The sequence below is a fragment of the Peromyscus eremicus genome, chromosome 2, assembly GCF_949786415.1.
Source record: "Peromyscus eremicus chromosome 2, PerEre_H2_v1, whole genome shotgun sequence".
NCBI lineage: Eukaryota > Metazoa > Chordata > Mammalia > Rodentia > Cricetidae > Peromyscus > Peromyscus eremicus.
Window position 1 is genome coordinate 135,041,454 of NC_081417.1, and position 71,064 is coordinate 135,112,517.

The 71,064-nt window shown below is 46.1% G+C and overlaps 1 protein-coding gene and 1 long non-coding RNA gene across 5 annotated transcripts; one reads left to right on the plus strand and one right to left on the minus strand.

Annotated features, from left to right (window-relative positions):
• The first annotated feature begins 493 nt into the window (after positions 1–493).
• Rragc (Ras related GTP binding C) lies at positions 494–48,677 on the plus strand. Of its 4 annotated transcripts, none has more exons than XM_059254929.1 (8): positions 494–816; positions 2,779–2,982; positions 3,996–4,195; positions 7,176–7,290; positions 7,991–8,133; positions 13,046–13,194; positions 46,701–46,773; positions 48,273–48,677. In XM_059254929.1, the coding sequence occupies exons 1-7, from the start codon at positions 583–585 to the stop codon at positions 46,748–46,750; spliced, it is 1,095 nt and encodes a 364-aa protein (XP_059110912.1). In that variant the 5' UTR covers positions 494–582; the 3' UTR covers positions 46,751–46,773; positions 48,273–48,677. The 4 variants fall into 4 exon arrangements, with proteins under 4 accessions (XP_059110912.1, XP_059110914.1, XP_059110915.1 ...); XM_059254931.1 differs by having other exon boundaries at positions 48,345–48,675; XM_059254932.1 differs by lacking the exon at positions 48,273–48,677 and having other exon boundaries at positions 46,701–47,439.
• On the minus strand, positions 45,769–47,153 carry LOC131904022 (uncharacterized). Its single transcript, XR_009377656.1, has 2 exons — positions 46,868–47,153; positions 45,769–46,101 (listed from the first exon to the last, which is right to left on the minus strand). It is a non-coding gene; the product is annotated as an uncharacterized LOC131904022 (long non-coding RNA).
• Positions 48,678–71,064: the final 22,387 nt, after the last annotated feature.

Here is a 71,064-nt window from a genome sequence, read left to right on the forward strand (position 1 = left end):
GTTCAAGCAACTCGAGAGCAGGCAGGGGCAACTCGGTTTCAGTTTCAAGAGCCTTCCTGGTAGTACCCAGGACCTGGCAGGCATCATATAAATACTGGCTGGGCAGCTGCAACCAGAGGAGGGGGGGGGGGGGGCAACGAATTCTTACCCAGACGCCCAGAAGCATCTTCCCTGCGGTGCTCTCGGAGCCCGGAAGGAGGCGGTGAGCGGTGAGCAGCACAGCGCGCAGGGCAGGCCGAGGTGCGTGAGGGATGCGCCCAGAGCGAAGGCCCGGAGCCCGACAAGAGGCGCGGCCCGGCCGGATCTCCTCGTGACTCCTCCTCCCCCCCCCCACCATCAGCCGCTGCTAGTCAGGTGATTCCGGGCACGTGATGCACACCACCTACCCTGCTGCTCCGAAGTGGCAGCCCACCCAGCCAATGAGAAGCCAGTGCTCGGCGGCAGTCCAATCAGAGCCGGGTTCGGGGGCGGGCCCTGCGGCGGCGGCGGCTGCCGGGGGCGGCGGCAACAGCGGCGGCAGGGGGAGGCGGCGGCCTGGCCTGGCCTGGCCTGTCAGGGCGCGGGCGGCGGCGGTCCAGCACCATGTCCCTGCAGTATGGGGCGGAGGAGACGCCCCTGGCCGGCAGTTACGGAGCAGCCGACTCGTTCCCCAAGGACTTCGGCTACGGTGTGGAGGAGGAGGAAGAGGAGGCAGCGGCGGGCGGCGGTGGTGGCGCGGGGGCCGGCGGTGGCTGCGGCCCGGGCGGCGCTGACAGCTCCAAACCAAGGATCCTACTCATGGGACTGCGGCGCAGCGGCAAGTCCTCCATCCAGAAGGTGAGCGTCCCGCGCCGGGCCTCCCGCCCTCGGTCTCGCTCGGCCCGCGGCGCCCAGGTGGCGGCCTCCCGGGAGGCCCGAGAGGGTGGCGGCCTGGCCCCGCGTCCCGGCGCACCCTCCACGCCTGCGAGCGCAGAGCTTGGGCGCGACCTGCCCAGGGTCCCCGACCTGGCTCTCCACGTCCGACTCTGCCCGCCCAGGGCCGAGCGGGGCGAGGAGGCGACGCTGGCTGGAGGGTGGAGGCAGGTGCCGGGCACCGCCCTAGATCTCCGCCCTCTGGGTCGCAGCCCCTGTGGCGTTGAGGAAACCGACTTGTCCTCTCCGGTTCTCACGTGGAGAACTTGGTGAGCGTGCTCTCTTGCAGCAGCATCTCACTCGGGTGACCCGAGTTTTCAAGGGTCCCCTCCCAGGTTTCGGGCCGCAGAAGCTCTAGAAAGAGTTGTGGCAAAGACACCGGGCATCAAGTTTGTTGTTAGTCTGTTGAAGACTTCTGTAACGTTTATTCTGGGGAGGGTCCCATTACTGCACCTACTTTATTTAGGTCTCGTCGCCCGGTGATTGCAGTTACAGGTGACAGACAGTCCCCTGAAAATTGGTCACAAAAAATCTTTGGAAATAAGTGTTTTGCAGGCAGACGGACATCAACGTATTTGTTTTCACCTTGGGTCTGCCAAGATCGTATAGGCTTTTTGTTTTTAGTGAACAGAAAAATAGACGCAGGGTTGACTTATTTCTTCATCAACCATCCCCATTACAAACAGCGGAAAAAACCTGATAAATAAAACTGGTGTCACCGACACCCTGGCTTTCCCTGTTTTCCACTCTGACACAAAGGTTTATCCACATCTCTGGTACTTTGTAGATGGCGATGTTTTTAAAACGTGGCTACCCCCTCCCGCTGCCTTTGCTGGACTACTGTTTTATTTGCCTTACTTCTCTTGCCTGTGTCAAAAGTTGAGCTTTTGGAGGCAAGTTTGCTGTATGTTGGGATTGTATTAGGCAAGCCTTAAAGCTACATCTCTAGCCCTCTGTTTGTTTCTGTCTGTCTGTCTGTCTGTCTGTCTTTCTTTTCACTTTCTTTCTCATGCATCTCAGGCTGGCCTTGATTGAATTCTGATCCTGAGTCTGCCTCCCAAGTGCTGAGATTACAGGTGTGAGCCGCCATGCTAGGTTTTACGTGGTGCCAGGACTTCAAGCCTAATAGACAAGAAGCGCTCTCCCCACCCTGACCTACACCTCTGATTCCCTTCTGTCCTGCTTCGCCACTCATTGTCCTTACCATTTCTTTTGGAGTTGCCTCTCCTCTCCTCCCACAGGCCTCCTGACTTCTCACTCCAGATAATTTTACTTTCTGTTTAGATTGTAAGTTCAGTGAGGGCAGGATCCAGTCTGTTTTCTTTCTTGTTCCTTAGAGCCTGAGATAGGTATTTATGTTATTTTTGAATGAGCACAGAGTCTTAAACTTTATCTGGAATAGCTTCATGATCTTAAAGCAGGTTTTGACAAGTTTAAATCTTTGACAAAACACTATAGAGCCTGGCTGATGACATTAGAATTTTAGTATGGAGGAGGCAAAGGCAAGAGGATTGGGTTTTGAGTCTGGGCTACATAGCTAAGACCCCTTTTCAAAACAAACCCCCTCCCCCCAAAATAAAAAGTTACAAACACTGAGACTGAAAAGACAAACACGTGGAAACAGCAGAAGCAAGAGGTGCTGCTACTAGTGTTGATGCAGTTAAAATAGTGCGAGAAAAGCTCAGTGTGCGTGAGGGAAAGTTGACGTGGTGTCTTTGTCAGAAGCAGGATAGTGCCAGTGATTTGGCATCCAATTATCACCTTATTTATTTATTTGTTTGTTTGTTTGTTTATTTTGTATCAAGGTCAAAATTTTACTGCCATAGAATTTTTAACATAAATTCTGTAGTTTAGTAGTTGTGAAATTGTTTCTGTTTCTCTTAACAGGTGGTGTTTCATAAGATGTCACCCAATGAGACTCTCTTTTTGGAAAGTACAAACAAGATTTATAAAGACGACATTTCCAATAGCTCCTTTGTAAACTTCCAGATTTGGGATTTTCCTGGACAGATGGACTTCTTTGACCCAACCTTTGACTACGAAATGATCTTCAGGGGGACAGGAGCGTTGATATATGTCATCGATGCACAGGTAGTTAGGTATAATGTAGTGTGCTTCTCTTCTCTGGTTGCAAAAAGATGTAGAAACAGGGGAAAATTGTTGGTTTCCTTTGTTTGTCGTGTGCTTGAAGCTTCTCTCTTTCCAGTAGATCCCCTGACAGTTTAAGACATGCAGCTGCAGAGGGATTTTTGGGAGCAGACCTGTCATTGTACAATTCCAGACTCTCAGGTGCTTAGGAGATGTCATTTACATTTCTTGAGTCCCAGTTAAGGAGCAGTTACCATTGGCTTTCTACTTTTATTGGCTAATAGTAGATATTGCTGTACTTTATGAACTATTACAGTGGTTAACTCACCCATTGAAGTATCCCATCAGTGGCCACAATATAAGGAAGAATATGAGAAATGAGTCCATTATACTTTTCCTGATTTGTTTTAAGTTGAATTTAATCTAGCAAGATACACTGAGGGCCCAGTGCATGGCAGGCAGATGGATGGGCTGTGCCCCTACCCTTGCGCTTACCTTTTGTAAGCTGAAGCTTACCATTGTAGGGAATGCTTTCTGAGTGATGCCAACTCCGCAGTAGTGCTTTCTCATATACGATCTGATTTACAGAGTATTGTGTGGGTAGTTATTCCCATTTACAGATACTTGACTCTGATTTACAGAGTATTGTGTGGGTAGTTATTCCCATTTACAGATACTTGACTCAAGATTTAAGCAACTTGCTCAGAGCCACACACCTGACAAATGGCAGAGCTGGGATTACTCTAACAGTCCTATTGGGAAGAAATGTGCATTTTGCCTCTCCATTCTTTATAGTAAGAGCATTAAAAATTCAGGCATTGACTTGGTATTTGAGTTTCTATCTTAAGAAATTGAAGAGCTATTTACTGGTTATGTGTCAGGGCATCTGAATATTTATGAGTAATTAGGATAGCGACTTTTCTGTGGTTGGGGAAAAAGGTGGTTTGAGACTTTCTTAACTTGTTACTTATGTTTTATAAGATTCCTTGTTAAAAATATTTTGTTCTGACTTTCAGGATGACTACATGGAGGCTTTAACACGACTTCACATTACTGTTTCTAAAGCCTACAAAGTTAACCCAGACATGAATTTTGAGGTTTTTATTCACAAAGTTGATGGTCTGTCTGATGATCACAAAATAGAAACACAGAGGGACATTCATCAAAGGGCCAATGATGACCTTGCAGATGCTGGGCTAGAAAAGCTCCATCTTAGGTAACAACACGCGTGTTTGATATGAGAGCCCTGTAAATGTATTCCCATCTCTGTCATTATACACACCAGCTTTCTGTGACTGGTGGACCCTTCCCCAATTCTGTAATCTCTTCTTTGTTGAATTCCAAGCTGTTTTGTAAGCTTTGTGTTACTGAGAAATTACTTTTTCCCTTTTTCATTTTTCTGATGATTGAAGTCATGTGAAGTGTTTCCATTGGCACTCTTGCAGATTCATCTCAAGGGACTGGAGTCAGGCTGTTTCCTCACGGCATGAGTCTGCTTTGGGACTGCTCCCCTCTCGGTTTCTTCACTTTTTAACCCTGGTTGGCTTTGTGCAAGAAATCTGTCATAATTTTTGTGAAAGTTGAGTTTGGGTCTTGTCAATGTCTCAGTAGGAAGAGCCTTTTAAAGGTGTACACTTTCAAGTGTGGACTGACTCTAGTGTATGTTAGCTTTTAAAACAGTTTATACTTCCTAGGAACTCTGAAGTTAGGTATGTTGTCTTCTGCATTTACATAGTACTGCTACTGAGTTTGAAGGAGTGCTGGTTTACAGTTAAATATGAAGAACTTACCCTAAAGAACACATACTAATTTGGATTGATGGTTATGTATTTTTTGTATTTATATTCTAAAAGTGTATGAGGAGTGTTATTGTATATCTTTTGTGATGATGGGAAGAAGTGAGTATTTACAAGTATGTAAGAGGATGTCCACTTGACCATAAAAACAGCTTAAAGGGGAAGCAGAGAAGAGATGCAAGTGTAATTTCCTTATCCTTGCTATATTATAAAAACTTCCTTCTATGCTCAAGCCAGTTGTCCTGTCCCTAAGGTTTCTGGGCCTTAGGCTGTAGAAGCTTTCAGGTAGTTCCTAGAAAACATTGTAGGGAAAATCTCACTGACCCTCTTAGATTAAAATCTTTAAAACACTTAGACTTTATAAAAGCAGGGCATGGTGTTGTGCCTTTGTAATCCCAGCACTCGGGAAGCAGAGGCAGGAGGATCTTTGTAAATTTGAAGTTAGCCAACCAAGGCTACTTAGTTAGATCCTGTCTTCAAAGGCAAAAGTAAATAAATGTTTATAAGAGAAAGTAAAAGTGCCATCCCATAAAACTCCTCAATCTTAGGGATCTGTTATTTTTTTATTATTATTTTTTATTTTTTTTTTTGCCAGAATTTAAAACATCTTCCTTGTACTGGTAAGGAACCATTATGATTCTCTCTACTCTCTGTCAAGCTTCCTGTTAAGCTCTCCAGGACATCCTATGATTTCCCCCGTATTCAGAAGGGCCCTACATTAAGCCTGTTAGCCTCAGTAGAATTTTGCATCAAGCTTTTGTTATTTATGTGTGCTGGGGATTGAGTCCAGGACCTTGTGCATTCTGTCTGCATGCATTCTACTCTTGAGCTATACCCGCCCCCGCCCCCCCCCCCCCCCACACACACAACACATCCCAAACCTCCGTTCAGCACCAGCCGTTCTATGGATGCAGTGCAGCTTGCTTTTCCATTTCTAGGAACTCAGCTTATGAGCATGCTCTGTGCCTTTCAGGTTCTACCTGTTTCCAACCGTCTCCAGTCCTCATAGACCTTGAGGACTCTAACCTTGCTGAAGTTTTTGCCTAGAGGAAACACTGACAAGCCCCTTTCTTGCTAGTGTCAGGAGTCACATGGCCTTGCTGCTGATACTCTGACCTCTAGAATAGAGCCCCTTCTTGATCAAGTTCTTACTTTACTTCCTTGTAATGTTCTTTAAATCATCTGTAAAGTATAAACACAGTTCCTCATTTCTGATGTGGTAATGTGTTTATAAAATATATCATGAATACAGTTAAATGATGAAAAATGTCCTCAATGAAAAGAGCAGGTGGAATTGTCCATAGTGTTTAAGGGCCCCTTTCTCAGATTTCTGTTTTGTTAAATCTACATGTGATTTCTTTATTGCAATCCATTCAGAGTCAACTCCTGCTCTTTATAGGTCTCCATCCTCCTTAGGCTAATTACCTAATCCTAAGGACCAGTGTAGTCATTTATTCAGAAGAGGTCGGGTATTTTAGGGTGTTCTGGCTGCAGACTAAGTTGTTTACTCAGCAAGTCCTTAGGAGCACTGTTCAGGCAATGGGTTTGCAACTGTGAGGGAGATGACAGAGCTGCTTTTCCCCTGGGGCTTAGGATTGAAAAGGACACAGCTTGTAAGAAATGTGTGGTGGAGTTTTAAGTCCTTACCAGTGCTGTGAAGAACAGATTATGGCAGAAGGGTAGCGGGTACAGGTTTACTATTTATGTAGGCTGGTGGTGCCAGAGAGGAAGTAACAGGCTCTAACACATAGCCCCGGAGCTCTGCTGTGTAGACCAGGCTGGCCCCAAACTCACAGAGATCCACCTGCCTCTTCCCAGGTGCTGGGATTACAGGCTTACACCACTATGGCTGGCAGGAAAGAACTTTTTGAGGTGACATTTTAGTAGAAATGTGAATTGTATTATTTAATAAATACCACATTACTCTGCTGGGTGTGATGACAAAAGCCTGTAATCCCAGCTTAACTCAGGGAGGTGGGAGCAGGAAGAGTAGATATCATCCTCAGCTGTATAGTGAGTTTCAGGCCAGCCTGGGCTCCATGCTACTCTGTCTAAAAAAACCAAAATAAAACAAATGACCCTGTCTCTACCTTGGTCTTAGCTTTTGTCTCAGTTTTGTGCTTGGGGAATTAAGCTTTAAGGGGTGGTTTGCAAAGCTTATGTGGTTCTCGGGTTTCTCTTTTGAAGAGCCTTCTTGGGTGTTCCCTCAGTGCCCTCTGTGTAATGTAGCAAAGTGGGTGGGTGGTTGGCACGGCCAGGTTGGGAAGTGGTCTTACTATCAGAAATGATGGGGCTAGTAGACAGGGTCTGTTGGAACGTTAGGGAACATGAATGTAAGGCATTCTGACAGTGGTTACTGAAGTTATTTTGTGAAATAACCATTTTGTGTTGTATTTTCAGCTTCTATCTGACTAGCATCTATGACCACTCAATATTTGAAGCCTTCAGTAAGGTGGTCCAGAAACTCATTCCACAGCTGCCAACTTTGGAAAACTTACTAAATATCTTTATATCAGTAAGTGTACTATTTACTTTGATATAATTTCCATTCTGCTGTTGCTGTTAAATGTGTTTGCATTTAATTCTCCCCAAAAAAATGAGACTTGAACTAAAGATCAGTGACTCAACATGTAAATTAAATAATGGCATAAAATATAGCTGGATTTGTTTTCTTCTGATTTTATTTTATTTTATTTTTTTTGTCTTTTAGGTAATGTTCCCTGTACTTTGTTAATTATAAGCATCTTCATGAAGGTTGGGATGTAGCTTTGTGCTAGAGCACTGCTTAGCATGTGGGAAGCCATAGGATCAGTTTCTAGCACCATACACACAGAAAAGTAATAATTAATGAATTATTGCTGGATGTGGCATTGTACATCTGTAATCCCATCATACAAGACACAGGCAGGAGGATTAAGATGAATGCCTTGTAAGGCTCTGTCTAAAGTCTCCCAACCAAGCATCATTTATTTTTGATGTTTAATTGTATACTTCAAGGTGATATGAAGGATTGGAGTGAGTTCATTGGTAGAGCATTTATTGAACCCTGCATTCAGTATCCCAGAACCATAAAAAAAAATAAAAATAAAAACAAAACTACAGGGAATATTACTTTTAAAATTAAGAATGTTTTTCAGTGATTTAAGGTCTTTGAAAAATTGCAAATTGTCATTCCTAAAAGAAACTGAACACTTACCCAATTTTGTTTTTCCAAGAATTCAGGTATTGAAAAAGCTTTTCTCTTTGATGTTGTCAGCAAAATCTACATTGCAACAGACAGCTCCCCTGTGGATATGCAGTCTTACGAACTTTGCTGTGACATGATTGACGTTGTAATTGATGTGTCTTGTATATATGGGTAAGTGCTCTACACATTTCTGCAAGATCCCAGATAGGTGAAAACTTACCTAATTCCTACCTCTGGCACACTGAATGAGATGAGAATTTATTTTTAAAGTTACACTTATTTCCGTACTGTATATGTGAGTATAAATGTGTGGGTGTGTTTGCCATGCCGCCTGTGTTGTGGTCAGAGGACAGCTTTCGGGAGCTGGTTCTTTCTACCCTGTTGGTCTGGGCGGTTGATACTTAGGTGGTTAGGCTTGGGGGCAAGTACCCTTGCCCACTGAGACATTTCAACAGCCTGAAATGGGATTGTTTAGAACATGTGTGTCATCTTAGAACATGATGTCTCCTAAGCTGGACCTTCAGAGAGGAGAGCAGAGAACACCTGGGAAGTCTCTTTCTGAACTGAGGGGTTTGCACGATCTTCTCTCTTCTGGGGCTTGGCAAGTTTAAACAAAAGAACCCAACTAGATTAGTTTATTTAAAATGGACTGGGGACCAGGTGTGGAGGCAGAGGCAGGCAGGTCTCTGTGAGTTTGAGGCCAGCCTGGTCTGCATAGTGAATTCCATGCTAGCTAGGTCTACAGAGTGAGACCCTGTCTCAAACTTTCCCCAAGATGGTCTGAACAGCCAGATGAGACTGCTCATTTGTAGAACCTCAACACTTGGGAGGATCAGAAGTCGAAGGCAGCCTATCTAACCAAACAGCAGTAAATAAGACACTGAAAAGGTCTGAATAAATGTTACTTCCTAATTTTAAACCACACTAAAATGATCTAAATAAATGGTACTTCCTAATTTAAACTTAGATTTCATGGAATGAGGGACTTTTGGAGGAGGCTTTTGTTTGTTTGAGATGGTTTTAACATGTAGCCCTGGCTGGCCTAGAATTCACTATGTAGACCAGGCTGGCCCTGAACTCACAGAGATCCACCTGCTTCTGCCTCCCAAGTGCCGGGACTAAAGGCACATGCCACCACACCTGGTAGAATGAGGGATTCTTAATCTTTTTTTTTTTTTTTTGGTTTTTCAGGACAGGGTTTCTCTGTGTAGTTTTGGTGTCTGTCCTGGATCTCACTCTTTAGACCAGGCTGGCCTCAAACTCACACAGATCTGCCTGGCTCTGCCTCCTGAGTGCTGGGATTAAAGGCGTGGGCCACCAACCACCCGGCGGGATTCTTAATCTTAACAGTGTCTTTAAAAAAAAAGTCAGAATTTTAGCTGGGCATAGTGGCGTTCACCTTTAATCCCAGCACTTGGGAGGCAGGGGCAGTTGGATCTCTGATTTTGAGGCCAGCCTGGTCTACAGAATGAGTTCCAGGACAGCCAGAGCTACATCATAATGAGACCCTGTCTTAAACAAACAAGCGAAAAATCAGGATTTTAGTTGTTAGAAGGACTTATACATAAAATATTTGATGTATACATGTGATTTCTAAAATAAGTCTCTCAAATACAGGCTCTTACGTACGGACAATCCCTAAACTCTATGTAGAGACTTATAAAACACCAAAACCAAATGAGCTAGTAGACTGGCCCTCTTTCCTCTGTGTACTAACATCAGAATGCCCAGGCAGCTTTCAGCATGTCTGCTTTCTAATGCGTTTGCTTACCCTCTCGGTGCCTTCCTTCAGCTGCCTGTGAGTAGAAGACCTTACCTTGTCGATTTCTGTCTGTTCGCACTGATTAGATGCTGTCCTTTGTTGTGCTACTTTCTGTAAGAAAAATGAGGTGGTCTGCTACTCAGTAAACTTTCGTGTTTTCCATTCTTAAAAATAGATGATTAGAACATGTTGCTTTAAAAAAAGAAAGCTAGTCAACGTGTTATAAACCAGTCTTACGTTTTTTCAAACTGTTATTTTTGTGTGTTTGTCCTCTATGGTACTCGTGGGAAGGTCAGATGACAACTTCAGGAGTGGGTTCTTAACTTCTGCCTTGCTGAGACAGGGTCTCCCTTGTTTCTTCTGTGTGGTGGACTCCAGGCTCAATTGACCCTCCTGTGCTGAACCTCCTGTCTCCATCTTTCCATTGCCATCATGCAGCTGTGATGTCAGGCTTGTGCAGCCAGGGCTTTTACAAGCTGAGGCATTTCCCTGGTCCTATCACCTGGTTTTTGTACTTTTTTTTTTTTTTTTAACTAATACCAGTTTTCATATTTTAGATCTTTCATTTGTAAGCTATAGTACATATAAATATGGGGAAGGTTTGAAGTCGTCTGTGTTCCATGCATCCCATGTAAGCATGTAAGTGGGAATGAATACACAAGATACTGATGGGTCACATGAAGTGTATGTGGTGGTTGATACTTGGCATTTGTTTTATCTGAGAATATCTGTTATAATCTTTTCATTGAGAATTTCAGCACTAGCCAGGTTCCCTTTCTTCTCAACTGAATTCCTTTAGGGTGTGTTGCTTCTAAATCTGCTTCCTCTTGGCTGTGATCTTCCTGTTTGGACATATTTTGACTAAAATTCAGATAAGCATACTTGCTTTAAAGGTTTTTGTTTTGTTTTGTTTTGTTTTGTTTTTTGAGACAGGGTCTCAAGTAGCCCAGGTTAGCCTCACACTTGATATATTTAGTAGAGGGTGACCTTGGACTTCTGATCCTCCTGTCTCCACTTCCCAATCCTCCTGTCTCTACTTCCCAAGTGCTAGGATTACAAGTGTCCCTCACCACACACACCTGCTCTTATGTGGTGCTGGGGATGGAAGCTGTCTATATCCCCAATTTAAGCACCTGAAAATCGTACATGGAGAGTTTTGACCAAAACAAAAACAAACAAACAAACAAACAAACCTTTTAAGTTTTGAGTCTGCTTTTAAAGGTCATTAGCATACTGTATTTCTTAACTTTATTAGTCATCAAAATCTGTCCAATATTGACATGAATAGCTGTCTAAATGTCTCTTGTTCTCTCTGCCCCTATGCCTTGCATTTGCTAAGCAGTGCTTACAAAGCAGTGTCCCAGCCAAGAATGTGCCTTTAATGTTCTTTTTAATTAAAAAGATTATTTTTGTGTGTACCATAGCACACATGAAGGTCAAAGGACAACTTTGTGGAGTCACCTCTTTTACGTTAATATGGGCTCCAGGGATTGAACTCAGGTCATCAGGCTTACATGACGTAACTTTCTCATGTTGAGTAGTGTGTGACTGGATCATCTGGCTCAACACTAGAAACTGCAGCTGCTGGCTGCCAGTGCAGCCACAGATAGTCGTGTAGGCCTGTGTTGGTTGTTGTCTGCTGGTGCCTGCTCTCATTTCCTGTGTGGCACAGACTAGGATCTCCTTGACCTCTGGCTATCAGCTGACAGCACAGAGCACTGCATTTCCTCTTCTTCCAGCAGGAGGAAGCAGTTCTCTTTTATACTCTTAAAGCATGTGGCTCAGACTTCCCTATTGCTCTGATATTGGAAATTGCTTGGGATTGAATTAAAACCTAAAGTTTGAGTCCAGACCTTACCAGACATCTTTTTACTTTTTATGAACTGGAGTTTTACAACTTTAAAATGGGCATAATTCTCTTATTTGTTATTTAGATTACTATGTTTTGTCCCGACCGACCCCCCCCCCCCATCCCACCATATTAAAGTGGTTAAATAGGGCAGTAGTAACAATTCTTCTCTGGGTTGTTGTGGGAATCAAATTAATGTGTGAAAAGGTAAGCTGTAAGATTTAGAGCAGTTGAAAAAAATCAGTCCTCCTTCATGAAAACAATACATGAGATGGTAAAGACAGGAGAAAACAGGAGGGAAACATTGTTTCCTTCTTAGTATGTTTCCTTCACTTTTGTTTTTAAACAGTCTTTTTGAATTGCGTTTTGTCTCTTTGAAACAGCCTCACTGTAGGCCAGGCTGGCCTTGAGTTTTCCATCTTCTTCCCTCAGACTCCCGAGTGCTGGTGCTTTTCATCCTCCTGTGGACGGCAGAAACACTTCTTTCAGATTTATTTGTTTCTTCTGAGTGTCTGCACCTGCATGGGTTTATTATGTGCACCATGTATTGTACCCTCAGAGGCCAGAGTGCACAGCAGATTGCTGAGACTGGAATGATGGGGTTCTGAGCTGTCTGATGTGTGTGCTGGGAACCAGCTCTGGCTCCTCTAGAAGAGCAGTAGGTGCTTTTAGCCAGTGGGCTGGCCATCTTCCCAGCCCCCAAACCCCGTACTAAGGAGGCAGTTTTGGCAACTCTTTCATTCCTAGCAGGCGCAGGGGCATGCATGGTATGGTGCGGCATGTGGAGGTCAGAGGACACGTGGGGGTCATTTCTGTTTCTGTTTGTGGACTGAACTCCAGGTGTCAGGCTTGGCAGCAAGCTCCTTCACTGGATGAGCTACCTCCCTCCCCAGCCCTCAAACTATTGAAAAGTTGTTGATTTATAACATAATTCCTACCTCTCTCTGCCTAGGACTGGTCTTCTGGAGACTTTATGAATTTTCTTGATTTTGTGTGTGTGTGTGTGTGTGTGTGTGTGTATGTGTGTGGGTGTTAAGGAAACATCAGTGTCTGAGAAAAGGTGTGATTGGATTGGCATGTAGAATGCCTCCTACAGTAGCTAGCTGAGATGGTGGCAGGTCCTGGCTGGTCATGTAGCTTGAGGGAAGTGGGAGGGAAAGCCCTCAGCTGAGCACTAGGCAGGCGAGTGGCCTGGCCAGCATGATAGCGGAAATGTCAGTGGTTCAGAGCACCACCACTGTCACCTTCATCTCCACAAGCTTGATTACAGCAGTGACATAGGGACATGCACAGCTTTGCTGCTGACAGAAGCTGGTTGTGTGAGGACTGACTCTTACCCTAAGTGATGGCTGTCCCAGTGTGTTTAAGGCAGTGTTGTTCCTTCGCAAAGGATGTTTGGGGAGGGCTGGAAACTTTGCTCCTGTATAGAACATTAGGAAACGTATAATAAATGGTGCTTTCTTTCAAAATAGATTAAAGGAAGATGGAAGTGGAAGTGCCTATGACAAAGAATCGATGGCCATTATCAAGCTGAATAATACAACTGTCCTTTATTTAAAGGAAGTCACTAAATTTTTGGCACTGGTTTGCATTCTTAGGGAAGAAAGCTTTGAACGAAAAGGTAATGAAGTTTTTTTTTTAAAAAAACTGCTTGTGTTTATTATTCATTGTTTAAATTTTGTTCCTTTTTAAAAATTTATTTTTTTGCTGTGTGTGTCCAGGTATGCGTGCACATGTGTGACTGAGTGCATGTCTGTGTACCACATACCTGCAGCCAGTGGAGGCCAGAAGAAGGCATTGGATCCGCTGGAACTGGAGTTACAGAGTGTTGTTGTAAGCCATCATTAAAAAGAAAAAAGCCTGCGGTGGTGGCGCACACCTTTGGTCCCAGCACTCAGGAGCCAGGCAGGCAGATCTCTGAGTTCCAGGACAGCTTGGACTACAGAGTGAGTTCCAGGATAGCCAGGGATACACAGAGAAACTTGTTTTGGAAAAACAACAACAACAAAAACAAAAACAAAGACTGATTTACTATTTCATATGTTTGTGTGTATGCCTGAGTGTGTGTATGTATGTATGCCACATGGGTACAGGAGCCTGAGGTGGGCAAAGGAGGCTATGGAGCCATAGGTGGTTTTGAGCCATCATTGGGTGCTGGAAACCAAACCTGGGTCTTCTGCAAGAGCAGCAAGCATTCTTAACTGTTGAGCCATCTCTCTAGCCCCCAAAGAGTTGTTTGTTTCTTTCTTTTTAAATTTTTATTATTTTATGTGTGTGAGTATTTTGCTTGCCTGTATGTCTGTGAACCACTTGTATGCAGTGCCCACAGAAGCCAGGAGAAGGTGTCAGATGCCCTGGAGCTGGAGGTATAGATGGTTGTAGCCACCATGTGTGTACTAGAAATCAAATCCTGGTTCTCTGGAAGAGCAGCCAGAGCTCTTAATGTCTGAGCCATCTCAAGCCTAAAGAGCTGTTCTTTGGCTGTTTGACAGGGTCTCTATGATGGAACTTGTTATGTAGATCAGGCCAGCCTTGAACTCACAGAAACTCACCTGCCTACTGAACACTGGTATTAAAAGCATGGGCCACCACACTCAGCTGAAAAGCTGTTCTTAAGTTACATTTTTATTATGATTTCTCAAGTTCTTGAAAGCAGTATTGCACTGTAATACTAATGGCTGTCTTACAAGTCAGCTTAAATACTTCCTTGTGTCTGTCTTATGTAGTCCAGATGTTCTCTTTCCTTTTAATCTTGTGCTTTCATCAAGATTTTTGGCCCATCCCGTCTTCCTCCGTATACTTTGTTGGCTCTTCTTGCCTGTGGTTTGTTTTCCATCTGAACCAGTCCTCAGCTATCTCTTCTTGTTGCATCTGCTGGCTTTTCTCCTTCTGCAGGGTCTTCAGTCTTCTGGAGCATGTGGCTGACAGTCCTTCCTTGAGCACAGCTTTCTTCTCTGGATCACCTTGTATATTTTGTCTGTCTCCTATTTCCTTCTGGCTGGTTTTCTTTGTCCTAATTCCATGTTCTTCAGTGCCAAATCTTTCTGCTTGCTTCTCTCTCTTGAGGTCAACTCCTAAGTTCATGGCTTGGGAGTGTGTTCTCTTCTACCATGGCTCCAGGGATTGAACTGAGGTTGTTAGGCTTACATGGGAAGTGCTTTTGCCCATTAAGCTCTCTAGTCCTAGTTCATGGCTTAGGTTAATCAGTTTGTGACTGAAAAATTTACCCCTGCAACTTTCTGGAGCTCATGTTCTGGTACCATGTTAGGCCCTGTTAGTGAGACATCCCCATTTCAGTATTAGCTGTATTCTGATCGTTGTGAGTAGCCATCACTGAGTGATAATGACCCCTCCCCATCTTCTTATCCCTTCTGACTCCTGCCTACCCTGCTTCTGACATGCTTTCTGCCGTTTTTCTTATGTACAAACTTCAGTGTCTTGTGGTCAGGTAATTGGTGTTTCCTTTGTGGACTGGTCCGTAGATGGGTTGATTTCTCTGTAACCTCCCTGGCTATCCTGGAACCTACTCTGTAGACCAGGCTGTCCTTGAACTCGCAGAGATCTGCCTGCCTCTGTCTCTACCTCTTGAGTGCTAGAGTTCCAGGACAGCTAGGCTGTTACAGAGAGAAACCCTGTCTCAAAAAACCCCCAAAAAAACCAAAAACAAAAAAACCCTCCGTTCTTCTGCCTAAGCCTTAAAAGAAATATTTATATATAATTTTTTTTCATATTAAACAAAGTGTGTATTTACTTTTGACCTTAAGAACCAGTGTGGAGTCTGGGGAGGTAGTTCAGTGGTTAAGATCGTTTCCTGCTCTTTCAGATGACCCTAGCAGCCAGGTGGGGTGGCTCACAACCAGCTGTAGCTGTAGCTCCAGGATCTTATGCCTCCTGGCCTCTCTAGGCACTGCATTTGGGTGCACAAACCCACACACATATACACACAGAGTTAAGAAAAGAGATGACATAACATTCAGCTGCAGTCTTCTGTATATTTTTCTTGATCTACATCCCTTTTTTGGTGCTGTGTATTTTATTTTTCCTATGCATAACTTACTCTTGTTTCGTAACCACCCATAAGCAATATTGTGCAAATGATGCTGAATTGAAGTTGAGTTTTTGCAACATGTGTTTTTCTCCTTGTTCGGGTTATTTTTGAGATTTCCCACTGTTGCATATTGAACTTTGTTTTTGTTGCTAGATATTTAGGTTTGTTTTGTTTTGTTTTGTTTTGTTTTGGAGACAGAGTTTCTCTATGTAGTCCTGGAACTCACTTTGTAGGCCTGGCTGGCCTTGAACTCACAGAGATCACCTGCCTCTGCCTCCTAAGTGCTGGGATAATAGACATGTGCCTCCACTGTCTGGCTCCCATTTAGATTGTTTTAAAGGTACAACTAATTTTTGACAAATACCTATGAATAAGCCGTATATGATGGCTCATATCTTTAGTCCTAGCACTTGAAAGGCAGAGGCAAGAGGATTGTTGTATGTTTGAGGCCAGCTAGATGTCTTAGTGTTTCTGTTGCTGTGATCAGACACCATGACCATAAACAGCTTTGGGAGGAAAGGGTTTATTTCAGCTTACAGTTCTAATCACAGTCCATCACTGAGAGAAGTTGGGACAGGAACTCAAGCAGCAGGGCAGGATCCTGGAGGCAGGAGCTGATGCAGACGCCATGGAGGGGTGCTGCTTAGTGGCTTGCCTCCCATGGCTTGTTCAGTCTGCTTTCTTATGGAGCCCAGGACCACTAGCCTAGGGATGGCATTACCCACAATGGTCTGGCCCTCCCATAATCAATCATCAAACAAGAAAGTGCTCTACATATTTGCTTACAGGCGAATCCTATGGCAGCATTTTCTTGATAAAATTCCTTCTTTCCAGATGTGTCAACTTGTGTCAATTTGACATGAAACTAGCCAGAACACTAGGACTGTAAAACAAGATGCCATTTCAAAAAACAAACAGGTTGAAGATGCAGCTTCATTGTTAGAGAGTTTGTGCAGCATGCAGGAGGCTCTGGGCTCATAGTCCCTGGCACCACATGAACTGGGTGTGGTGGTACCCACCTGTAGTCCCAGCCCTGGGGAGCTGGAGGCAGGATCAGGAATTTAAGGTCATTTTTGGCTACTTAATGAGTTTGAGGCCAGCCTGTGCTGCATGAGAGACTGCCTGAAAAAATGAACAAACAGCAATAACAGCAACAAACCCCAACCAAAATGAATGCCCAGGAACAGATGTGCTGTGCACACGTGTCGTCTGTCTCTAGGGTGAGTGTGCAGGAATGCACACTCATAGACACATTAACAAAGGACTCTCCCTAGTGCCTTTACCATGTTCACCCCTCATAGCAGGGTGAGGGTGTTCTCATCATGTTGTTTCCTTATAATGCTTGATATTGTCTGAGTCTGTAACTGTGACATGGTATCTCATTTTTACATATTTAATTGCCAGTTAGGGCAGATCACTTTTCATGGCAAGCACCTTTTCGTAGACATTCAGGTTTCTTTGGTAACTTGTTTTTTATAATTTCGTTACATTTAATTTATTTGTGTATATGTGTGCATGTGTACAAAAGTGAAATCTAGACTTAGTGAAATCTAGCCAGTATATCCAGAGTTCAGCCTCATCCATGAAGTTTTCATTGCCAGCTTTGCCCTGCCTGCATTTAGCTCTCCCTTCTGTGGACTTCTTTAGTTGGCAGATTGTTTTGATTTGTTGTGTTTTGGCTTTCTGCCCTGCTAGCATATGCTCGAAAGTGTGGACCTGATGCTGCTGCTTTTGACACATTACATCCGCTATCACGCTGTCAATAGTTTTCAATGACTTATCCAGTATGCTATAAATTACTGAAAGGTCACATGATGTTTAGGTAGGCCACACGGTGCTTTTTGGTATTTGATATGGACAAGTGCAGGTGGGATGGTCTTGCTACGCCAGTGGGTGTATATGGTGATTCTAAGAATTGAAGAGCTTGCTGTTCAGTTTGAGCATTTCAGAATTTCAAGCCAAGTGCCTGTATCTATCTCAGGGGAGACTGAGAAATGGAATGTTTGGGCTCAGTATCAGCTGCTTGTTCAGAGTTGGGGTTCTGTGTGTACAAGTGAAGTAGGGGGGGGATGTTGACCTGCACTTTCTGTCACAAGAGAAACCTCTGTTCACCCAAAGTCTCAAGTGGATGTTCAGTTCCTAAAACAGATGGAGAGGAAGTCTCCCCTCCCAAAGATGGGTGTAGGGTGCTGGAGCCCTGCTGAGCCTGTACTCATGCTGCCTCCCTGTTTCCTGCAGACCTCACTAACTGCTCTAGAGGGCAGTTTAGTAGTAGAAAGAATTTTACCCTGACTTCAGGTTTCATTAACACCTTCCCACTTGTTTTTTGTTTTGTTTTGTTTTATTTTTTGTCGGAGCTGAGGACTGAACCCAGGGCCTTGTACTTGCTAGGCAAGCGCTCTACCACTGAGATAAATCCCCAACCCTTGTTTTTGGTTTTTAGAGACAGAGTTTCTCTGTGTAGCCCAGGCTAGCCTCAAACTCAGAGATCCGCCTGCCTCCCAGTGCTGGGATTAAAGGTGTGTGCCACCACTGCCCAGCCGCACTTGATTCATTAGATTACCAGCCTGCCCTGTCCACTCCTGCCTTAAAGTAAGGCAGCAGTGTTAGCAGCTGAGTTCTTGGTTTGCCGTGATTGCAATGTGGAGAACTTCAGATGGTGGAGAGCTGCACAGTTGACATTAAGTAGACAGGCTCTTGTTCTCTCTCACAGGTTTAATAGACTACAACTTCCACTGTTTCCGAAAAGCTATCCATGAGGTGTTTGAGGTGGGTGTGACTTCTCACAGGAGCTGCAGTCACCAGACCAGTGCCCCGAGCCTGAAAGCATTGGCACACAATGGCACACCACGGAATGCCATCTAGTCTGAATCTCAGCAATTGAGGCCCAGTGCCAGCTCACTCCTCACTCCAGGGTCAGATGCCACGTGCTACAGAACACGGGAGCTGCTGCCTGTGGGAGTCTGGAGACGATGGGAAGTTTCTCATGTAGACGGAAGCCCTTGAGCCGGCTCTGTGCACCTGAAGCTACTATCTCTTTAAAATACGGCACAAAAGAACTCTAGAGACCTCAGAACTCAGTGTGGCTTTCTCCTCTTTGGGTCCTACCTTAAATAGTTGGGATAATTTGGACCTGGAGATGATACTGGTTATCCATCTTTACCAGTGAATGTCGCTGTCAATTCCAGCCTCCAACAGCAGGAAAACCGAGTTTATCCGCTTCCCTTAGCCTTTCACTTGAGTAGCGTCTAAAGACCTTGCTTTGCTTACGTTCTAACACTGCCTCTCAGAGCTCAGATCTCATTGTACCTCTCAGACCGTGGAAGTGCATTAGCTTGCTGCCTCAGAAAATGCAGCAAAGGATGCTTCTGTGTTTGTCCTGAAGAAAAAAGGAGATTCCTGTGTGGTGTCGGGGAGAGCCAGGCTCAGCAAGCAAGAGCTGCGTCAGCTTCCTGGCTGTGGTGAGGAAAAAACTGAAAGGAGAGAATTTCCACGCCGGCGTTTTGGGTAGCAGACGGATGCAGTCTCCTCATTTGATTGTGATCATGCACAGTGTAACAAGGGAGTTGAAGACAGAAAGGTTTCCTTCCCACAGTCCCCCATGGTGAGGGGCAAACCCATTATGTCACTGAAGTACTTAGCTCACTTTTCTTTAATTTTGATGCCATGCCTTTTATTCTACACTATGTAGGTTCTTTAAGAGTTGTTTTTGACCATAGATGACCCTAAGGCTCTGGTGGACTGTCCACTGTGGGTTGGAGGAAGCATGTGGTGGGACAGTGTGTTACTCTACATACTCTGTCTCCGGGATTCTGACACCAAGTGTCAGCTGTGGTACTTTCCTTTGCCCGGGATATGAATTCATAATTGTTTCTCTTGTTCATGGCTGATACCCTTCCCATTGATTTAGACTTACACATTTTCTTTACTGCACATGCCCAGTAGTCACATTCCAAAGCCACTGGGCCACTTGAGTGCATCAGTGCCGCTGTTGAATAATATGTACTCAGGTCTGTAACCTAGCAGTGAGACTTGGAGTGCTTCCTGCAGATGACTGACTGTTGAGTATTTACATGGACCATGGTGATATCCAAAGGAAAAATGCTTTTATATTTATAGATTTCATTGAACTATATGTAAAATGGGTATCAATAAATGTATTTACTCCAAAAAACGTTTTTCTTGTGTGAAGTATGAGAGTGCTTAGCGGGCAGACACAGTGGTTCTTCTCTCATCAGTTCCAGTCCTTTACTGCCATGTGCGGTCCCCATTCCTTGTTTCAGGACTTCAGGTTCTGTCTTGATGTCATCTCCATGACTCATTTCTGCCAAGGGCTGGGAGGTGTGGGCCCAGGGGAGAACTTGTTTGGATTTGGGTTTTATGTCAACAGTCCCACTGGTGGTGGGGGGTGTCCAGAGCCTGGCATGGCTTGTGTACTGCATCCAGGCTGAGGGTAAGGAAACTGAGCTACCGCAGGAGTTGAAGACGTGGGTGAAATGGCTCCGCTGGTGACGGTGCTGCCACCAAGCCTGATGACCTGATGACCAGTCCCTAGGACTCACAAGGTGGAAGGAGAGAGCACCACACATACATGGTCGCTCATGTTTGCCTTTACCCCCTAACAAACAAAAGTGTAAGAGAACAACCCCTAAAATCATGGTACCAAGTCTCCTAGGTACTCATTACTGACTTCTGGATGTCAGTATTTACATAAAAGCATAGTTAGGTGAGTCTAAGCCGACTAAGAAATAGTCATTAACTTAACCAGAAGGAAGTATTGTTTGAAGGATGTCTAATTTCATAATTAGACTAATTTAGAACTTAAGTTTTGAAACTTCAAAATAGAAGTCACAAGCTGTCTGAAAAAACATCTATTAAATATATTGCACAGTGGAAACAGGTCAGATGATGAAGAGATGTGGATAGGAAGGATGGTGTGTACCTTCAGCTCCAAGCAGGGGATGTCCTTCCTCATGCCTAAGCCACAGCGGTAAAGTGCTGGGGTAAACCAAACGTCCTACGTGCGATTGGTAGCAGAGTAGGACATGTCCTTCAACCTAGCACCTGTCCTTATTTGCTTCCTGTCTTGAGCCCAGGGTTGGAGGAGATACTGCTTCACGATTTGCATAGCACTCTGTTGTGACATGCACCTGTGGCCTTAGCTACTCAGAAGGGTCACTTAAGTGTTGTGCCCTGCAACTGTGAGGTGACTTTAAAAAAAAAAAAAAACCAAAACCCACAAGCATAATTGAAAGCTCCGAGGCAGGGGAATCAGTGAGTAGCCTGCTGTTGTACATAGTTCTAGGTCAGCCTTAGTTACAGAGTAGAGACCCTGTCTTACAAAACCAAACTCATACACATTACTCAGGGGCTCAATAAATTATTTTTTTCTACCTTGACAAAATTATAAATGCAGGGGTGATTAAGAAAGGAAAAAAAGTGAAAAACAGCTTTAAAAAAAAAGGCGTGGGAAGGAAAGTATTCAGGAAGAAGGTTTACCTGAAATGTGTGGGTCCCCGGTGGCTGTTTACCTACAGCTACCTCAGAGCTGGGAAGGTTGGCCAGCACCTTTAACTTCCTCTGCAGTGAGGCGGCTAGTTCTCAAAAGGGCTGCTTTCCTGTGCCCCACGTTCACAGGTGCACAGATAGAAATGTCATATATGGCCACACAGAATATGAATGTTACCTATTTTGCAATACATAGATACAGATTATAAGTTATAAATGAATGTTATGTATGTTTTGCACACACATGTACGTATATCAGTATCATTTGTGAGTTGTGTTGATTTTACATGAGCTCTGTGCTGATACAGAGAAATGTGATTTAAAAGATAGCATCATTCTCAACCCTTATTGAGAAAAGCCCTGAGATTGATAGACTTTGGTAAGGTTCTCTATTTGTCCTTTCCTTGTTCTGCTTAGGCCAAGCTGGTCTTGAACTCAGAGACATCTGCTTGCCTATGCCTCCCAAGTGCTGGGATTAAAGCCACGTGTTTCCCTTAACAAAATGGCTTCTCGGAACTGCCTTACCCCAGAGTAAGGCACCAGACACCCAAGGACGTGAGGTAGTAGCAGCTGCTACCAATCATCTTCATAAAGTGAGGTAGCCACTCCATTCCTGCTGTACAGATGGGAAAACAGAGGCACAGAGGAGGCAAACGGGAGTGCTGGAGTTAGAAACGGACTCTACAGAGTCCCTATCCTTACACTAACGCTTGACCTTGCTGACTGAGGAGAGAGGGTTTGTTCATGTGTGTAGGGCAGAAAAGGGATTCTAATATTCAATCTGGAAGCATGCTTCTTGTCATCTCTTCTGGGAGATGGGCTTTGTACAGTCATTGTACAGACATCGAAGGACCTGAGGAGATCTGCAATAAAGAAGCCTGCTTACCTTGGCGCCATATTTCATATGCCTGTTTATTTGACCCGTTAGGAAATGCCCATAAAGCAGTGTTATGAACAACACACAAAGCCACACTGAAACATTTTAATAGGATTGGAATTTGGCTTTTATTTTTGGTGCCAAGGTGAGGATAAGGATAACATACTCAGGGAGGCAAATGCTTTCTCTCTTACCTTTGTCCTACATCCCCAACCTGGAAGTGATTTTTTAAATACCATTTTCTAAGTGTCTTGCATGAAGCAAGCTGGTTTTTTGGTTGGCTGGTTCTGCACCAATCCTTGTAGGGAATGAAGGGACAGGCTTATTTGACTAGCTTTTTCTCAACATGCCAAGACTAAGGAAAAGCCTTTGCATGTGTGAACTGCCTCACACCCAGGCTTTGCTATGAAGGCCAGGGCTCTGTCCTGGTCTGGATGGTAAATAAATAGCATGCCTAGTTTTTTTGTTTGTCCTGTCTGGTGCTTTAGCATCTGGCCCCTAGGTGGCGGTGCTGTATTATGTTAACACATAGTTTCTTGACTGCTTATTTGCTGAGTTCTGAAAGTTTTTATTGCCTGTACCACTCAAGGGCTCGCCTAACTTAGAGACCCAATGGTTTTCTGAAGTCGTTCCTCTGGGAAGATATTCAAGACTTATCTGAGAAATTTTATTGGAAGTGGAACAGTTTGCAACTTTCTCTTTTTAACAAGGTTTAGCTAGGATGAAGGTCACAACATCGATTGTATGTTGAGTTACAAAGGGTCCTTAAGAAGATGGCTCTATCTGAATTCCCATAGCGGCCAGAATCTGCTACAGTCCAAACTATTTGTTACAGATGTGTTGTGAGTACCCTTAAAGGCTCCCATGGGAGGAAATGCCACATGTTTAAATTAAAAATACCAGCTTTCATCACTTTCCTTTGCATGAAATGAGGTTTATTGAAATTATTTCACACTTGAACTTGAGAGATAAAAATTTTATAAAGGAGAAGACCAGCATCACATGACCCTCCAGTACCTGCCTTCTTCCAGGGCTGTGACTTTGTTCTGCAAAGACAAACTTTAATGTAAAAGGAAACAGATACATCAATGCACCTCCAGATCTGTTTAGATAGAACTTAGAATGTTACATATGCAGCAACCCCAGTTAAACTCAGTGGGATAGACACATACACATGAAAGTAGAAGGGGACTAGTTGGAAAAAAGAAGGGTTCAGAAGGGAGGGAGATGAGAGAAGACAACAGGCAAACATGAACAAAATACATTTCATATATATATATATATGTATATATATATATGAAATTGCCAAAAATATACTAATTTGAAACAATTACAAAGTACAGAATAAGGAACTGAAGGATAGGAAACCACTTTCACCCCTGATTTCATCCCCTACACCCCTCCCCCCGACTTCAAAGTGTCTGCATCTACCAACCACAGCTCTTAAGGTGTCACAACTTTCTCCAGAAGTTTCTTATACTTTAAAAATCATCACCTGAGCTACTGTGATCAAACATGGAGGCATCTGGGAGATGATTGGTTCTGTTTGTTATAATAAGCTACATAGTGGACAGAAGCATGGACTGTAAAAGCAGAGTGTTAATAGTCTGCAGTGCTCTTTTTCTGTTTGCTTCTTTTAAAATTGTTAACTTAGTTTTGTGTGTGTACCTGAGTGTATGTATGTGTGCCATGTACATCCGAGGAGGTCAGGAGAGGTGTTGGATCCCCCAGAACTGGAGTTATAAATGGTTGAAGGGCATCATACGGGCACTGGGAACCAAACCTTAGTCCTCTAAAAGAGCAGATTGCTGGGCCATCTCTGCAGCTCCTTGTGTTCCTTTCAAAATCAGGCGGGGGCACATGTGGTTTGGGTGAGCTGTGCACATCTCTTTCAACGTTTTCTCCTGCCTCCATCCAAATTGCCACACTGTGCACTCCAGGTAATGAGCCAGCTCAAAGGGGAATGGTAATGTATTTGAGCAGACCAGGCCTATATTATTCCAAAAATGCAGTGCTGGAATGCTCTGAATGGAGGCTTTGTTCCAGAAAAGGCTCTGGCTTGGCAACTTTGGGAGACGGGCAGAGAATCAGCCCAGAGCTCTACCGATCCTTTCTCTAATAATGGAGTGATTTGTAATTTCCACGAGTGGGGGCTGCCTTTGTGGCCTAGTGTCTCTCTTTTTGGGTTAATGTTTAAGACAGAGCACTTGGGTTCTGCGTCCCTGCTGTGTGCCCTTGTGGCAGCCTCTTGGCAGAAATGGGATGATTGAGAAAGACACGATGTTTGGCATAAAGGAGCTCGTGTGAGGTTTGAGTTGCTAGATTGCAGTAGAAATGTCCTCTGACCCTCTGTTGCAGCATCTTTCCTACAGAGATGAGACTGGCTGGCACCACACTGAGGACTGTCCAGACTTGCACTGGATCAGCCGAAATGAAGATGCTACGGGGCAGGAAATAATGCTTTGTACCCTCTCCTTAAACCCTTCCGTGCCAGCACTTGGGAGGCAGAGGCAGGCGGATCTCTGTGAGTTGGAGGCCAGCCTGGTCTACAAAGCGGTGTCCCAGGACAGCCGGAGCTGTTACACACAGAGAAACCCTGTTTTGAAAACCAAAACCAAAACAAAACAAAACAGAAAGAAAGAAAAAAGAGAGAGACAAAAAGAAATGAAAGAAAACAAGAAATGTCCTCTGAGAACCAGAGTGATGGGGAGACGGCTGTACTTGAGGGTGGGTTGTCACGCTGAGCAAGGCAGGGCACATGCAGGGTGGGCTTAGAGGACTGTGGTCATCCGGTAGGAGGAGGAAGGCTGAGATGGCAGTTAGGATGCTCTTGGCAGATAGAGAGGGAAACCAGATGGCTGGCATGGGATGTTTACCACCAAGGTTCAGCACAGGAACTTGGGGAGTGAGAACAAATAACAGGCCTTAAATTTGCCCAGGGATACTAGTGACCTCAAAAGTCCTTCAAGCTAGAGACCTGGGCTACTGTGTGTACCTGAGTGTATGTATGTGCACCTCTGGAGGTTCCTGACTCTCCTCTTCCCAGACATCATCAGGTCACGAGTTACTGATTTTTAACTTCTTTTTCGGGTCCAAGGTAATGGTCAGAAAAATGCTTGTTGAACTAGTATGCTCATTTCCCCCAGTCTAGCCCCAAAGCTCCTTTCTTTAGATTATTTTCTTTCATTAAAACTTGCAGAGTTGCTCAGTTGGTAGAACGCTTGCCTAGCGTGCATGAGGCCCTGGATCCTGCTCTTAGCACCACAGACGTTAGACTTGGTAGTACATGCCTGCAATCTCAACATGGGAGAAGCAGCTGGATCTCTGAGTTCGAGGCTAGCCTGGTCTACAGAGTGAACTTCAGGTCAGCCAGGGCTACATAATGAGATCCTGTCTCAAGAAGGACAATCCAGGCTAGATTCTAATGACTGTCAGACTGTTTTTATTATTATAAGCAGTCGTGCTGAGGGTTCTACTCACACCTCTCCTTTACTCCATCAGGTTGGAACTGTTGTTCCATTGTTGGTCTACATTACAGCTGAGGGAACGGAGGCAACGAGCGGAGGAACTTGTAAGAATGTATTTCCAGGGGTGTGTGTGTGTGTGTGTGTGTGTGTGTGTGTGTGTGTGTGTGTATTAAAGCATGATCTTATGTATCCCATCTTAGTGCTGAGATTAAAGACATGTGCCACCACAACCAGCTCCATATTGTTAGATTTTTCTTTTCTTTGTTGCATATTGTTAGTTTTATTGACAGAGATTGGACTTGAAGTCTCATCTGTCCAATGCCTGAGCAGAGCTCCACCTTCTTGGTGGCAGAAGGGCTACATATGGACTTGGAACAGTGCATCTTAGAACTCTTTGAGGTAGCTGCGCCACCCAGGGCAGAGGCCGAGTATCTGGTTGACAGACAGACTTTCTCTTCTTGGTCACAAGGAGAGACCTGGGACCAAGACAGGCCTTCTCAACCTCTCTTGTGATTAGGGGCTGTTGTGTAAGTTCTAGCAACACAGAGGGATGATGCAATTGGAACTGCTTCAAGGTTCAGCCCCCAGTCCTGATCCCTCTGCCTAGAGTGTCGCAGACGAGCACAAAATGCTAAAACTTCAGTCTCCGTGTGGAAGGACCCTAGATATGTGGATCTACGGTGGAAGGCTCATCCCAGATGCTCACATTGGATGGATGGATATGTATGCAGGGCAGATTTTTCTGGTGCTGAGCCTTTGAGATTGGGGGCTTTGTTACAGCGGCTTGTCTTTGCCTGACAGATAAATCTGCACACTGTATGGGGTCATGATCCTTGGTTAGGAACTCAGGCAGGTAGTCAGTGGGAAAGGAAATAATCATGGCCAAGAACCAGGCACAGTGGTGCCTGTAATCCCGGCATTCGGGAGGTGGAGGCAGGGGGTGGAGGCAGGGGGATTGTGAGTTTAAGGCCAATTTAGACTATACAGACCCTGTCCCCTCAATATTTTATTTTTAGCTTTTCTGCAAAGAAATAAACTGGAAAGACCCAGTTTTTGTGTCAAGTTAAAAAATTCAACAATGATGTAACTCCTTGGCCAGAACCAGTCTGTCAAATTACAGAATTTGAAGTCTGAGGTCAGGGAAATGCTCTTTAAGATAAACTTCTAGTGCAGGGGGTTCACCACATGAGTATAGGGATCAGTGGATGGGGCACAGGCTTCTGAAAGCCCCTGAACTTGTGTGCAGCATCCTCTGGACCTGCTAGCCAGAACCTGCCTGACTTCCCTTGCATTCAAAAAGATGAACAGCTAGCTGTAAGTCTAAGCATAGGCCGTTTGGGAGGCTCCTTTAGACCAGAAATACAAAACCAGACTTGGCTGCACGTTCAGGTTTTTACATTTTTTTTCCCCTTGAGGTTTCCAATTCTGCCCCTATCTATGTAAAATCTATAAAAGGAGAGTTTCTCTTGAAACTGATACATTAGCACTTGGCACAGTGTCGTTGAGCAAGTGCAACAGTCTGGGGGAAGGAAGTCATGAGTCTGAAACCAACTGTCCTGTGGTCAAGTAGAACATTAAGCCGATAGTCTTAGGGACCTAAGCAAGCGTCTGTCATTATTTTACCTCTCGGCCAACAGCCTCTTCCTGTCTGGACGTTTGAGGTCCTTTGTCAGTTTGTTGGGGTCCCTGGCCAGGTTCTTCCCCTAGTGAGCCTTTAGACTCCGCCTTTCCCGTCTTGATTTCTCCTCTTAGGAAGTCTCCTGGCTTCCCTCCCCCATCTCTCTCCCTCCCTCCTCCTCCCCTCTCCTTTTCCTTCTCCTTCTGTGTTTGTGTAGGCCAGATGTTGCTGTCTTTCTCTTCATTGTTTGAGACTAAAACTCACTCAACCTGGAGCTCATTGATTCAGCTAGACCAGGGCAACCTGCCTAATGCTGTGACCCTTTAATACAGTCCCTCATGTTGTGGGGACCCCCAAGCATAAAATTATTTTCGTTGCTACTTCATAGCTGTAATTTTGCTACTGTTATGATTGTAATGTAAATACCTGTATTTTCTGATGGTCTTAGGCAACCCCTGTAAAAGGGTTGTTCAAACCAGCCAGTGGTGGCGCACACCTTTAATCCCCGCATTCGAGAGACAGAGGCAGGTGGATCTCTGTGAGTTCGAGGCCAGCCTGATCTACAGATCAAGTTCTAAGACAGGATCTGAAGCTACGCAGAGAAATTCTGTCTTGAAAAACAAAACAAAACAAAACAAAACAAAAGTTTGACCCTCAAAGGATTGCAACTCACAGGTTGAAAACCACCGAGCCGGGCGGTGGTGGCGCACGCCTTTAATCCCAGCACTCGGGAGGCAGAGCCAGGTGGATCTCTGTGAGTTCAAGGCCAGCCTGGGCTACCAAGTGAGTTCCAGGAAAGGTGCAAAGCTACACAGAGAAACCCTGTTTTGAAAAACCATTAAAAAAAAAAAAAAAAAAAAAAAGGAAACCACCGAGCTAGACTCTGGCCAGCAACCCCAGGGATCCACCTTCTTCTGCCTCCCCAGTGCTGAGGTTACACATGCCGCATCTGGCTATTTATATGGGTGTTGCAAAGCCACGTTTAGATATACGCATTGAGTCATTTTCCTGGTCTCTTACCAGGTAGCCCAAGCTTGCTTGAACCTACAATCTTCCCGCCTCAGCCTCTCAAATGCTAGGATTACAGGTGTACACTACCATGTCTGGCTCAGCTCCTCTTTTGAAGGTGTTGATGCTTAAAACAAACAAACAAACATTTTATTAGCACATACTAATTATGCACAATAATGGTTTCATTATGACATTTTCATACATGCATATAATGTATTTTGATCATATTCACCATTATCTCTCTTCCCACTCTTCTTTTCTCTTCTTTCTTTCTTTCTTTCTTTCTTTCATTCGTTCGTTCGTTCATTCATTTTTTCTTTTTTTTTCTTTCTTTTTTGTGACAGGGTTTCTTTGTGTAGCCTTGGCTGTCCTGGAACTTGCTCTGTAGACCAGGCTGGTCTTAAACTCAGAGATCCACCTGCCTCTGCTTCTGGAGTGCTGGGATTAAAAGCATGCACCACTACCATGTGGCTAGTGTGTGTGTGTGTGTGTGTGTGTGTGTGTGTGTGTGTGTGTATCCATACATTTAATCAGTTACCTAGAGGAGCTTGGTAAGGGCTGTTTACAGGAGCATGTGCACCTTACCAGTGGCTACTACTGGAGAAAATATCTTGTCCTCTCTGCAGGAACCATTAACTGCTTATAGGACCTCAGGGAGGGCTGGGTCTTCATGAGCCGACCTCCTCTAACAGAATGTTGATGGAGTGAATCTTGTTTGGGTAATAACAAACAGCTGTGGAGAGCCATTCCCCACTCAGACGTCTGGGTTCTACAGCATGCCACCCTTTCCTCTGGCTCGTATCTTCTTCCTGTTCTCCTATACCCAGTGTTTCATGGGCCTTGGGAGATCAAAGTGTGCCACTCAATAGTCACTTGTGGTGTTCCGGTGCGGTGAGTTTAATGAAGTCTGACAAGGGCGCACTAGGCTGAGAGGCAGGACCTGGGCACTGGCTCCCCTCTGGGCTGCCCTCAGAGCGGTGCTGGGCTCCCACTGTGCGTTCAGTCCAGACTTCACTTTCCTGAGCTTGGAAACGATGGGACCATTGTCAACAGTACTACCAGAGGTGGCTCCTGCGTGGTGGAGGACTGCTTAGGAGCCGTGACTTCTGGGCTCTGCTGTGGATGACAGTCAGGCTCAATCTCAAGTACTGATTTGTCTGCTGTGGGCTGGGGTAGAGCCAGACATTTAGTCACGCATCCATCATGTATTTATGGAGTGCCTACCAGTCACAGGGCTCTGTTCTGGGCTCTGGAGCTATATCAGTGAGCAATGTGTGTATATGTGTGTATATATATATATAATACAATGTTGATTGAATTTCATCGTGACGAAAGTTAGGACACAGAGGGGAAAGACCGTGACTCCGGAGAAGTGACGTGACTTCCCCTAAACCACGCAGCTGGTGAGTGGATGTGGGTTTTCTGATTCTAAGTTGTATGGGCTTACCAACCTACCAAGGAGGGGGAGGGGAAGCAAGCCGGGAGAGGGGATTGAAGAACCGTGTTGATTGTGTGTTTGTGTTTATGTAAGAGCGAAAGCTTCTTTCTGTCAGGATGTACTATAAACAAAACAAGGGGAACCAGGAGAAGTGTTCGCCGTGCATAATAGACAAAGTTAATATTTTTATACACTTTCACAAATCAGTAAGAATTACACTCCAAAAATAAAACAGGGAAGGGTATTAGTATGTGATACGCATGGATAAAGTAGAAGAGACCAAAAATATGAAGAACCATAAACTCACTGGTGATAGAAGAAACGTTAATTAAAATAATGAGCTTTCCTTCCCTTTATCAAATGGGCGCTCTTTCAAAGGACGAGCTCCATGCTGATGGGGGTACTAACGGGATCTTTCAGACAAGCTTCAGCAGCCCATTTTAGGATGTTCTTAAATAGATCGATTCTTCTACTTTTTTAAAAATAACATAGATTTGAAAAGCTTTATAACTTTCAGTTTTTTTAACCATATTAACAGCGTCTTCCAGTTTTTCTAGAGTAAATGAATATGTATCCTTTTTATAATTAACAATATACATATATTCATTTTTTAAAAAAGACTACAGAAATAGAAGAGAAACGAAGAGATGTTTGTTGGTTTTACACGTATCAGAATAAGGTTCTCAACTCAGTAGGGGGCAGAGTTTATCATCTGCAGTTTCCAAAGTGTCACGCTGCCCTTCCTTCGCGTGCCCTTCTCTGTCCCTCTGTGGCTGTCCTTGTTTCAGCTCTTGTTTGGAGCCCTGTGCCTGTGCCATGCAGAGCTCAGCCCTTCATTGTTCATGTTCTCGATGGTGACGTGACCCGACCTAGCTCTACTCCCCAGTCTCTTGGGGTGACTAAGATAGAGTGATCCCAGGCCCATCCCCCTCCAGCCAAGCCAGGCTGCTGCCATGTGACTTATTGTTCTTTGGTGTTGAGGACTACTGCCCTCAGACTGCATCTAGTCATTTGTTTGTGCCCAGGCTTCAGTGGTGGGACAGAACGTAGGCTTGTGGAAATAAGTGGGTTTGGGTTTGGTCTCCCAGCACTTCATACACAAAGGATCAATGTGTGTGTGTGTGTGTGTGTGTGTGTGTGTGTGTGTGTGTGTGTGTGCGCGCGCGCGCGCGCAATCCCCAAGTGCCAAACAGATGCATGTGAGGCGTCAGATGTGTACCTGTTAATCAGTACATTGCTCTGTTTTTTTCTGAATTCCTGGGTTGTGACAGCTCAGAGTACCAGGAGTCAGTACAAGGGTTATTGTGAGAGTTTCAAAGCAAGATGAATTTTGACTCACTTAATTGAACAAAGAAATATGTTCCATGGCACTCTATTGACAGAAGCAATAATTATCCACCAAGGGTAGTGAACCTCCTCCTCGCTGGCACAGTGTAGGTAACCAATAAACACAGGGTGAATGGATGCGTGAGAAACCGGAAGCCAGGACAGGATGGCATCCCTCACTTCCTACTTGTCTTATTAGGCTCTCCAGCCCCTTCATCCCCTTCAATTCCGCTTGACACCATTCAGCTTTTACTTGGGACATGAGGTGGATGTCACTGTTTGTACCCAAGTGACGGCAAACATTAAATCATCTTCAAAGTAAACCAACTTGTGGGCTGAGACAATGTTCAAGAACATTCATTAAACAACCTGGGTCCATGTAGAAGGGCTGTCACTGTCATTTTCTCAATGTGTGTGTGTGTGTGTGTGTGTGTGTGTGTGTTGTTTTTTTGCTTTTTTTTTTTTTTTTGACAGGGTCTCATATAGTCTAGGCTGGCCTCAAGCTCCAGTGTAGCTCAGGATGACCTTGTTTTTTAATTCTTCGGCCTCTACATTCGAGTTATAGGTGCAGGTCATGGGTGCCACACCCACTCTTCGCAGTGCTGCTGGTCCATCCACCTGAGGGCTTCACGCACTCCAGGCAAACACCCCACCGACTGAGCCACACTTCCCGCTCCTCTTAGAGGTTGTCTAATTGTTTCTTGTGCCAGCTTTTACTTCCACACAACACCCCTCCCCCTTCCCTCCTTCCTCTGACGGAGGACCTGAGACACAGGTGGGAACCTCCCTAACTTCACGGGTTGCATCTGCTCTGTAGGCAGGAACGGGAGTGTGAAAGCAAATGTCACCGCGGCAGCCATAATTTAAGACGTCCTTTTAAAAAAAATTCCAATTTCATCATTTCACAGAAGAATAGATCAATATTTCTACAGTTAAGAGTTTAGTTAAAAACCCTGCTGTGCAATGAAATAATGCATCTGCTATTGGCGTAGAGCGACTGGGATGTTAATTCCTTGGTTTTGTGTCAGTTAAGGGCAAATTAGCCTTCCAGCACTAGTCATGACTCATTATGTCATTATGTAGAAGGCACTTACTGTACCTCCACTACTATGCAATTTAGATCCAATAAAAATTGTGACAGCGTTTTTATCCACTTCATTAAGCTACTAATTTCTTGTAAAAAAATGTACATTAATCTTTTTATAGCTTCATGCAGAGTGGCATATTTTTAGACTCTAACATTGATTAGGTCCTGGTTAAGAATAATTTTCACAGTACTTTTAAGAAATGTAAATAAAGTTACAATAATTTAATTTTTCAACATAGTTATGACAGTATTGATCTTCAAATGAACATGTTGGCTGAATTAAATGTGTAGCCCAAATGAAATACAGACTGAATATTTAAGCACGCAACAAATTACAAAGCCTGGGCTTAACAATGCTCTGCAAACAGAATGAAGGGAGGAAGCGTGAACCTCCACAGAAAATATTAATTGCTCATATTTTAAAAGATGTAAATGGGGACTTTCTTCTTTGACATCTGACTTTTCTTACCCAAATGTTTAAAAAATACAGTGAAGAAAGTCTTCCCCCTTTGATTTTTCATTCCTTGTGAAGTATTAATGGCGCTCCTGTCTCGCTGCAGTAAGGAAAGTACTCTGGGTTCAGAGGAGACGGTGTCCAGGCTCTTCAGTGGTCACTGCAGGTGGTCAAGGGGGCAAGGGCAGGGTTGGGCACATGTGACCTTGGTGGCCGAGCTGTTTCTCTTTGCTCCAAGGACACGCCCTCCCCAGTGTTTGCACAGTGCTGACAAAGCCGTGAGTCACGTCCTCACTGCCTGCCGGAAAGGTGAGCTCAGGTGGGTGGGTGGGTGTGAGCTGCCTCTGATGAGCTCACTTCTCAGATCCGGATCAGCCTCTCTCCGCCTATAACCTTGATCTCGCTGTGAGCTGGGCTCTGACTTTGCTCCTCTCTGCCTTCTCAGGCAAGGGAAACTCAGCTCTGACTTGTTCTGCTGTGCCGCTCCAGGGGCCATGCCAGTTGCTGCCGGGGCTGATGGCTGGTTAGACTCTACGGTGGGAGACAGACACTGTACGAATAGTATCATATTGAATTCAAAGACCCAGAATCCCAGAGGGTAGAGTGTCCCCTTCCTCAGTCGATTGCTGTCTCCTATGGGAAGGCTTTGTGCTGGGCCACTCTAGAATCTAGTTCTAGGCTCGAAGGCCTGCTGTCTTCCTGGAGAGAAGCCTCCCTGAGAGCCTCTGCCTCCAATACTGCAAAGTTCACTTCTTTTAATCTTCTGGATTTTCTGAGCCCTGTGTGTTTCCAGAAAAGGTGTTTTTTATTTTGTTTTGGTTTGATTTTTGTTTTTTCAAGACAGGGTTTCTCTGCGTAGCCCTGGCTGTCCTGGAACTCACTCTGTAGACCAGGCTGGCCTTGAACTCACAGAGATCCGCCTGCCTCTGCATGCATCACCATCACCTGGTAAGAAAGGGTTTAAGTCGAAGGTAGAAAGCATTTCCTGCCCGTAACATCTTCCCTTCTGGCCCCAGTGCAGGTCTGGACAGCGCGGTGCCGCCAGTCTGTCGCGAGATGAAAGACACTGCACCAGCCGGTGGTGACAGCAGCTGTGTCCTCTGGGTCCATTGACCAGGTGCCAAATTCCAGAGGTGTGGATTATTTAGGGGCAGAGGCAGCACATAGCCCAGGCATTTCTTTGGCCCATGAGTACTCTCTTGAAAGTCTGTTGGGCTGGCGATGGGTGCCCTGCTTTTGGCCTTCCCCGAGAGCCCTGCTTAAAGAGCCTCTTTCCCGGTGGCAGCATTATCTAAAGCCACTCCCTTTGGCCACCACCCCATCTGTCTCCCAGCTGTTCACAGCTGTGCCATGTTCCTGGGTGTGAAGCCAGATATGACTGGTGTTTTCATTTGTAAAGCTTGCCTTTTTTTTTTTTTTTTAAAGCAGTTTCATGTAGTCCAGGCTGGCCTCCGATTCCCTATGTAGCTGAGGATGACCTTGAAGTTCCTTGGTCCTCCTACCTCCATCCCGAGGGCTGAGATTATGCATGAGCCACCATACTTGGCTTATGCAGCGTTTGGGATCGAACCCAGGTTTCTATGCATGTTAGTCCAGCTCTCAACCAACCGAGCTATAGCCCTGGCTTTCATCTGCATAGTCTTTGCCTGTAAGGAGGCACAGGCTATCTTAGCCTTCATTGCAGAAGGGCATCTTCACTGCTGAGAGGCAGAGACAACCCAGACAGGCAAAGCAATTACAGTTATGCAGGTGGAATATGGTAGAGGCAGAAGCCAGGGTCTTGTGCTCTGGACGTCAGAGCTTACAACATGCTTTTGAGTGGGACAGAATAATGGCTCAGTGTTCAGACCTTAAGTTCAGTAGGTGAAGTCTGAAACTCCACTATTCCCCCTCCCGTATTACCTGCTTTCTCAGAATCTCTCCATCTTTTAAAAAAAAAAATGGGAATAACTACCTTTTAACTTCATGTGATTATGAGGACTAAGCAGAAAAATGTGAATTGATCTTGTGTGTAGAGCAGGGTAGTTGTGATTATTTTCATCATCATCATCATCATCATCATCACCATCATCACTGCTTATTTGTCCGCATCTTTCCATACCCCCATGCTGCAGGTACTCATGTGTTCCCTGATAATCACAATAGCTAACATCCACAGTGGGTGAGATGAGGCTGGGCAGTGCTTAGTGGGATCTCCTCCAAGCCTGCTCCTGAATTGCTTCCTGCCTGTGCCCAGCAGCACTTTTGCCAAGGTTCCAGCCTTCTTCCTTCCCTGCAAGAGTCCAGGCTTGGGGGTGCTGAGTTTCATGGCTGGGTGGTTGATCTCCTGGTCTCAAGGATAACCTGACTCAGTGGCTGAGGAAGTCAGTTCCAGTCTACAAGAGGAGCCTGGTAGTGCCCCAGGCACGCACCGCACCTCTCCCTCCAGGAAGAGCTGATGTTCTGGGGTCACAGAATTACTCCCCATAGAGAGCCCTCTCTGCTTAAGTATAGGATTTGGTATGTGCTGCTGTCTTCAAGGCAGCCTGGGGACTGGCGGGAGGTTAAGTTCTGTTTCTTTGCACAACAATGGCTCCTCTGAGGTTTCTATAAATACTCAATCAGTTCCCTATTATGACAACATGAAAGAGTAGTTGGTTGCATCTTCCTAATTAAGACTTGAAGAGAAGTCAATGGCACCTAGAAACACTACACTTCTGTGCTTCACTATACTTCACTCTCCTGCAGCCTCCTCTTCCTTGCATCCCGTGGTCCTCTCCACAGGGCACAGCTGTTAGCCTGGCCCCAAGGTTCTCAGGCAGGCCTGGATCCTTGTGCCCTGAGCATCAGTGGAGGGAGGAGGAAGCTGTGGGCTGCCCCTCCCCACTAAGCTGGGAAGTCCCAGAGAAGGAGAGGTTTCAGTTTGTGGTTTCTTTTGCCAGATGGCATTTGATACGAATATTGATGTTAATGGCGTTTGGATAATGACACTGTCTGTGGCCAGGGCTTTATTACTGTTATGAGCAGCACAGTCCTGGGGGGGAGGGGTAGCCATTCGGTTTAGTTACCTTTGTGTGTGTGTGCTGCAAATGTTTAACAGACAATTACCAGGAGGCTGTGTTCTAGGGGGTTTGGGTGATTCCTGGCTTCCCAGGCAGGTCCTGAAGTCAGCCCGTATGGTGGGGCAGAGGTGCCTTGGAGGGACTAATGGCTGAGGTTACCCACTTTCCTTTCGTGCACAGATAGGTCACCCAAGCTTTCCCCAGCATTCCCACTCTTGGAGGGTGAACTCCATTGCAACCTCTCTCCATAACCAGATACATCAAAACCCTACCTTTTACACTTCCGGGGATGGGGGGCTTGAGATTCTTCCTATTAAAAATGAATAATAAAATCCTCCGCTTTCATCCTAATGGGGTTAGTAGGAGGTGCTTAGCTTTTTATAGCTACCTAGCTGATCGAAAAAGGCAGACAAAGCCATCACAAAATTAAGGAAGAGGTCATCGTTATAAGACCAGAGACTGGAGTCTTTTAAAAGCATTTCTGGTCTTAATTCAAAGCGCCTCTCTGGAGTGCTTTGGGAAGCAGGCCCATGGGTTTCCTTTGCAGAACCAAAGCTTTGGCAAAGAAGGGACCACGTAGCAGGCTCCTCTTGGAGTCCTGCAGAAGGATCGGTCCCTTCAGGGCAGAGATGACACTTCCAAGACAGATTGTCTGGCCGATGGTTAGGCCTGATTTCCTATATCCTGCAAAAGCTTGACCCTTGTGAGAAATGAATGAACGAATGAATTAGGACCGCAGGTGTTTTTGGAGTCTTGTCAAATGGCTTCAGAGACAGAGCTGGTGGTTGCTATGGACCAAATGCTCCTGGGATCTTAGCTATCCGGAGTACATGGGAAATCAAGAGGCTGGGCAGAACTTCTGGAAATAGCTTTGAAATGGATTGTTGTGTGAGCTCCTGCTGTGGACGGCCCGGCTCCGGAATCAGAATACAAAACAGACGAGATGCTCTTTCACTCCTTTCAGACTAATGATTTTGTCCTTTTTCCCTCTTCTTCTCACTTTATTTCTTCATCTATAATATCTGCAAGAGGGCAGCCAGACTAATAAAACGGTGCTAAGCTTGACTAATGCCAGCCATTGATCCGAGGGTGGGACCCGATTAATCAATGGGATTTTAGCCGTGTTTGCTCCCCCAAGGGACAGGAGGCCCAAAGACAGCTCTTGCCCCCAGCAGAAGGGAGGATCCCCGGGTCTCCATCTGTGAGTTCTGGGAGCAGGCAAGATGTGGGTGCCTGCCCCCCAGGAGCAGTCTTTGTGACCTTTTCAGAGATGCTCCCAGGGTGTTGGCTGTCTGTTTTGGGGTACTCACTTGCTCTGGCTATGTGATGCTACTGAAGAGTTTGCCGGGCTCTGGGGATAGGTGTCTAGAATAGGGAAAACCTCACTAGACACACAAGGCACATTTTGCATAGGCAGAGGCCTGGGAAATCATTCTCTACTTTTCCTTGCAGTATACTAGGGGAGAGTGAGGCTGACAGAGGGAAAGACTGGGCCAAAGACCCTGCAATGTCCTCTCTCCCCTCCCTGTGTGTCTAAGGCTGAGTAGAGTTAGAAATGGCACAGCCAACAAACGATTGACATAAGCAATTATAGAGAATTTAGGCTGAGTGTGGATACCCAGACTGAAGAGTTCAGTTTAAGAAAGTTATATTAAAAAAAAAAAAAAAAAAAAAAAAAAAAAAAAAAAGACTGAGCTGGGTATGGCGGCTCATACCTTTGGTTCCAGTACTTGGGAGGCAGAAGCAGGTGGATTTTTGTGAGTTCAAGGCCAGCCTGATCTACATAGTGAGTTACAGGACAGCCAGGGCTACAAAGTGAGACCCTCTCTCAAATAGATAGATAGATGATGGATGGGTGGATGGATGGATGGATAGATAGATAGGTAGATAGATAGATAGATAGACAGACAGACAGACTAGAGGGGGTTTCCACAAGATGGCTCAGTATGTAAAGGAGCGTGCCATCTAGCCTGACAACCTGAGTTTGATTCCCAGGATCCACATGGTGGAAGGTGAGAGCTAACATACGTTATCCTCTGACCTCCACACACATGCTATAGTGTGCCTGCATGCACATACATGCACATGCACGCACTCACACACACACAAAATATGAAAATAGTCTAGAGAGTAGGGAATGTAGCTCATTAGTAGAGTGCTTGCCAAGGATGCATAAACCCCTGGGCTTGATGTTCAGTACCACATAAGCCAGGAGTGGATTCATGCCTGTAATCCTAGCACTCAGGAGGATCAGAAGCTCAAGGTAATCCTTGGCTGTATGTGGCATTTAAGGCCATCTTACATGATACCATGTCTCAAGACAAAACAAGACCAAAAATAAAAAGGCTGGACATTTCTTTTATTCCTTGTCTTTTGGCTGTGTGTGTGTGTGTGTGTGTGTGTGTGTGTGTGTGTGTGTGTGTGGTGTGTGTGGTGTGTGGTGTGTGTGTGTGTGTGTGTGTGTGTGTGTGTATAATAAAAATTTAAAGTTTCCATTTAGTTTATGCAGAGATAGGAGCCATTGGGAAGGATGGCAAATGCCTATAATTACAGCACTTAGGGATTAGATGTAGGAAAATTCAAGACTCAAGGCCATCTTCAGCTGTGTATTGAGTTCCAGGTCAGCCTGGGCTCCCTGAGAGTTTGTCTCAAAACAATGAAGGAAATGAGATGGGGTGGGGGCTGGAGAGACGGCTCAGCTGTGTAGAGCGCTTGCTGCTTGTTGAGAGCCAAGGCTGGTCCCCAGCACCCACACTGCACCCGTAACTGCTGTGACTCCAGTTCCAGAGGAGCCAGCGCCCTCTTCTGGCCTCCTTAGACACCGCACACACGGTGCACATGCATATATGCAGGCTAAGGTTCAAACATATAAAATAAAATGAGTAAATCTTTTTTTTTTTTTTAAATTGAGTGTTATTCTGGGTGTGGTGGCACACACCTTTAATCTCAGCCCTTGGGAGGCAGAGGCAGTCAGGTCTCTGTGAGTTTGAGGCCAGCCTGGTCTACAGAGTGAGTTCCAGGCAGCCAGAGCTACATCGTGAGACCCTATCTCAGACAAACAAACAACAAAAAATTTGAGCATTTCAAGCCTTACAAAAGCCCAGGTGTGAGCTAAACCTTGATGTTGGTGACTTTTTGTTGTTTATTGTCTTGGGGTGGTGGTGCAGATGGAACCCAGGGCCTCCACCAGTGCTAGTGAAGGGAGCAGGCATGAGCATCTTGGCTTAAGTACTGCCATTTTGAATTCAGACTCCATTTTACCTGTAGGGTGAAATGAAGTTCAGGTTCCCAAATCCTAGGGGAACTGAGAACCTTCCAATAGCTGACCAACCTCCTCCCTAAACCAGAGAAATAGTTGTTATGTGTCTTTAGTTCTCTAGAAACATTATGGCTGTTCCTAACAACAGAAAGAACAAATGATCTGATTGGTTGGACTAAAAGACTTGCATAGTATGTCGGTTGACAATGATGGAACACACAAGGAAAGCCCCTGACTTCTAAATCCTGATTGGTGAAAATTGTAATTGTAACTTGGTAACAAATATTTCTGGTTTCTGTGCTTACAAACCCCACTCCTGCCCCTGCTCGGGGCTGTCAGGAGAAACAAGGGTCCCGAGTCCTTGTCCTGCAGCCCTGATCGATCGATCAGTGACCCGCTTATGTGGTGATTTAATTCAGATCTTTGGAACCCACAAGTGTTCTCTCACTCCTTCCTCAAGGTGCACAAGGGGCTCGGTGTAGCATTAGATCATGACTCTATCCCTGAGTTATATCTCCAGTTCTAGTGATGACCATTTCTCTGCTTGTCTTCATTATTTTACACCCAAATGCTTGTTTCTTTTGTTTAAACTTTATATAAGTAGAACCACACTGGATATGTGCTTTTCTCTGATTTTTCTCTTTGATTCAACAATACAGAAACCATCTATTCTGTAGAGAGTAGCTGAATTTGATTCATTTTCCTTGCTATTATATTTTTTTCTTTTTCCTTTGCATGGAATTCTTTTCAATCTTTTGTGTTTGTGTGTGAGTTCAGTGCATGCATGCCATGACATATGTGGAATTCAGAGTACGACCTTGGGTATTGGTCCTCACTGTCCACCCTGTATGAGGCAGGGTCTCCTGTTTCTTGCTGTTTACACCAGGGTGGCTGCACTAGACTTCCAGACATTCTCCTGTCTCTGCCTCCTATCTTTCAAGTGGGACACTGGGGTGACAGATGTTCCTCTGTGTCTAGCTTTGTGTGGGTTCTGGATCTGAACTCCGAGTCTCACCACTGAGCTGTGTCCCCAGCCCATAAAAATTATTCCAAAAAGCCTATTAGAATCCTGCCACATGAACTGGAGTATGAGATAGCACATCTTCAGGGTGGGTGTTGGATGCCCCAAAGAGTCTTTTGTTTGTTTGTTTCTTCCTTTTTTAAACCTGGTCCTGACTTTTCATTTTATTTTAAGCTCCAGAGACCTGATTATTTCATGAATTACCTCTAAATACCCACCAGTTTGGGGAACACACGATTGTGCTAGGATCCACAACTCCATGGTGGAGGGTGGGGACAGGTAAATAACAGGATCCCTGATGGAATGCAGCTGTTTTATCTATCTGATGATATCCCCAAGGCTCACAATCAATATGCTTTCCAGTGAACGGAGGAGTAAAGCTTTCTGCACAGGCCTCTGTAGCACACACACGTTTCCCTAGTAGTGTGATATACAGATCTACTGGTGGCCATTCACCGTTCCCTTGGTAATGTGGAGGGTTGCCACATATGTGTGGTGGTGCATGCCTGCAATCCTGGCACTCCTTGACTCAGACAGGGGGATCATGAGTGGGTTTCAAGTCAGCCTGCGCTGTATCCTCTTGATGGAGACATCAAGGGTCTTGACCACCCTTGGGTCACTGTATCTTACATTCAAAAACACTATAGAAGAAATGGCTGTGTGAACCCGAGACTCTACGTGTCTCCAGAGATCCTGTAAAAGGAGTCTGGGGAAGAGAAGTCTGCTAAAACAAGCAAAGTCATCAGTGTGCCTCGGTGGGGAGTGCCTTTGCCTTTGGTTGAGGGTTTATGGCCACCCAGGCCTCTGCAGATGGCTCTGAGCCTGGGGCTGCATGTAACGGGTGTTTTTCTGTCCCTCCAGCCAGCTCCCAAATAAGGACACAGAGATTCTTACTAATTATGAAATCTCAGCCCATAGCTTAGGCTTGTTCCTAACTAGCTCTCATAACTTAAATTACCCCATATTTATTAATCTACATTCTATCACGTGGTGTTACCTCTCTGCCATCTTGTGCCTCCTGTTTCCTCTCCATGTCTTCTGGCTTCTCTCTTGAGCCTAGATTCCTCCTCCTCTTCCTTTCTCTCCCCGGAAAAACCGCCTGTACCTCCTGCCTCGCTATTGGCTGTTCAGCTTTTTGTCACACCGATCACAGCGATGCACCTTCACACAGTGTACACGTACACCCCACAACAGCTGCCGACTCTCTCCAGCGGCTCTCTCAGTTCCTTCTGCTGAGTGGGGAGAAGTGGACAGCCATCTTTGCTGTCCCTGTCCGCTGGGCTGGCTGGATTGCAGCCTTCTGGGCTCTTTCTTTACCCTCCGACCCTCAGCTTATCTAGCACACCCAAGCATTGGGCAGCCCAGTAGCAGCCACAGATGTAAACTTGTGCTCCATGGGTGGCTTTCAAGTATCTATTTCCTTATTTAAAGCTCATCATTTAAAGAAATACATAAGTACAGTAAGACAGTCAAGGCTTACGGAGAAGTCTATGAAGGTTCCCACAACTCTCATGGAATCCATGCCCAAAGTAAAAGACCAGTGTAGATCCCCCCTATTTGGGGGCGGGGAGAGGATCAACAGGATTTCATGTGTCCAGGATGGCCTCAAACTCCTTATGTAGGATGACCCTGAACTTCTGACCCCCCTGCCTCCACCCCCAGAGTGTTGGAATTTCTGCTGTGTTCCACCATGCCTGTTTATGCAGTACTGGGAATGGAACCCAAGGCTTTGAGCATGCTAGACTAACGCTATCAAGAGAGCTACATCTCCTGCCCATCTCTGTAATTAAACAAAAAATAGTTTACTGTGTGTGTGCGTGAATGTGTGTGTGTGTGTGTGTGTGTGTGTGTGTGTGTGTGAGAGAGAGAGAGAGAGAGAGAGAGAGAGAGAGAGAGAGAGAGAGAGTCAGTCAGTGGACAAAGTGCTAGAATTGATTTTTTTTTCCACTTTGTGGGTGGTCTCAGGGTTTGAACCCATGTTGTCAGGCTTGGCAGCTGGCGCCTTTACCTACTGAGCCATCTTTCCCGTCTGATGTAATTTTTAAGTATGTATTTACTTGTGAGGTTGTTCATTTAATCAAGCTTCCCTAGAAGATATGAATCCTAAGACTGTTTTGACTACCAAGGTCGTCGGTGAGCGTTACTTGGGTGAGTGGAGACTGGGTGAGTCCTGGGGAGTTACTGGCTGGAGGAAAAGACTACTTTTTTTTGCTTGACTTGGTCCAGGTCTCAGTACAGATCTGGTTCCAAGGTCTCGGGTAAACACTACAGGCATCCCCAGCCCGACCCACAGCAAGTGGGGAAGAGCCTAAGGAGGCGCCCCGCAGGGAGGCCCGCCTTCCTGGAAAGCCACGCTTGGAATTGTCTTCAAAAGCTGCAACGCAGCCCCCGGAGTTTGAGCACGAATAAATCATTAGCATTTTATTTACAGTTCTGGGTTTACAATTCCTAGAAAATGATCCTGCTGTTCAGAGCGGATCTCTGCTTTGCGGGCTTCCGCAGCGCCTCCTTCCATCTCCCCTGTCTGGGGGACCAGATTGGCTCTTTGCTTGGAGAGGGAAAGAATGTGGGGCAAGTGGTCTGGAGAAGGAGGGTGCGACGACCCTGAGTCCCGAATTTTCCGATGACCAGAATGAAGGAGTCGTGTCCCCCCACCCCCCTCACCCCCACTCCCTGGTTTACGGGGAAAGGAGGTTTGACCCAGAGTGACCCGGGAGATGAGGTCACACAGCTGGAGCTGGACTCTGACAGGCCCAGAGTCCTGGCTTCCAAACCAGCCAAGAAAGCGCAGAGACCAGGGAGCCTCTGGCTCTGGGGCGGACTCGAGTCCCCGACGGCACCCGCGGCACCCGCTAGATGGCAGCCTCGGTCTCCGCCGGGGACCAGTCGGCCGCGCTAGCCAGTCCGGCTGGAGGCCCCGAGGGTGGCTCAGTAGGAGAGCGTCTTTGGCACCCAGGAGCCCCGCTTGCAGGATGGCCCAGAGAAGGGAGGGGCTGGGAGCTGCCTCGCAGCTGGGATGGAGCGTCCGCTTGGAAGGCTGTGATGGCTGACCCGCGCCACCTGCCCTGCTTGGGCAGTGACAGATGTGAGACCAGGGCGAGAGAGAGGGCGCCTTGGATCCAGGCTGCCAGACTGGGAACCCATGGCGTGACTCCTGCAGCCCCACCGGCTGTAGTTAGATTTGGTCCCCATCCATGGTGGAGACTTCTCGGTTCTCAGCTGTTTCCAGAATTGAGTGATCTGTGCCTCACACTATCCTGGTTCTCCTCTGAGCCTAAAGGATGCCCCCCCCCCCCCCCCGGATCCACAATGCCCAGCCACAGTCACATCTTCGGATAGACAGAGATTGGAACATCATCTCTGAGGCCAGTGAGACTTGGGGTCCTGGGCCCAGCTACGGAGACAGGCAGTACACACAGAGAACCTGGTGTTGTGGGAACCCTGCTTTTCCTAAGAGGGAGCGGGACCCAGGGAGTTGGCTCTGTCCTTGGAGTGTGAATTCGTGAGGTCATATTATTGCTCTCCTTCTGTTAGGTTCAAAGTCTTAGGATCTCTAGCTTCAAGGGCATTACTGTTCCAGATCTGCCTCCTGGGCAGATGAGGTCAAGATAGGCCCCCTTGCCTCCTCTCCAGTCCAACCCCTTTCCCCTCTAAGAGAAGGAGACCTCAGCCTGCCCCGGGCCTGGCCTACCTGCCGTCTGTCACCATTTCTTCACTGTGATTCAGATTCCGGAAAAGTGGGCTCTGTCCCCCACCTTGGAAGTGGGGGTGTTCAGGCTTGCTTTTGCTACAGTGGTTGGAACGGTTCTGCTCTCCCACTCCAGAACTCCAGCTGCCTCAGAGCCTTCGAAAAAGACTTTTCCACTTGAATTAAAAGTTCTGCATTATTTATTTAGTTTGTGTGTACGAGCATATGTGTTCTCAGGTCATCTCACCCACTCACTGGCTTCCTTACTTTAGATCCTCAAGTCCTTCAAAGCTTTGGGCTTATTTTGAGAATCGCCTGCAGCCTTGATCCCAGGGTGCAATGGACCATTTGGCCTCAGGAGTGGAGCTGGGTGTCTGGGAACATGGGTCTCCTTGGGTGAGGGAGGGCCCCTAGGCCATCCTTTCCCTACAGGTCAAGCTAGAGGAAGGGCAGTTGGGAAACGGAACTGGGAATGCTCCCTGATCTTCCCAGTCACCCCTAAGGAAAGCTGTGCAGCCTGCTAGCCAGTGCAGGAAGGTGTGGGGAATTGCTATCCACCACATGGCCTCGGTTAACATCACAATTTCCACGACAGAGCTGCTCTCTAATGGAGCCTGTCAACTCAGCTTAGGCCGCAATGGCTCAGAGCACACTGCCTGCAGCCCCAGGATGTGGGTTCCGAGGCATTAACCCTGCCCCGTGCACTGAGGATGCAGAGCCTGCAGAATGTGATTTCGAAGGGGGCCCAGCACCTATCAGGCTCACCATCAAATTATTGGGGAATCACTTCACACTGCCCTGCAATCGCCCAGCAGACAGTGGTGGGGAGGGGGTGGGGGTGGAAATGAGTCCCCCCAGGGGTCCCAGCACCGGTACTAACCCCAGAAAGATCTCTGAACCCTTTACTCACCAGAAGGCCCCTTTGACAGCACTCAAGGGCCTAGAGGCAGCCATCTTTATTGGCAAAGGGAGAGGCTGTTCAGAGCTGGGGGAGTCACTCCTGAAAAGGGGGTGGGGTAGCCAAATAGTCTGAAGCTCTGTTTCTTGCTCTGCACCACTTGCTCGGCTTCCCCGAGCCCGCAGGTGAGGAACAGAGGAGGGAAAAGGTGACAGAGTTCACATCCCAATGCTGCCTCTCCAGGAGTGATGGATGGCTGTCTGCTCAGGCAGGGGAGCGCCTGTCTGAACAGTTAGTTCCTTCTGTGGGACTCAGCCTCCCACACGGGAGCTGGAGCCTCTGCAAACCAAGTGCCCGAAGTGCCAGGGAGTGTGACTCGGGACCAGTTACCTCCGTCAGTCATTTGAGTGCTGAGACCATCCCTTTGGCTCTCATGAGACTCTGTGCCAGTCTTCACCCCATCTATCTCTGGCTATGGGCTCACCTTGATTATTTTTGTTTAATATAGTTTTATTGTCCAGGCTGGCTTTGAATCCAGGACAAGGGATGGAATTACAGGTGTACTCCCAGCTCTTGAATTCTTTTTTTTCTTGAATTTTTTTTCTCTGTGTAGCTTTGTGCCTTTCCTGGAACTCACTCTGTAGCCCAGGCTGGCCTCGAACTCACAGAGATCCACCTGGCTCTGCCTCCCGAGTGCTGGGGAGTGCCACCACCACCGGGTGCTCTTGAATTCTTTAACACAAAGCCAAGGAGTCTTTTGTCCCCCATTCCTTGAGGCTCAGGAGACACCAGGACTCAGGTGAGTTTTCTTTTGTTCCATTGGGCTAAAGAGCAGTCTGCCCCTGACCAGGATGGAGGTTGGTACTGGGCCAAGTTTTCCCTTAAGGGGAATGCATTTTAAAGTTCCATTAATTGAGGGTCCTAGTTAATTAGTTAATTGCAGGAATTAGATTTCATTTTGTTTGTCTTTTCTCTCTAAAATATTCTTAGTGGGTTTTTCACAGCTAGGAATTCTGAAATCCAAGCTTAGGGGTAGGACCTGAGGGCTGTGGGGGCTGACTTAGGGAGAGAAGTGCCTCCTTTGCGGAGGGGGTTTTGTTTTGCAGCATGGCTCCTGTAGAGTCTCAGCTTAGAGTTCCAGGGTCAGACTTATGGGGTGCTACCAATCCTAGGGACCCAGCTGCCTAACCATGACCTCACTAATAATAACAATGATGAACATGATAAAACACAAGGCTGGAGTGATGGCTCAGAGATTAAGAGCATTTGCTACTTTCACAGAGGACCAGGGTTCAATTCCCAGCACCCACAGTGTAACTCACAACCATCTGTAACCCCAGTTCCAGGGGATCCAACAGACACTTGTGGTACATATACATGCATGCAGGCGAAACATTTGTACACATAAAGTGAAACAAATTGACAAATAATTAAAAGATAATAAAACAGGCCACTTGTTTTTCTCGGGCCTCCGCCACACGCCAGAGACAGTGTATTTGATGTCAGTTCCCCCATTCTGTCTTCAGAGCACCCCTAGTGCACGGGTGTTGTTGGTGTTCCCATTTCACAGTGGTGGAAACTGAGGGCCAGGCGGGCTACTCAGCATGGGTAAGGTGATACAGCTGGACAGGCAGGCACAGAGGCAGACGTTAGCCCAAGACTTCTGATTTCAAAGCCTTGGATCTCAGCACTTGGCTCTCGCTACAGGAACTGCTGTCGTCTTGTGGCAAAAGCATGTGTGTGTGTTTGCAAGTTTCACAAATATTTGGTTTTGCCTCCGCCATTCTCTGAAAACAGAGAAAAATGAGAACGATGATACAACAACAACGATGTGAGCCTCCCACTCCCCCGGGGGTCAGGCAGATCTGAGAAGGAGAAACCTGTGGGTTCCACCACTGGCTTCTGGAGGGAGCGAGTGCCTAGGGAGGGCTTTCCCGCGACCATCGTCGCCGTGAAGTCACATGAGTGTCTCCCATGTACTACCTCGATGGTTCTCGTTGTGTCGCCAAGCCTAGCTGGGGCTGGACAAACCCGAAACCTTCCCTCAGCACCCCCAAATGCTTGCCTTTCATCTCTGTAAGGATAGAGAAGGTACCTTGGTGACAGAGCCCTGTGTGGGCTGCTCAGCTGAGCCGGCTGGGAGTTGGCCCAGAGCCATGGAGTGTGAGAAACTTTCAAATTTCAAAACCGCCCTGGGCCAATTTAATAAACTTCTGCCACCTCCATCCTCTCCACAGTTTTGAATTCTCAAATACTCACACCCCCCCCATCTAAGATGTGCACAGGAATGGAAGAAGTTTGGAATGTTAATAATGCAGAATTTTACAGCATAGCAGGGTGAATTCTCAAGGGGTAATGGTTAACATCTGCTTTCTCTTTTCCCAAGATAACAATGAAGAAACCAATCCACACAGCAAGCAGGAGTGTGAGAGATGAGCCACCCGTCCCTCTGAAAAGGGGTAAGTTGTCCTCAGATGCAGCACTAGGCACAATAACCAAAACACTTGAGTGTAGTAAGATTGACAGTACAGGGGGATGGGGGCGGGCACAAACCAAAGTCAGTTTCTCAGGGGGCACCGTCTGGGCTGTATACAAGACCTTTTCTTCCAGGGGGTCTGAAAGATGGCAAGAAACACTCTACTTCCTCCCAGTGGGACAATTCTTAGCAATCAGCATCAGAGCTGTGGTCCTGACATGTCCTCTGGGAACAGCAGGATGCTTTGTGTCAGAAGGTGACAAAGCTAGAGCTCCCGTTCTGTTCTAGATACAGGCTCAGGAGTACCCAGGGCTCCGAGCATGCCCTCTTTGCGGGTTTCTGTATTTCCTTTGTTACAAGTGCCCTCTGTGAGCCCCGGAAACATAAGAACCTAGGTCGAGTTCCAGAACTGGGGAGCACAATGCTGGTCTAGTGGGTAGGGGGTTGCTGAGGATACAAAGTAGCTGGAGTGTAGCTGGAGAAATGAATTGATGGTTAAGAGCACCCAAGCTGGGTTCCCTGAGCCCCTGTCTGGCGGCTCACAGCCTCCTGTAACTTCAGATCCAGGCTGTCTGACATCCTCTTCTGGCTTTTGTAGGCACACACAGATACGTACAAACAAAAAATAAAATTGAAGTGTAAAGAAGTAGCTAGAGCCCACACCTGTTTTCTGACATTTGTTTTATCCCCCTGTCCCCTGTTTCTGAGATGGGTTCTGGCTGTGTAGCCTAGGCTGACCTCAAACTCACTATGTAGCACAGGATAGCTTTGAACTTGAGATACCCCTCCTGCTTCAGCTGCCCAAGCACTGGCATTGCAGTTAGGAGCCACCACCGTCAGCTCATCTGATTTCTTTTGAGTTTCTCATTTTGGTGGAGAAAAAGTTCAGTGACTTGGAACAGCTGACTTGGAATATAATTTCTCATCTACCCCTGCCCTCTGGGCTCCCTTGAACAGTCCTGTGGAGATGGTCCAGATACAAATCCTGAAGCAGCACAGACATCCTTTTTCAGGGACTCTCTGGGTCAGTTTTACCAGTTTTAAAAAAATGACCCAAAAGTTATTTTTAAAAATGAAGGGTGCCAAGCTTGTGTTTGCAGCTATGTAAGGGTTTTTTTTTTTTTTTTTTTTTTTTTTAAATCACACTCCCTCTTTCTTTCTTTTTGCTGAAGCAAAGACTAAGGCTCCCCCGTGATGCAGTGGTAGCACCCTGAATCTCAGAGAAAGGTGAAGGGATGAATGGCCAAGCTGTCCCGCACAGATGCAGTTGGGGATCTTGGAAACCCTGAACCAACGCTCAGGCTCCTCTCTCTTGCTTGCATAATGCAATTTAAATCCCTTGTTAATTTCCAGGTCGGGTTTCATTCATGAGGATAATCTTTAATTGATGTTAAATATAGGGATCAAGTGAAGCGCATTATTTCTTTTTTACAAAGTGCTAATTGTTCGTGTTCTCATAAATTATTTTCTCCTCTTGTGTAGCGGGTCTTATGAAAGAACGTTCCAGCCAGTGCTTTTAACCTCATCATCTGAATATTATCCTGTAATCTTCAGGTCGTTTAGATCCTTCCTGTGCACATGAGTCTCACGTCACCCTCCAGAGTGTTGAGAAGAAAGACGAGCTGTGGAACGTGCGTACATATGGGTGGCTCGCAGACGCTAAAAATATTTATATCCAAACATTTTAAACTTTAAGCAGATCTTTTCAGCTGCTTCTGTTCCTGCAAAGACCCTTGAGAGTTTCAGCCCAAAATGACTCTTTTAATTGAATTTAAAAACATTTTTTTTTTTTTCCGGAGACAGACTCTCTCACTGTCTGAGCTGTCTGAGGTGGCCCAGGGTGGCCTCAGACTCATAATCTTCCTGCCTCCACCTCCCAACTATTGGCATTACAGGTGTGCAATACCATGGTCAGCTTTCAATTAATTGATTAATTAAATTAATTAATTAGCACTCGTCTATTTATTGATTTTGAGCATGTGCCACAGAACACGCATGTTGGTGGGAAGGCAACTTGGGAGTCTGTTCTCTCCTTCTATCACGTGAGTCTGGGGAATCGAACTGAGGTCATCAAGCTTGGGAGCAAGTGTCTTTACCCTCTGAGCCATCTGCTCAGCCCTTTCATTTTCGTTTTAATTTTGCTGTTTTTGACACTTACAGGGACAGCTCGGTGGCGTTGTGTTCACACGGCTATGCCACCACCACCACCACCCTCCCCCTCCAGAGTCCAAAGCCCTCTGCACCTGTGAGTGACAGCCAGTTCCCGCCATGCCCCGCGGGCAGTGCTCTCCTCCCTGACTGGGACATGGTTCTAGGAAGTCCCTTACAGAAGGAGCCGTGTACAGTATTTGTCCTCTCTTTCTTTCCTCCTTTCTTTGGTTTCTCTCCTTTTCTTTCTGTGCTGGCTGGTCTTCTGTCAACGTGACACACAAACTGGAGGTATCTGAGGGGAGGAATCTTAATTGAGAAAATGCCTCTGTAAGATCCAGGTGTACGGCATTTTCTTAATTAGTGATTGATGGGGGAGGGCCCAGCCCATGGTGGGGGGTGCCATCCCTGGGCTGGCGGTCCTGGGTTCTATTAGAAAGCAGGCTGAGAAAGCCATGGGGAACAAGCCAGCAAGCAGCACTCCTTCATGACCTCTGCATGGGCTCCAGACTCCAAGTTCCTGCTCTGTTTGAGTTCTTGTCCTGAGTTCCTTTGAAGATCAACAGTGAGGTGGAAGTGTAAGCCGAATAAACCCTTTCCTCCCCAACTTGCTTTTTAGTCATGATGTTTTATCACAGCAATAGTAATCTTGACTAATACAGTTTCTTTCTTTGACATAGGGTCTCACTATGCAGCCCTGAACTCACTCTGTAGACCAAGCTGGCCTCACACTCACAGAGACCTGCCTGCTTCTGCCTCCTGATTTCTGGGATTAAAGGTTTGTGCCTGACCTAATTTTTTCTTTCTGACAGTGTTCTATGTAGCCCACGCTGGCCTTGGGCTCACTATGCAGCCAAGGATCACCTTGACTTTCTTATCCTTCTGCTTTCATCTTTGAGCTAAGTTTAAAACAAAACAAAACAAACAAACAAAAACAGTTTTAGAAGGACAAATACTGGTCAAGCATCTGTTGTGTGACCTGGACAGATGTGAACAAACATCTGTTTATGAGAGACAGGGCACAGGTCGCTGGCCAAAAAAACAGTTCTATCCGGGACTAGCTTTGTAAACCAACACATTTGTTGGGGTTACTTACAGGAACATGAGTGATTCAAAACCTATCCCAGAGTGGGGTGGAGGTCCCAGCACCAGATCTTTGGCTGTAGGTCCTACCCTGGGTTTAGAACCAGAGAGGATGGAAGGCTGTGCCAGGCACCGACTTCTGATGTTGGGGTTTGTGTGGTCCTGGTTCGGTCAGAAAGCTTCCTGCGCCCGCGGAGGAAGCCAGGCACCTCTGTTCTTTCATCCCTTCTGTGATTATTTATGAACGGCTTACCATGGCCAAGTTCTTCCTGAAGCCCACTGCCTGCCCGAGAATGGCACTGTAGCACCGCCCAGGCCTGCACCCTCTAATTCCTACCCAAGGCAGAGCCCCTCACGACCTGTCACAGCTTCCTGGTGTCTGCTTGTGGCAGGATCTATTTTTGACGCAAGAATGCATTTTGTTTTTTGTTTTGTTCTTTTTCTATTCCCCAAGTTTGCAGCCTGCCCTTCACATTATTCTGCCTCTGGGATTCCTGTGCAGGGCCAAGCAGGCGTGATTGAAGGGATGATATGGTCACTTCTGTAAGAGTCAAGCTCCTTGAAGAAATGGTACTGCACATGTTAGTGGGGAGTTTCTTGGAAAGTGAAGGGGTTGGGGAGGATAGAATGGGGGAGCCTACTAGATTGCAGGGACTCAGGTTCAGGGCAGATATGATCCCAGAGCACTGGCTGAGTGGCATGGAGGCAACAGAGCTGTCTGTCATGGGAGGGTATGATGATGGGACTGCCATGGCTCCATCTTCTTGGGTCCAAGTAGATGACTTAAGCTTGATGCTGCCCAAGATCCCAGCATCCTGGAACCACCCTGGTCTAGGGATAAGCCCTGGTGATGATATTAAGTTTCCTATAGTTTAGAGGGATGTAGACCCCCCTCCCCCACCATATGGACTTAAAGAAAATGAAAATATTCCTTGGACTTGCGTTTGAAAATTGAGACTTAATACCTGCTATGCTGTCCATGTCAGTAGCCCTGCCCCAGGGGAACACTGAGTAGGTGTTGGGAACTGCTTGTTTGATAAGTATGTACACCATCCAGAGAAGTTCAAGGTCACAGGTTGGAGATGGGATGTTTTCAACTGTGACTGTACCCCTTCCTCCCAGCACCCCTACCCCCAGTGCCCTCCCTTCAGGATCCCATGTATATTATGCTGGGTTCAAACTATACAGGCATATATAGCCTTGAACTTCTAATCTTCCAATACCGCATGCTGGGATTACAGGCGTGCGCTAACACACCTGGTTTATGGGGTGCTGGGGATCAAACCCAACGGCTTCATGTGTGTTAGACAAGCCCTCTGCCCACTGAGCAACATCCCAGCCCACTATTGAACTGTTTAAATGGCCTGTATCTGTACAGGTAATGCCTTAACCCATTCGCTTCTACCTTCTAGCTTATTTCAGTTTAAAATTTTACTTTAAAATTTGCAATGCCCTGGGATTGAACTGTACTACAGAGCTACAGTTCCAGCCTTGTTGTTTTTGTTTTATTTCTTTGAAACAAGGTCTTTCACTGTATAGCCCAGACTGGCCTCTAATTCACTTTATAGCCCAGACAGACCTTTGTATTCTCTTGCCTCAGTCCTCTCAGTGTTGAGATTGCAGGTACCACCACACCCACACATTCCTTTATGTTTACTTATTAATTATTCTGGGATGTATGCGCGTGTGTGGAGGTCAGAGGACACTGTTGGGAGTTGGTTCTCTCCTTCCACCCTGTTGAGGCCAGGTCTCTTGTTTCTGCCACGCTATGTACTCCAGCTCTCAGGCTGCTGGAAGGTTCTTCTGTCTCTACCCCCTGTCTCCCTGTAGGTGTGCTGGGATCACAAGTGCATATCACTTCACGCCACTACGTCCATCTTTTTACATGGGTTTTGGGGACCAAATTCAGACTATCAGGTTTGCATGGTAATTACTCTCTGAGTTATTTCCCTGCCCTCCTTCTAGAAAAAAAAACAAAAAACCAAACAGTTCAATTAGATGTAATTCACATATCATAAATTCATCTGTTGGATGCGTACATTCAGAGGTTTATAGAGTACTCACAGTCACATAATTGTAGGCACCGTCTAACTCCAGAACCTTTAAATCACACCCCGGAGAAGCTTGAGACTTGTCTGCAGTCTGTCTCAGTTATCTTTTCCCATTCAGTTCTCAAGCCTCAAGTCTACTTCCTGCCTCTGCAATTTCCTCTTCTAGCCATTTTTTACAAGTGGAGTAACACAATACATGGCCTTCTGGGCTTGGCTTCTCTCACTTGGTATATTGTCCTGAAAGTTCACTAAATAGCAGGCCCCACTACTTCATACCCTGGTGAATTCATGTTCCCTGGCAAATAATATTCCATTGTGTGGGCAGCCCATATTTCACTTACCCATCCACCACTGAGTTTTCTATATTTTGGTAATCATGAATTAACACCAATAGGAAATTCATGTACATTAAAGAAGATTTATTTTTAACTTATATGTACATCTCTCTCTGTGTATATGTGCACATGCATGTGTGTGCCTAGGGAGGCCAGAAGAGGGCTATCAGGTCCCCTGGAGCTGGAGTTACCGACAGCCGTGTGTCACCTGGTGTTAGGAATTGAACTCAGTCCTCTGTATGAGCAACAAGTGCTCTCTAGCCTCCTCACATACAGGCTTTGTGATTTTATCTCTTGATTATACAGAGGTGTGGAATGGCTGGGTCATATGGTGACCCTATGTCTCACTTTTTGTGGAGTTGCCAAGCTCTTTCCAGAGGTTGTGGCATTTTACATTCATGCCAGCCATGCACGAGGGCTCTGGTTTATTGGTATTCTGTCTCTCTGTGTGGCTTATAGCCACTCTAGTGAGGTGGTTTGATGCTCATGTTCCTAATATTAATGATACCGAGTGAAAATCTCATATGTTTATCAGCCATTTGTATATCTTTTGGAAAATATCTACTTATACCCCTCCCTAGTCAAATTTTTAACTGATACGTAAAATCACTAAAATTTCACATATTAATAGAGTACTGCCACACAATGTTTTAGTACATGTATCCCTTGTGTAATCTGGTTAAACAAATCGATTCCCTCAAATATTCATTGGATGTAGCTTGTAGCCAGGAGAACTCTGAATGAACCCAGCACAAAATTATAAACTTAAAACATTGTGAGATTTTGTCTGTAATTTTTCTTTTGTGTGGTTCTCAAGAGTGAGCTTTTTAGATGGCAGCATTGTGTTACATGCCAAAGGGTGGATCTATGTAAACACCCAAACACCTTCATTCTAACTCTTTGAGATATATAGTATATAATGGCTGTCTGTGGTCACCTATAGTTCAAAGCCATTGGAACATTTGACTCTCTCCTGGTGTGCAGCTTAGCACTGACTAGTCAACCCTTTCCCAGCCTTTCTTCCCCCTACTCTCCCAGCCTACGGTAACTGCTATTCTACTCTTAACCTCCATGAATCAACATTTTTCACATTCTATATGAGTAAGTGTGTGCTGCTTGTCTTTCTGGCTTGTTTCATTTAAGCTCTACCCGTGTTGTGGCAAATGACAAGCTCTCATTTTTTTTTTTTTTTCTGAGACAGGGTTTCTCTGTGTAGCTTTGTGCCTTTCCTGGAACTCGCTCAGTAGCCCAGGCTGGCCTCGAACTCACAGAGATCCGCCTGCCTCTTCCTCCTGAGTGCTGGGATTGAAGGTGTGCGCCCCACCACCGCCCGGCTGAAACTCTCATTTTTAATGGTCCCCACTTGGTGGAACTGTTTAGGAAGGATTGGGGGTGTGGCCTTGTTGGAGGAGGTGTGTCACTGGGGTAGGCTTTGAGGTTTCAAAAGCCTACACCATTCTCAGTGTCTCTTTCTTGCTTTGTACATGTGGATCAGATGTGAGCTCTCAGCTGTTCCTGTCTCCTCACCTTCTCTCTGCCAGAATGGACTCTAACCCTCTGAAACTGTAAGCCCAATTACATGTTTTCTTTTATAAGTTGCTTTGGTCATGGTATTTTAGCACAGCAATAGAAAAGTAACTTAGACATTGGGGTTGCCTTTTCACTTTTTCATAGCACAAAGGTTTTAATTTTTTTATTTTGTTGAGACAGTTCTTATGTTTCCTAAGCTATTTTTAAAAGATTTGTTAAAAATTCTTTCAATTATAGAAGTATGTGTATGTCTGTGCATGTGAGTGCAATACCCAGAAGAGGGCGTAGGGTCCTCTGGAGGTGGAGTTAGAGGAGGTTGTCCGCTACTGAGGTGGGAACTGGGAAGAGAACTCAAGTCCTCCAAAAGAGTGCCACATGCTCTTGCCTGCTGAGTTCCCTCCAGCCCATCTTCTAAGGTTTTTAACTTCAATTTGTTTATCCCTTTTTTTCTTCCTCCTTCTCCATTAGAGCAATGATCCATTTTGAGTTAATTTTTATTCTCTCATGGTGCTGGGGGCCTTGAGCATGCCAGGCAAATGAGTGCTCGCCCACTCAGCGGCTCCCTGGTTCTTGGGTTAATGTTCACGTGAAATAGTGTGCAGTTAAGACTCTAGCTGTCCCACCATTTGCTGAGATTAGTCCTTCTCCACTGGATTATCTTGGCACCATTGCCAAAAATCAATTGGTGGTCAATGCATGGGCTTGCTTCTGGAGTCTTGACACATTCCTCATCTGTGTGCCTGTCCTAGCTTACCACACCATCAAGCACTATCAACTGGTTTGCCCTCCTCCTCATCTCTCCCCCTCCCAGGTGCAGGACCACCTACCTAACAGGGTAGTGGATAAGGACTGCCACTCCCTTTGATGCTGGGGCAGGAGAGACGACACTCTGGATTTCTAGGCATCTTAGCTGTTTCTCACAGGCTGCCCTTTCTCTGGCCTCCTTGTTGGAACCGGCCAGAAACTTACCTGGAGCCGAATGCTTTCTTGGGCCTTAGGGGTCATCATGGCTCTTCCCGTTGCTTCCTCTTCTAGTGGAATAGTTTCTGGGATGTCAAGACCTCTGCCAGGTCCAAGTCAATGTGTACTCTGTTTCCTTGGACATAGGAATACCTATCTCTAGAGGCAGGGGAAGAATAAGCTGGGTAGTGTGCCAGGCACTAGGGTGTTGAATCCTGTGTGACATGTAGTTTAGGCTCATCTGTGAGTGCTGTGGACCAGTGCCTGTTGGTCCGCACAGGGCTGGGAAGCAAGGCCTGGTCTGGTGCCCCAGGGCACAGGGTGCTTCCCTGTGGAGAAAGCCAGCCTGGGGCAGATCTAGGGTGCAACTTTTTGGCCCTTCCCTTTTCTCTGGCCCGTCCCTTTTCTCCTGTCTGAAGCTGCACGGGCTGGGCAGGCAGAGGCCAGGGGTCCTCAGGGTCCCCGGGGTTCCTGGGGGCAGTGGCCGAGTCTGCAACCCTGCGCCTTGGTGGCCTAGTGGCTCAGGATGCGGCCAGGGTGGCGCCAAGCTTCCCTGGCTGGAAAATGAACACAAAAGAACAAACACAGAGGCCTGCACTATGCTAATGCGGCACAGCCCTGGCCACCGTCACGCGGTGCCTCATCATCACTGCCTGGGCCCCGGCCGTGAGCAGCGGGGCGCGCGGGCGGCTGATGGCAGCGCTGATAGCGTGGAGCTCAGCGGGTTTCTCGCCACTCGGGAGCCCCATTTGCCAGTACAGTTTGGGGGGTAGGGGTGGGATGTACCTCCCTGTTAGATTGAAAAAGTGATCGATGCTAGACTGAAAAGTTCACTAGATGCGGTGGCGCACAGGGGGATGAGCCAGGTCCTCCCACTCCACCTTCCCGAATCCCGAAGCTAACCCTGCCCGCACCCCCCCCCCCCCACCGACCCTGCAGGTTTTTGAATATGCACAGCGATTTGGTTTTTTTTTTTCTCATTCTCTCCATCCCCCAAATGCACTCCTGGTATACAGGCCGGGCTGTTCATTTGCTTCTTTTTCATGGAAGAATGTGCCTGGAGCGCTTTCCAGACTAGCAGGCACAGCCCTGCCTAATTCTTTCCAAATGCCACATAATATTCCAGAATACCACGTGAAATAATTAATTTAACTTTTCTCCAACTACTACTAATTAAACGTTTGCTGCTACACAGGCCTTTTAACTAAGCACCTTATCTGTATTGTCTCCTTCAACCGGCAGGAGAGGTTCTAGAAGGTAAGTAAGTGTAGTGGTTCATTTCGTGAGGAGTGGAGAAGCCGAGGTGCTGGGATGTGTTTGAGGCAGGCAGCACAGCTGGCCAGCGGCAAAGTCAGGATTCTTACTTTTTCCCTTCAGAGCTCAGACCCTGCAAAATGCGCCACTCGGGTCTCAGACCTTAAGCTATTTTCGTGTCCAGCCAAACTCCTTATTCCACAAACAAGCGCTTTTGTTTCTGTGGGATTCTGCAGGTCTCTCATCTGGGTGGTTCCAGACCAATGATTTTGTTCTAGGAATTAGAGAGCAGAAACCATCACTTTACAAGGTACACGATAGAGCGTCTGGATCGAAAAGAGATGTTTCTTCTGTTTCTTCTGCAGAGACATTCCTATATCTTTCAAAGCAGTGTGTGTGTGTGTGTGTGTGTGTGTGTGTGTGTGTGTGTGTGTTTCATGGGTACACTTTGGGTTTAAAGCCTGGCCTCCAAGGGTGGGGTTGCGGCTCTGAGGTATCGCAGCTGTCTGGGATCGCTGTAGGATGTATCCCCAGGTCAGAAGCTGGCCCGTCACTGTCCTGCTTTCTCCAATTAATACATGTGGAGATCTTTCTCTATTGGCATATGTGTGTATCATATATAATTACATGTATATATGCAATTCTTTTTCTTATCTTTTAGATTCAATTCTGTTTTTTTAAATTTATTAAGACATTAAAAAATTCCAAAGTAAAAGTAGCAAAATCAGGGATACACTGACTCATTTTTATTTTGTCAGGAAGACACTTTCCATTCGTCTGTGTAATTATATTTGCTAATTTCCCAAACAATTCCCGGGATTTGTATCTATATATGCCCCAGGAACATACAGGGAAGATCACACTGTTCTCTGAATTTCAAATTATGTTTTCTGTTTTCTGTAGTATTTCATGAATTCATTATTTTTCTTTGTCCATTTTTTTGTGGTATGCATTTGCGTGTATGCATTGTTTTTGTGTGTGCATGGGTGGGTGGGTGCACGTGTGTGGGTGTATCTGGCAATAGAAGCCTGAGGTTGATGTGGGAAATCATTCCCCATGCCTCTCCCACCTTACTCCATGAGGTAGGGTCTCTCCATCAAACCAGAGTTCACTGATCTGGCTGGCCTTGCTGCCCTGCTTGCTCTGGGGATCCCTCCACTTTCAGAGGCTGGAATTACAGGTAGCCACACCTGCTTGACGTTTCTGGTTCTCACACTTGTGTAACAAGTGCTTTATCCACTGTGGATCTTCCTAGCCCACGAATGTATTTGTAATGTTTAAATCTTCCATCTACCAAGAATGTAGTGTATGTAAGAAGCTAGAGAGGCAGGACGTACCTGCTGGTAGGGCGCTTGCCTTGAATGCAGGCGGCCCTGGATTCCACCCCAATACCACATAATTAATACAAATGAAGAAGGAAAGCAGGGGTTAGCTCCTCACGGGCTGGCTAGCTAGCCGAACCAACATTATCAAGTCATCAAACTGTCCTCTTGTTTTTCTTCTGACAGCCAAACCTATACCAAAATAAGTGCACAGTTTGTCTCCCTCTAGATTCTCTGTTCTCGACATTGGTTGTTCCATTAATTCATGTTTCTATAGCAAATTCTTATAATTACTGATGTTCTATAATATCTATCTATCTATCTATCTATCTATCTATCTATCTATCTATCTATCTATCATCTATAGGTTTGTGTTTTTGAGACAGGGTCTCACTATGTAGTCTTGGCTGACCTGAGACTCACTATAGCCATCCTGGCCTCAATTTACTATGTAGCCAAGGATGACCTTGAACTTCTGTTCTTCTGCCTCTACCTCCAGAGTGCTGGGACGCTATGTATGTGGCACCATGCCCTGCCCTGTATGTTGTTTTTGCACATGAACTTACTATTTAGTGCTTGTCTTTCAAGAAGTATTTAACCGGTGCTCTAGTGGAACGCACCCTGAGTTTGGAGACAGCTCGGTGACAGAGTGCTTGTGCGGTGTGCACAAGGCCTTGGGTTTGAGAGCGTGAGCCACACGGGAGCAGAATCTAGAGACTCACTGCCATTGCCTCCACCTTAAAGTGTCACACGTCACATTTCACTGGCCAGAACCAGTTCTATGGCCTTGACCAACTGTGAGAAAATGAGAAATCTTGGGGATTCAGGAGATACGCTATGGCATTTTCTGGGAAGTCATATTGTGATCTTGACTAAGAAGACTCAAGGAAGCTGAGGCAGGAGGATTGCTTGAGTTGCCAGCTATCATGGGCTACATATGGAGATCTAGTCAGACACTAAAGGAGGAGGAGGAGGAGGAGGGTCCAATAAAGATATCCAAGGGTCACAAACACAGCTTATGGGAGTCCCTGTGATTTCCATAGCCAGCCGAGAGACGAGGGGAGGCAGGCAAGAAGGACACGACCCAATAGCTGGCGTTGGTCCAAATTCCAGGAGTCTGACCCCAGGTCATTTATTTTAGGCACAGCACAATTGGGGATGCATGCCTCTTCTTGAGGAACAAAGTAAGCTAAATAAAAATAGGCTGTGTGATAGACTGAACTTCTGTAAAGTACGTGTGACACCATCCATAAAGACGGGCTCTGTAGACTGAGAAAAACAAGCTGTGATAAGGGTCTTGCGGAGGCTCCAGTGTGGTCTCCGGTCACACAGATAGCTCAAAGGTCACCAGGCTAGAAAATACATCAGCTCCCAGCCTCCTGGGAAGACAACAGGTTAGGCATTCCTGCCCTTGAAGGAACAACCAACCCTGTGTGCTAACATTCCAGGTTCCTAGTGCTTCTCTGTGAACACAGGACCTCTGTGCCTATGGTAAGAGCTACTTCAGGTGAGGATAAATACGATCTTCTGTCTTAAGCTGACAAGATATTTGTACGGTTGCTTCTGAGGCATCATGTAGCCTATACTGCCTGGTGGTTGGTAACATTTTATTTTTACTTTTAAAATTTCATTTATTTATTGTTGTGTGGCATATGAGGTGTGTGTGTGTGTGTGTGTGTGTGTGTGTGTGTGTGTGTGTGATGTGGACATCAAAGGACCTATTTGGGAAAGTCGGTTCTACCCTCTGCCAAATGGGTCCTGGGGATTGAGCCCTGTCATCTGGTTTAGCAGTAAGGCCCTTTTGTCCTGAGCCAGCTCACAGAGCCTATTTTATTTTATTTTTATTACATTTATTTAGTATGCATTTATCTATCTATCTATCTATCTATCTATCTATCTATCTATCTATCTATCTATTTGTGTGTGTGTGTGTATGTGTGTGTGTGTGTGTGTGTGTGTGTGTGTGTGTGTGTGTGCGCGCGCGCACCATGGCGTGAGTGGAGGTCAGAGGACAACTTTTTAAAAATTAATTTAATTTAATTTAATGTGTATGCATGTTTTGCCTGCATGTATGTCTGTGTAGCACATGTGTGCCCGGTAACTGTGGAGGTCAGAAGAGGATGCTAGATTCCCTGGAGCTGGAGTTACAGATGGTTGAAAGATGCCGTGTGGGTTCTGGGAATTGAACCTGGGTCCTCTGGGAGGGCAGCTAGTGCTCTTAGCTTTATCTCCAGTCTCCATAGGACAACTTTTGGGAGCTGGTTTCTTCCTTCTGCCATGTGGGTCCTAGAGATTGAACTCAGGTCGTCAAGGCATGGTGACAAGCATGTTGACCTTCTGAGCCATCTTGCGAGCCCTTCAGTAACATTTTAAAGTTGGACTCACAGCCTGCAATCTCTTACTATGTTTGTTTTCTGTTGTTGTTGCTATTGTAATTGGATTTCAACTTCATGTATGTTTTCTAATGGATTATAATTTATGTATAGCAAAGTTATTCATTTTTACATATTGAATGTATAATCCATCATCTTACGGAAATCCTTAGGTTTTCTTATAAAATTCGTCAATTAGGGGCTGAAGATGTGGCTCAGCAGGTAGACTGCTGGTCTTTCAGGAAGCCTTGTGTTTGATGCCCTAAGTGTACACCTATAATCCCAGCACTTGGGAGGTAGTGGTAAGACATCAGGAGTTCAGGATCATCCTCCGTTACTCAGAGAGTTCAAGGCCAGTCCAGATACATGAAACCCTGTCTGTAAAAAAAAATTTTTGATTAAAGTGTGTGTGTGTGTGTGTGTGTGTGTGTGTGTCTGTGTATGTCTGTGTGAGGGTATGCCACGTGTGCTCAGGTGCTCAGGGAAGCTAGAAGAGGGTGTCGGATTCTGAGGAGTTGGAGCTGTATTAGGCTGTGAGCACCTGGTGTGGCCCAAACTCAGGTTCTCCAGAATCCCCTTGTGAGCATGGAGTTTGGAAAGAAATGAGGGCCAGGTGTGTTTTCTGTATTTTCAAAACAAAATATCTTGAAAAAAAAATGTTCTGGCACATATACCAAAACCTGGAATTCTGTCTTCTCTGGGAATCTTAGGTGGTTTGACAGTTCTGGGCTGCTGCTGCTGAGGGACAGCCAGCCTGGGGTTCAAGAGCAGTCTGTGGGGACTTCAGCCCCTCCCTACTTTAGAGGACACAAAGGTCCCTAAAGGCGTTTGCATTTGAAATGTGGTGGGTACTTTCAGAGTGACATTATGTAACAATGATGACAGGAGCCACCCAGGGCTGGCTTATGACCTTGCTGAGACTGTTTGTGCTTGACCAAGGGTGAGGCCAGCGCAGCCCTTAAACATTTTATTATGAACATTTTCAAACACGCAGAAAAGATGAAAGAGTTGCGTGGTGCGCAACCCACACCCAGCACCTATTCTGTCCTAGTTGTTTTAATTACGTTAAGTATCGTCTGTCCTTCCTTTCATCCACCCCTGAAGTCGTCTTCATTTTTTGATGTATTTCAAAGTGAATTGGAGGTCTCAGTACATCCTATCTGTAAATATTTCACCATGTATATCATTAGCTAGAGTTCAATGTTTGCTTTTAGTACTTTGCAAAACTCTGTGTGTGTGTGTGTGTGTGTGTGTGTGTGTGTGTGTGTGCCTGTGTGTGTACACATGTGTCCTCCCATAGAGGTCTTGTCAGGAGTTAGTTCTCTCCTTCCACCATGTGGGTCCTGGGAATTGAACTCAAGTCATCAGGCTTGATGACAGGTGCCTTTCCCCACTGAACCATCTCACCAAACCTGTTTTTCAGTACCTTTTTTTATCCAAATAACATTGGCACCCAATTCAATGTACAAACTTAAGTATGCTATTCTGTGTGTTCTGGCAAACTAGTTCACTGTTGACACCTAGCCCACTCTCTGGTTGTGCGACAGTCACATCATTCTAGAAAGTTCTGTGGTGCTTCTTCCTGGCACAGTCCTCACCTCTTCACCTCAGTCAACCACAGCTCAGTTCTTTCCTCCCAGTCGATTAGTTTGACATATTTAAGAACTTCATGGAAAAGCCTTCCAGGTTTCCTCATCATGCGAAGACACACAGGAAGATGGCCACCAGCGACTCAGGAGTAGAGTCCTCACCACGCCCTGACCATGTGGCCTCCTGGATCTGGGATTTTCCGGCCTCTAGAATTGCTAAGATGAATGTTGGTTGTTTGAACTACCTGGTCTACTATCCTTTGTTTCTAACAGTGTGAGCTGACTAAAACACAGCACAGACAGATTCCTGAATTAATTAACTAATTTTTAAATGTGAGTTTTGATAGTTTTATGCATGTATGCGATGTATTGTGAACTTATTCACCCTGCTGTATTCATCCCCCTCCTACCCCTATAGACAATCCTTTTCTCCCCAACTCATCCCCATGTAGGTTTCCATGTAGGTCTTGTGTAGGTGGCCAGAGCAAATGTGTGGTCATAATTTTATCAGCCTTGTATATCTAGAAGGCAGTGTTTCATAGGATTCCTCCCGTCCTCCAGGACTTACAACCCTCCTGTCTCCCTTTTCATGATGCTGCCTGGGTCTTGCAGAGAGTGACATAAATGTCCCATCTAGGGATGAACACTCAGTAGTTATTCATTGTCAACATGTTCCTGGTTGAATTTCCATAGTAACCATTGCCCACTGCAAGATGAAGTGTCTCTAGAAAAGGTGAGTCACATTACTAGACTAAGGGTGGAAGTATAAATATTTAGAAGGCGGTCTAGCTGCATGCCTATTTAGTTTAATATTAGTAGTAAGTTCCTCTGGAGGGACTGTGACATCCCCAACCATAGATTTTTGCTCAGGTCTACAGTACCAGATACCTAAATTCTTTTCAGTTTCTGGGTAGTATGAATGACAATTCTGTGGACATTGTAGGCAAGTCTTTTACAGACACATTTCTTCCCTTCTCTTGGGAAAATAGTGAGGAGTACAATTATTGAGTTACAAGATGTATACACAGGTTCATAGGGAAAATACCAGAACTTCTCTCAAAGTGCTTTGTATGTCCATCAGCAATATGTGGAAGCTCTGGTTTCTTTAAAGCTCAGTGGTGCCTGGCCTTTGCTTTGGCACTTAATGTGCATAAATCTTGTGTTAGGGAAATATCCTTATTCTGTGAAGAGTCTTTCTATCCTCAATATCTGGTATTGAGGTCTGTTTGGGTTCTCTTTAGAAGGTTTTGACGTCAGTGCGATACTGGCTCTAAAAAATCAGTTAGAAAGACCTGTGAGAGCCGGGGCGGGGGTGGCACACGCCACGCCTTTAATCCCAGCACTCAGGAGGCAGAGCCAGGCAGATCTCTGTGAGTTCGAGGCCAGCCTGGTCTACAGAGCAAGATCCAGGACAGGCACCAAAACTACACAGAGAAACCCTGTCTCAGAAAAAAAAAAAAAAAAAAAAAAGTTAAAAAAAAGGAAGACCTGTGATTAAAAAAAATATTTTTACTTTTAGTTTAATGTGTGTGTATAGTGTCTGGGCTGCTTGATGTGTGTTTTGGGAACCTAACCAGGGTCCTTTGCAAGAGCACCTTGTGCTCTTACTTGGTGAGCCCATCTCTCCAGCCCCTCAATGTGGTTATTATCAGTCCATTGGTGGATGATTTTTGCCCCAGAAACAGTTATTAGTAGAACTATGTTACCTCTTGCAATTTGGGTTCTGCCTATAGCTACTGTGCACTCAAGCAGCCCTTGAAGTCATTGTGTCTGAAGCCAGAGGAGTCTGATTCCAGCTCTACCCATTCCCAGCAGCATGGTGCCACCAAAACCCAGAGAGGCAAAGACAGAGTTAGAGTATAGAGATGACACAGCCTCCCAAGCCCTCCTTGAAATGGGGGGTAGGGGAGGGGCAATAATAGAGTCTTCTTTCTAGGGTAGTTAGGGGCAGTGGTGACAGGTACCGCCACCTTGTGCAAAGCCTGGCATACAAGAAGCATGGAAGAGACAGCACCATCCCTCAGTTGACTTGGATCAGTTGAATATTCACAGCTCTCTCTCTGCCAGCCTGAAGCACCACTGTCCCTCCCTGGGTGGCCTTGCTTTCGTCTAGACATGCAGTAAGAATGTGAGAAATGCAAACTCAAGTTCCCTGGATGTCCGATTGGGCTGGTGAAGGGAGCCATCTCTTCTTGGCTTGATCCCAGGTTGATCCCACTAGCTTTCTACATTCCGGGTGCCATCACCACGCCTCTGCTAAAGAAGTGACATTGGTGAGTGTCAATGAAGGCTAGCTTCCTGTTTCTGGCTTTGTTTTCTATCTTTTTCTTGTTTCAAATAAATCTGAGGCTGTTGGATTCCCTGGAACTGGAGTTACAGGCAATTGTAAGCCACTGGTGTGGGTGCTGGAAACCGAGCCTGGGTCCCCTTGCAAGAGCAGTAAGTGCTTTTAACCACTGAGCCCTCTCTCTAGCTGCACAATGGAGATTTTTCTTTTTGAGATAAGGTCTTACTTTGTAACCCTGGCTGTCTCAGAACTCACTATGTAGACCAGGCTAGCCTCAAATTCACAGAGATCTCCCCGCCTCTGCCTCCAGAGTGCTGGCATTAAAGATTCATGCCACCAGCCAGGGTGTTTATTTATTTATTTTACCAGCTGGCTCTGAGGCTTCCCACTTACCATCCCACCTTGGAGGAGGACAGCTCCTGACTCTCCCCACTGTAAGGGAAGAAAGCGTAGGGAGCTGGGGCTGAACGATGGCTCAACTAGTAAGTTGTTTACTGCAGAAGTGTGAAGACCTGGCTTTGACCCTCAGAACCCACGTGAAAGCCCAGGGTGATGGTGTGGGCCTGTAATCCTAGCGCTGTACAGGTGAAGACAGGCAGATTCCTGGGCTTGCCAGCCAGCTAGCTCACCGAACCAGTGAGGTCCCAGGGAAGTGAGAGACCCTGCCTCAAAAAATAAAGTGATGGAGCAATTGAAGAAGACACCTCATTTCAACCAATGGCCTCCACATTCAGGCACACTTGTGTAGCTAGAGTTTTCCTGCCTGGCCCACAGTCAAGACAAATCTCTGACACCCGCCAGTCCCACAGCTGCTCAGACCCAACCAAGTAAACACAGAGACTTATATTGCTTACAAACTGTATGGCCGTGGCAGGCTTCTTGCTAACTGTTCTTATATCTTAAATTAATCCATTTTCATAAATCTATACCTTGCCACATGGCTCGTGGCTTACCGGGATCTTCACATGCGGCTTGTCATGGTGGCGGTTGGCAGTGTCTCTCTCTCAGCCTTCCACTTCCCAGAATTCTTCTCCTTGTCCCGCCTATACTTCCTGCCTAGCCAATGGCCAATCAGTGATTTATTTACTGACCAATCAGCAACACACTTGACATACAGACCATCCCACAGCACACTTGCACGTGCACGAGTGCATGTACACATGCACACATGGACACACACATATGCACACACACAGGCACACAGGCACAGGAACAGGGAGCTGATGGGAGGCTGCCGTAGGTGGGGCTGAACCTTCTATCTCTCCCTGAAGGTGTTAGAGCAGAGACTGAATGGTCTGGCATGGATTCTGCATTGGATGATGGGAATCAAGTGAGGGGAGTCTGGATATTAAGTAACTATTGGGAAAAGCTCAAAGGTACACAATTCTGAGCATGAACCCACTGCTGTGCCTCCATGTGGCCTCTGACAAATTAATGCATTTCAGGGCCTCAGTTTTCCCATCTGTGAAATGGTATAATAATTCCTACCACACTGAGGTCATGAAGAACGCCTGCAGCAATAATGGATATAAAATACTGTTTCCTTCACTGGGAGATTCTGTGAGTAGGCAGGCTCTACCCTACTGTTCAAGAAGATGAGCATGGCTGGTTTTAGATTCTGCCCTCTGCACAGCACGCTCCAGCTACCCACAAAATGCAGGTCATGCTTGCTTTGAAATTTCCTTGCTAGAGGGTTTCTATTACACATGGATTATGTCTACACGGCCAGAGACAAATGTCTTTGTGACTAGAGTTGTTAACTCATGTGACTTCTGTTATACTTGGCTTCATTGGCTGCTTTCCCCAGATTTGGTGAGATGAGTGACTTTCATTGGAATAACCTCTTTGGCATAATGGCCTCCCTTAGAACAGGAGTCTGGCTGCCTTGAGACCTCCCGAAGGTGTGAGGAAAGTCAGGTATGAGTATCATTCTATCGTGTTGTGTCAAGAACAAAAGAATAGAGCCAAATTCTAGCACCAGCCATTTTGGGTGATCAGCTAGCAATTTAGGATGCATAAATTTCCAAGAGAGAGAGATTTGGGGTTTGAAGCACAGGCTTGTCTTGAGGGTTGATGGTTAAACATTATATTCTAGAGTGACAAGATGTAATAACAAAAAAATTGGGAAAATTTCCCTATAATGGCAGATGGAGATTAAAATGCATTTGGGGAAATTTCCAACATACATGAACATAATGGAAGAAAGCAAGTCCTCAGTCCTAACCTGTGGGAAATGAGCTCTGCCCTCATCTCTCCAGCTGAGAGTGTGCTGGAGACTGGCGGCAGCCCCCAGGGTCTCTGGGTAATTAGATGATGGGGGGTAGTGGCAAACAGCTGCCGTAGTAGGTTAATGAGATAAAGCGATTCTGGAACAGGAAAGGAGTTTGGGTTTGGAATTTGAGATCATGAAACCTGCTGGCTCTGGTGAAGAGTTACTCAGTGCCTTAAGGAAGCAGAATAGTGTCCACTTTGCAGTGTGGGCAGACTGAGGCCTGGAAACTAAGATTTTGAGAGGTTGCCCAAGGAATCTGGTGTGTTTGAGACAATGATGTTTATTACTGTCTCTTCAGTCTGGCAGGTAGGTCCTGTCTGTCTGGGGCCCGGTTGTACTCGATGCCAGGCTGTGCTGACCTGTACACACTTGCCTTCTGCAGGTCCCAGTTAGCAATGTGGAAGAGAGAAATCTTCAACTCCCAGCAATGGACTGCATGTGAAGGAGGCCACTCCCACACACCTGCGGTTGGCCCTCCTTGGAGGTGGTCATATGGGTGACTCCAGATATGTCACCTCATCCTATTTTGAAAAAAATCCAAAAAGACAAGGTGTTGTTGAGGTGGCAGATTATCCAAGGCTACACATTAGCTGTGGGATCTTCAGTAGGCTGGGATGGAGTGATAAGCTGTGGCATGCTTTGTACTGTCTAATGTGGCTTGTCCCTAACCCACTTCCTCCCTCAACATACCACTCACAAGCCTTCCCCAGGTTCTACCGAAACCCGTGAGTGTGAGTGGATTTCCTGTGGATGCTCTTCAGGGCCTGAGCTTTGCATCTGGCGTGGTGTAGGTGTGGTGTGTGTGTGTGGTGGTGGGGTGTTTAGAGATGTGAGTTTGAGGTCTCAGCATCCAGGAAGGCTGGGGAAATTCCTGCTTGTCCCTCTTAGTGTGCAGTGACATTGAGCTACCGGTGTCAATAGCCTCAATGCACAGTGGGGAAATCAGAACTGAGTTTTTACCCCATCTGGAACTTTTGATCTTCACAAAAGCATTGTGGCCTGCTTCTGAAATGTCTAATATCTGAGAAAGAACTGCCCCCCCTGTTAGGAACTAAGCAGTGACCTATGGAGAGATGAGACAGGGAACAAGGCAGCCAGGAAATAAGGTGCATCTGAGGGGTTGGGGCCACTCAACCCAAGTACTCCGTGAATTTTGGAGGTTGCTTTAGGGACCTCTGTTTTCTGGCTGACCAAAGGCCACACCGTTCCCCATAGCTGCTTTGGCTTCTGTCCTTTGCCTTGTGCCTCAGGCTCTTGAGGACAGACAGCTTCCCAGCGTCCCTCCTGTCAGGCCCATGCATTGAGCAGCCACCAGCAAAAGCGCCAGCAAGAGAAGGGTCTCCTTTCTCCGGAGCATGTATTATTACAGGCTCCTGGTACCGGGTGGGGTGCGGGAGAACACTGACTTCCAAATTCTGCTCTGGAAACTAAACCTAATTTAGGGAAGTACAATGTGCTGGAGAAAGATTGCCTCTTAATTCCAGATTCATGCGGAATGCAGGCGAGAAGGCAGAATCCCTTAACGTAACACGGGCCTTTTGGTGCCGTAACAGAATAATAAATCCTTGAGGAATTCCCCAAGCAAAGGTAAAGTAGGATAATATACATTTCTTAATATTGCAGAAGTTTCCTTAATCTTATTGTTTAAACTTTTCAATAAACTGTAATGTTTATTAGTAGTTTTTCATTTCCCACTGTCAGATAATTCCTTTTGCTAAGTTGGGATAAACAGGGTCCCCCCAGTGCCTCTGGTTTCAGTTACGTGTGATATATATCTGACCAGACACTTGATGTAATAGAGAAGTATTGTGTTTTCTACCACATTGAACTTAGAGGTTCAGGCGTGTTAATGCAATTGAATTGATTGTAATATTTTATAAAAGTTTCTCCACTGGAAATGTTGTTAGTGATCCGAGTTGTCTGGGGTTATGAGAGCACATATGGAACTTTCTGGAAGCTTCTAGCCAACTACTGGGGCAGGGACAAGGAGGTGCTATGTCAAGAGTTCACATTCTGGTTTTCTAGACGTTCTGTTAGTCATTTTTCTCACTACTAGGACAAAATCCCTGACACACACAACTGCATGAAAAGAAGGTTTATTTTGGTTCAGGGGTTGGGGGATGCAGTCCGTCACGGAGCAGGTGTGGCCATGGCAGGGCTCGGGCTCTGGAGGCAGGGTGTGGGGTGGTTGGTCACGTTGCATATACAATCGAGAAAGAGAGATGGATGTCACTGCTCAGAATTGCTCCCTTTTCTCTTTTTATTCAGCTTGGGACCTCAGTCCGTGGGGTAGGGCTGCCCACATTTAGAGTCAGTCCTCATCAGTTGGAGATGCTCTCATAGACATGCCCAGGGGTGTGCTTCCTAAGTGATTCCAAATCCAGTCAAGTTGACAGTGATGACTGACCATCACAGACAGATTCATTAGAAGGAAGCAAGGGGTCAGGGCGGGGCGGGGTGGGGTGATATATTGTGCACGCTAATAAAATTTGCCTGAAGATCAGAGAGACAAAAGAACAAGCCAGTGCTATGTCTCACCTCGCCAACTCCACGAATTCTCTGACTGAATGTCTCTGAGTCCTCAGCCCAAAGCTCTACAGCCGAAAAGGCTTTAGTTCTTGTCTCCTCACACCTTATATACCTTTCTCCACCAAGCCATATTACTTACTTCCTAGTGCTGAGATTAAAGGCTTGTGACTTCCTAAATACTACTGGTAGCAAAAGCATGAGATCTCAAGTGCTGGGATTAAAGGTGTGTGCCACCACTGCCTGGCTCTGTTTCTCTCCTAGACTGAGTCACTCTCATGTAGTCCAGGGTGGCTTTGAACTCACAGAGATCCAGATGGATCTCTGCCTCCGGAGTGCTAGGATTAAAGGTGTGTGCCACCACTGCCTGGCCTCTATGTTTAATCTAGTGGCTTGTTCTATCCTCTGATTTTCAGGCAAATTTTATTTGTTCAAAATATCACCACAGTGGGGGGACTGGAGAGCTGGCTTAGCACTTAAGAGCACTTACTATTCTCGTAAAGGACCCGAGTTCAGTTTCCAGCATCCACATCAGGTGGCTATAACCACCCTGTAACTCCAACTCCCAGGGGATCTGATGCCTCCAACCTCCACTAACATTTGTGTTCCTGTGCGCAGACATACATGTAAACAAAATTTAAAATAACAAAAATAAATCTGAAAAAAAAAAGGAAGCATGTTCTACCTTCTCCCAGAAAGGTCTACAGAGGAAGAATGCTTTTTTTTTTTCCCTCCTTTTTTTCTTTGTATGATAGTCTCTCTATACAGCCCAGGGTGGCTTTGAACTTGAGATTCCCCTGCCTCTGATTCCCAGGTGTTAGGACTACAGGCCATCACACCCAGTGACAAAATACACTTGTATTTTGTAAAGGATTTGCCTTTATCTACTGTGAAGATGGTCAGGCACCCCAAATTTTGCGTCTCTCCTGTGGAGAAGAAAAGAGAACTGTACAAAACTGGAGATTGTGTTGAGTCCCGGGCTGCGTTTTCAGGAACACAGTGAGAGACGGCAACCTTAATCACCACAGAAAATGTTCTATCCAACGCCCTAGGACCTGTGTTCTTCACTGAATCCCCACTGGGGAGAATCCTATCTCAAATGATCAGCACAAAGGATGAAGAAATTAATTTTTACTTTCGCTCTCTTTTTTTAATTGATTTTTCCCCCTCTTGGAAATGGCAAATAGTTTAACATTGTTAACAAAATTCTTTCCACTCGACAGTGGAGCGGGGGTGAGGGGGTGATAACAACGTAGAGGGGAGCTGGTAGAGAGAATCCTACTCAGCTAATGAGGTGTGTAACCCAGCCATTCGTTCTGCTCGAAGTCCCCGTCAGCCCCAGATTCAGCTGGTGCCCTTCCAGGTGTTTGCAGATTCCTCGGGTTGTGGTCCGCACATCCTCTTACCCCCTGCTGTGCGGCTCCCCACATTCTGGTCTTCGAGAATGAGAAGGGGGTGGGGGATGGCCCCCGGATTTTTTTCCATGCAGGGGTGGGATGACGGAGGGCATATGCTGGGCAGAAGCCTGGGGCTTTCTTTATGCAGGCTCCCAGCTCCCCAGCCTTCTAATGTTTAGTGAGAGGAACAGCCTGAATATAATTTTCAGAAGAGATGAGACTGAATGGAGCAATCAGTAGAGAAAGGCTCTGAGCTCCCCTTCGGTAATTGTATCTTTCTTCGTCTTCAAACGATGCTCAAAGATGGTCAGGGCCCGTGGGGGGCTGGAGGCACCGAGGTGAGCCTGTCTTCTTGAACGGGTTGTCCTTGAGTTAAGTCACTCTTGTGCCTTAGAACTGTGCTCAGGTCCGAGGGACAGAGCCTGTGTTTTCTAATGCCGGAGTCACGAGCTGCACATGGCTATTTCAATGCAAGGTAGTGAAAATGACTGAGAAATCAGAATTAACCCCTCGTATGTAGCAGCTATGTTTTAGGTGCTCATTAGCCACGTGTGGCTAATAGCTACAGAATTAGACAGCACAAAACACAGAACATGACCACCAGCCCAGAAAGTCCTACTGAATGACGTCAACATGAAGCTCTCAGGCTGGGTACCCAATCTGAAGGGCTTTTATAGACGCTCAGGGCACGGAACTGGACATCTCCACAGCTCCCGTTCATTAAAGAGGCAGAGTGGAGGGCAGAGTAGGAAGGGCAGGAAGCTCACAAGGAAGGAACAAATGACTTCAGACCCTCCTCCAGCAGCCCTGGGCCTGAGTGGCGCAGAGCTGTACCGTGAGACTTTGGCAGGTGACCACGATGATGTTATAATTCAGTGACTCTCAGCTGGCCTGAAGATTTAGCAGTGAGACAGCCTGCCAGGCCTCATGGAGCGTGGCCTCTAAAGGGAAGGGTAGCACGCTACACTACCAGATTAGTCAGGTTTGTACTTCTCCTCGAGAGCACCTGTGTGTGTGTGTGTGCCTGTGTGTGTGTGTGCTTGTGTTGGGGGGTCAGAGGTCAGCTTTGGGTGTCTTTCCTCAAGTGCTGTCTACCTTGGTATTTGAGATAGAATCTCTCACTGGCTGGAGACCTAATGATTAGTGTG

Coding starts and splice junctions, on each gene's coding strand:
- Rragc (XM_059254928.1), top strand. CDS start 583: ATGTCCCTGCAGTATGGGGCGGAGGAGACGCCCCTGGCCGGCAGTTAC. Junction 4,196..7,175: donor CTAGAAAAGCTCCATCTTAG/GTAACAACACGC, acceptor TTGTATTTTCAG/CTTCTATCTGACTAGCATCT. Junction 13,195..18,334: donor AGAAAGCTTTGAACGAAAAG/GTAATGAAGTTT, acceptor TCTCTCTCACAG/GTTTAATAGACTACAACTTC.